Here is a 72,089-nt window from a genome sequence, read left to right as displayed (position 1 = left end):
CCTGATGTCGCCGTAGTTACCCCGTGCCCAGTCACCGACATGTAACGCCCCTGTCCATGTCTACTCGTCCTAGTGTCTGTGGTTAAATGCACCCTGTCACACACAGAGTTTCTCAAGGAAGCAGTGATGTTGTGTGCGACATGCTGGTGCAGCGCAGGCACAGCTTTCTTTGAGAAGTAGTGGCGACTGGGCATCTGGTACTGGGGCACTGCGAAGGACATAAGGTCTCGAAAATCCTCAGTGTCCACCAGGCGGAAAGGCAACATTTCTGAAGCCAACAGCTTGCAGATGGAGAAATTCAGCCTCTTAGCTTTGTCACGGCTAGGAGGAAATGGTCTTTTACTTGTCCACATCTGAGGGACTGAGGGCTGGCTGCCGTGCTTAGACAGAGGTGAGTAGGGTGTCCCCGGCAAACTGCTGGTCTGTGAGGAAGGTGCAGGCGGAAATGTTATGTTGCCTTGATCAAAATGTGGTGTCGATGTCGGAGCGCGCTCAACACCAGCAGGTGTTTCCATGTGCAAATGTCCTGATGACCTGCCAATCACACTGGCTGTTGCGGGTAAAGAGATGAAAGGTCTGCATCCAAAACCATATGCGACTGCTGTCCCCACAGTCACAGAGGATGAAGAGGACGCCGATGCACTTGATGGGGCAGACGGTGGTTGACCTGGCCCACTAGGCCGCATTGTAGCACAGTGAGCTTTCCACTGCAACTTATGCCTCATATCCATGTGACGGTTCATGCATGAAGTACTCAAGCTGGTGATTTTTTTTGCCTCTACTGAGATTTTGTTGACAAATCTTACAGACAACATGAGTTGGGTCATCCTTTGCGATGTCAAAAAATGCCCAGGCTATGCAAGGCTTAGAGCCCGTACGACCTGCAGAGCCACCACAACACAGTTGTTGACGTGCTTCCAGTTCTCAGTCTCTGTGCAGGAAGGCGCACCGGTACCTTGTCGTCAGACTCGTCACTAGCATCCTCCTCCACCTCCTCTGCTGAACTCATGAACTGGCAGACTGGGGGTTGACAGTAAGTGGGGTAAGAGGCGCCTCCCGAAGAAGCATTGGGAAACGTGCGTCGGGGCAGAGGGACACCGAGGTGTCTTCACAGGCTGATAGCAAGGTAAATATTCCATTGCCATTTGGCCGCACACCATTTGCATGTAATATATGTTACCAATTCAGGCAGTGTAAGTGAACAGGGTATATTAATAGGTTCATTCATTTATTGAGAACATCGGTACTGATTACCCTTTGCCCACACTGCTGAGAGACCATTTAGATCTGGATTTTTGGTGTGGCTTGTATATTGGCAGATTGTAACCACCTATGCATTATACATATCAGCCTATACTTTTGTAAGATTACCTATGGCATTACAGTCCCTTGTCAGTGGAATTTGCACTCTATTGTTACATGCAGTTATGGATATTTTCTATATATCTTTTTATGGCATTTGTTTTGTCTAATAAAATATTGTTCTTAAATAGTACCATAGTGGGGATCATTTATTGTTGGTCACGCTATATGTGAAATAGTATTATGTGATGGTACAATACCCACCATATGGAAAGGGGTTATCATTAAGTTGAGCAACTGGTTGTGAAATAAGTAAGTGGGGTCTACAAACTCGTCGTCATCATCCTGTGTGTTCTTACGCCCGTCGTCCTCAGAGCCAACCTCTTCCTGCCCCGACCGAAAAGTCAAGTTTTCGTTCCAATCAGGTATCTCAGTCTCATCATCATCTTCCTCATTGTCTCCACCAACAGGAATTACAGTTTGGGAACGAGGGTCTACATTATGCTCAGAACCTTCTTCATCTGGGCCTGGATCCTACTCAAAAAGATTCTGGGCATCAGTGCAGATCATTTCCTCGTCTGGATTCACAGAAGCTCTGGAGCAGACCTCTGATTCCCAGGCTATAGTATGCGCAAACAGCTCTACAGACTCAACCATGTGTGTTACCCCATGCTCATACTGGCAGCTGGAGACTTGGGAGCTGTGAGGAAGCAAGTGCGATTGGGGTGACAACTCTGAGGACTGGAGTAGTTGTGATGTTGAAGTTGACATGGAGGAGAGCCCACTTGAACGAGCACTTGATATCCGTTCCAGCACCTGCTGTTTTTGTGCCTCATCTGGAATTTTTGGCGATGCTTGTAGCGATGGTTGTAAGAAAGGAATCATATCAGATTGTCCACGAAAAGAAGTAGATATCTTACTTTGGCTGGAAGATGGTCTTTCTTCTGCAGATGTTACTGTTGCTTGACCACCTACCCCACGGACACAACCTTTTTTTCCATTTCCAACACGCCTATTCCCCTTTCCACCAGCAGCAGGCCTTTTGCCACTCATTTTAGTGCTTAACTAATTGGCAACTCTGTATCTGTAGTTGTTGGCACAACAACCGATGGATGAAAACCGAGCAGAACTGAGTGGCCAAACTGTGGTACTAGGCCCAAAACTATCAACTGGATTAGATGCAGTGAAAATTGAGATACACAGGCAGTGTAGCTAGCTTCACAGGAGGGCTACTCAGATAACTATCAGACAATGCTACTAGCCAAAAAGGATTGGCTGGGCTAGATTACACCAAATGCTGTGACAAACACTTGCACAGCACTGGCACAGACCTGCCTGGCAAACAGTGCTATGAACTGCTGTAACCTACCCTGAAAAGGGCTGATATTAGAACTAGTCCTGACTCCTCCCGACTCCCTAAACCTATCTCTCTGACAATTCGCTCCAAAAAACATTCTTTGTCTGTATAGCGCCCACAGCAGCAGCGGTGCCGTCTAACACTAAGCTGAAGCAGTGAGGAAATGGTGGCGACGGGGGAAATGGCTGGTTCTTATAGGGCAAGGACATGTGAAATACACAGCCAATGACACATGCTCTTGCTTGTGTGCATCACATGCACATTGCTGTGTGTGTGTGCACTGCTGATAGGCTGTTAGACTGCACTGCCCCACTGTAAATGCGGGAAAGAAAAAAAATGGAAATCAGTGTTATTTCAGCCCAGATCTATCCCCCGCCCCCGCACCCCCCCCCCCCCCCCCCCGCCCACTATACACTGAAGCAGTCTATTAACAATGATGAACAGTTTTAATATGCAAATCAAGCTAGGCTTTTGGTGAACGAACAGTTATCGAACAGATACTCGAACAGCCGAATTTTAAGCAAATTGTTCAGGTTTGTCGAACGACTCGAACACCGCCCAAAACAGCTTGAATTTGAAATTGGCGAACAGTTCGACTCGAAGAACGCTCATCTCTAGTTATGACGATGTCTGCAATGCACTGTGGAATTAATAGAGCAAGTAAAATAAATAAATAAAATTTTAGTGCATTTCGTGCAGCAGAAAATTCTTCAGATAACCATTAATAACCTTATTGATAATATGCCAAAGCATGTAAGTGTGTGTATTTCTGTGTCTAGTGCTCATATTCGATACTGAATAAATGGAAATGTTTTGTAATTATTTTTCCATTTTTCATGATTTACAGATCATTATCATGTCTATCGATCATGTGATTTCCATAATTCCACAACTTTCCTTTCTTGGTATTGCAATATCAATGTTAAGTTCTCTGGAACGTATTAACATGAGTATTGCACTGTAGCTTTACATTATATAGACAAACCATTGTTTAACTAAACCAGTGAAGGTATCAAACCTGTAGACTGGGCTGAATAGTTAAATTGGAAAAATAGCCACTAATTAGCCTTGCAATACTGTAAGACATTTATACCAATATACTATCAACCCCTTAATGCAAAATCCCATACATGTACCCGACTGTGGGGTGATTGCGTGGAAAGAGGGCTCAGGAGCTGGGTTCTCTCCACACGTCTAACGCCAGCTGTATAATATAGGATATCTGGACCTGAGCCTCCATCACTGCTGTTAGCCAATTAAACACCGCTGTCAATCTCTGGCATTTAAATGGAACACACACTGTACTCCTGCTGAAATCCTCTACTGTTATGAATAGGTAATTCAGAACCACAATGGACCTTGAAGTTCAGAGCACACAAGTGACCTGACAAAAACCACAAAACATAGGACGAGCTCTGAGACGTGGGAATGATCTTAACTTGTTGAACTGGGTCACCAGAGGAGCGAGGTTTCAACGCCAGAAACAGTTTACAATTATTTTTGAAACTCAGAAATTTAGCTCTATCTCCAGAAAACAAATCAGGAATAGGAATTCTTGGTTCTAACATAGAATTCTGAGCCACAAAGTCTTGAATATTTTGTACTCTTGCAGTGAGAAGATCCACACATGAAGACAGACCTTTAATGTCCATCACCACACCTGTGTCCTGAACCACCCAAATGTCTAGGGGAAAAAAAAGGCAAAACACAGTGCAGAGAAAAAAAATGGTCTCAGAACTTCTTTTTTCCCTCTATTGAGAAGCATAGTACTTTGGTCCTCCAGTACTGTTATGAATAGGTAATTCAGAACCACAATGGACCTTGAAGTTCAGAGCACACAAGTGACCTGACATAAACCACAAAACATAGGACGAGCTCTGAGACGTGGGAACTCTGCTGACCGCAATCCCTAAACCTATCAAACCACACTAGAGGTAGCCGTGGATTGCGCCTAACGCTCCCTATGCAACTCGGCACAGCCTGAGAAACTAGCTAGACCTGAAGATAGAAAACTAAGCCTACCTTGCCTCAGAGAAATTCCCCAAAGGAAAAGGCAGCCCCCCACATATAATGACTGTGAGTTAAGATGAAAATACAAACACAGAGATGAAATAAATTTAGCAAAGTGAGGCCCGACTTACTGAATAGACCGAGGATAGGAAAGATAGCTTTGCGGTCAACACAAAAACCTACAAACAACCACGCAGAGGGGCAAAAAGATCCTCCGCACCGACTAACGGTACGGAGGTGCTCCCTCTGCGTCTCAGAGCTTCCAGCAAGCAAGCAAAACCAAAATAGCAAGCTGGACAGAAAGTATAGCAAAAAGTAACACAAGCAGAACTTAGCTTATGCTGAGCAGACAGGCCACAGGAACGATCCAGGAGGAAGCAAGACCAATACTAGAACATTGACTGGAGGACAGGATCAAAGCACTAGGTGGAGTTAAATAGAGCAGCACCTAACGACTTAACCTCATCACCTGAGGAAGGAAACTCAGAAGCCGCAGTACCACTCGTGACCACAGGAGGGAGCTTGATCACAGAATTCACAACAGTACCCCCCTTGAGGAGGGGTCACCGATCCCTCACCAGAGCCCCCAGGCCGACCAGGATGAGCCATATGGAAGGCACGAACAAGATCGGCAGCATGGACATCAGAGGCAAAGACCCAGGAATTATCTTCCTGACCATAACCCTTCCACTTAACCAGATACTGGAGTTTCCATCTCGAAACACGAGAATCCAAAATCTTCTCCACTATATACTCCAACTCCCCCTCCACCAAAACCGGGGCAGGAGGATCAACAGATGGAACCACAGGCGCCACGTATCTCCGCAACAATGACCTATGGAATACGTTATGGATGGAAAAAGAATCTGGAAGGGTCAAACGAAAAGACACAGGATTAAGAACCTCAGAAATCCTATACGGACCAATGAAACGAGGCTTAAACTTAGGAGAGGAAACCTTCATAGGAATATAACGAGATGACAACCAAACCAAATCCCCAACACGAAGTCGGGGACCCACACAGCATCTGCGATTAGCGAAACGTTGAGCCTTCTCCTGGGACAAGGTCAAATTGTCCACTAGATGAGTCCAAATCCGCTGCAACCTGTCCACCACAGTATCCACACCAGGACAGTCCGAAGACTCAACCTGCCCTGAAGAGAAACGAGGATGGAACCTAGAATTGCAGAAAAACGGTGAAACCAAGGTAGCCGAGCTGGCCCGATTATTAAGAGCGAACTCAGCCAACGGCAAAAAGGACACCCAATCATGCTGATCAGCAGAAACAAAACATCTCAGATATGTTTCCAAGGTCTGATTGGTTCGTTCAGTCTGGCCATTTGTCTGATGGAAAGCCGAGGAAAAAGACAAATCAATGCCCATCCTAGCACAAAAGGCTCGCCAAAACCTCGAAACAAACTGGGAACCTCTGTCAGAAACGATGTTCTCTGGAATGCCATGTAAACGAACAACATGCTGGAAGAACAATGGCACCAAATCAGAGGAGGAAGGTAATTTAGACAAGGGTACCAAATGGATCATCTTAGAGAAGCGATCACAAACTACCCAAATGACCGACATTTTTTGAGAGACGGGGAGATCCGAAATAAAATCCATAGAGATATGTGTCCAAGGCCTCTTCGGGATCGGCAAGGGCAAAAGCAACCCACTGGCACGAGAACAGCAGGGCTTAGCCCGAGCACAAATCCCACAGGACTGCACAAAAGAACGCACATCCCGCGACAGAGACGGCCACCAAAAGGATCTAGCCACCAAATCTCTGGTACCAAAGATTCCAGGATGAACCTCAGAGATAACTTTATTCGTCCACCTAAAAGGGACAAAAAGTTTCTCTGCTGGGCAACGATCAGGTTTATTAGCCAGAACTTTTTGCAGCACCCGCCGCAAATCTGGGGAGATGGCAGACACAATTACTCCCTCTTTGAGAATACCCGCCGGCTCAGGCAAACCCGGAGAGTCGGGCACAAAACTCCTAGACAGGGGATCTGCCTTCACATTTTTAGAGCCCGGAAAGTACGAAACCACAAAGTCAAAACGGGAGAAAAACAGCGACCAACGAGCCTGTCTAGGATTCAACCGTTTGGCAGACTCGAGATAAGTCAAGTTCTTGTGATCAGTCAAGACCACCACGCGATGCTTAGCTCCTTCAAGCCAATGACGCCACTCCTCGAATGCCCACTTCATGGCCAGCAACTCTCGATTGCCAACATCATAATTTCGCTCAGCAGGCGAAAACTTCCTGGAAAAGAAGGCGCATGGCTTCATCACAGAGCAATCAGCACCTCTTTGCGACAAAACAGCCCCCGCTCCAATTTCAGAAGCATCAACCTCAACCTGGAACGGAAGCAAAACATCTGGTTGACACAACACATTGGCAGAAGAAAAACGATGCTTTAACTCTTGAAAAGCTTCCACAGCAGCAGAAGACCAATTGACCACATCAGCACCTTTCTTGGTCAAATCGGTCAATGGTTTAGCAATACTAGAAAAATTACAGATGAAGCGACGATAAAAATTAGCAAAGCCAAGGAACTTTTGCAGACTCTTCAGAGATGTCGGCTGAGTCCAATCATAAATGGCCTGGACCTTAACAGGGTCCATCTCGATGGTAGAAGGGGAAAAAATGAACCCCAAAAATGAAACCTTCTGAACACCAAAGAGACACTTTGATCCCTTCACAAACAAAGAATTAGCACGCAGGACCTGGAACACCATTCTGACCTGCTTCACATGAGACTCCCAATCATCCGAGAAGACCAAAATATCATCCAAGTATACAATCAGGAATTTATCCAGGTACTCTCGGAAGATGTCATGCATAAAGGACTGAAATACTGATGGAGCATTGGCAAGTCCGAATGGCATAACTAGGTACTTAAAATGGCCCTCGGGCGTATTAAATGCAGTTTTCCATTCATCGCCCTGTTTAATACGCACAAGATTATATGCACCACGAAGATCTATCTTGGTGAACCAACTAGCCCCCTTAATCCGAGCAAACAAATCAGATAGCAGCGGCAAGGGGTACTGAAATTTGACCGTGATTTTATTTAGAAGGCGGTAATCAATACAAGGTTTCAGCGAACCATCCTTCTTGGCCACAAAAAAGAACCCTGCTCCCAATGGCGATGACGACGGCCGAATATGACCCTTCTCCAAGGATTCTTTTACGTAACTCCGCATAGCGGCGTGCTCAGGTACAGATAAATTAAACAGTCGACCCTTAGGAAACTTACTACCAGGAATCAACTCGATAGCACAATCACAATCCCTATGCGGAGGTAGGGCATTGGACTTGGGCTCATCGAATACATCCCGGTAATCAGACAAGAACTCTGGGACCTCAGAAGGGGTGGATGATGAGATAGACAGAAATGGAACATCACCATGTACCCCCTGACAACCCCAGCTGGACACAGACATTGATTTCCAATCTAATACTGGGTTATGGACTTGTAGCCATGGCAACCCCGACACGACCACATCATGCAGATTTTGCAACACCAGAAAGCGAATATCCTCCTGGTGCGCAGGAGCCATGCACATGGTCAGCTGGGTCCAATACTGAGGCTTATTCTTGGCCAAAGGCGTAGCATCAATTCCTCTCAATGGAATAAGACACTGCAAGGGCTCCAAGACAAACCCACAGCGCCTAGCAAACTCCAAGTCCATCAAATTCAGGGCAGCGCCTGAATCCACAAATGCCATGACAGAATAGGAAGACAAAGAGCAGATCAAAGTAACGGACAAAAGAAATTTCGACTGTACCGTACCAATGGTGGCAGACTTAGCGAACCGCTTAGTGCGCTTAGGACAATCGGAGATAGCATGAGTGGAATCACCACATTAGAAACACAGCCCTTTTTGACGTCTGTGTTCTTGCCTTTCAGCTCTGGTCAAAGTCCTATCGCACTGCATAGGCTCAGGTTTATGCTCAGATAATACCGCCAAATGGTGCACAGATTTACGCTCACACAAGCGTCGACCGATCTGAATGGCCAAAGACATAGACTCATTCAGACCAGCAGGCATAGGAAATCCCACCATGACATCCTTAAGGGCTTCAGAGAGACCCTTTCTGAAGATTGCTGCCAAAGCACATTCATTCCATTGAGTGAGCACAGACCACTTTCTAAACTTCTGACAATAAATCTCTATCTCATCCTGACCCTGACACAGAGCCAGCAAATTTTTCTCTGCCTGATCCACTGAATTAGGTTCATCGTACAGTAATCCGAGCGCCAGAAAAAACGCATCAATATTACATAATGCAGGATCTCCTGGCGCAAGGGAAAATGCCCAGTCTTGAGGGTCGCCACGTAATAAAGAAATAATGATCTTAAATTGTTGAACTGGGTCACCAGAGGAGCGAGGTTTCAACGCCAGAAACAGTTTGCAATTATTTTTGAAACTCAGAAATTTAGCTCTATCTCCAGAAAACAAATCAGGAATAGGAATTCTTGGTTCTAACATAGAATTCTGAGCCACAAAGTCTTGAATATTTTGTACTCTTGCAGTGAGAAGATCCACACATGAAGACAGACCTTTATTGTCCATCACCACACCTGTGTTCTGAACCACCCAAATGTCTAGGGGGAAAAAAAGGCAAAACACAGTGCAAAGAAAAAAAATGGTCTCAGAACTTCTTTTTTCCCTCTATTGAGAAGCATAGTACTTTGGTCCTCCAGTACTGTTATGAATAGGTAATTCAGAACCACAATGTACCTTGAAGTTCAGAGCACACAAGTGACCTGACAAAAACCACAAAACATAGGACGAGCTCTGAGACGTGGGAACTCTGCTGACCGCAATCCCTAAACCTATCAAACCACACTAGAGGTAGCCGTGGATTGCGCCTAACGCTCCCTATGCAACTCGGCACAGCCTGAGAAACTAGCTAGACCTGAAGATAGAAAAATAAGCCTACCTTGCCTCAGAGAAATTCCCCAAAGGAAAAGGCAGCCCCCCACATATAATGACTGTGAGTTAAGATGAAAATACAAACACAGAGATTAAATAGATTTAGCAAAGTGAGGCCCGACTTACTGAATAGACCGAGGATAGGAAAGATAGCTTTGCGGTCAACACAAAAACCTACAAACAACCACGCAGAGGGGCAAAAAGACCCTCCGCACCGACTAACGGTACGGAGGTGCTCCCTCTGCGTCTCAGAGCTTCCAGCAAGCAAGCAAAACCAAAAAAGCAAGCTGGACAGAAAATATAGCAAAAAGTAACACAAGCAGAACTTAGCTTATGCTGAGCAGACAGGCCACAGGAACGATCCAGGAGGAAGCAAGACCAATACTAGAACATTGACTGGAGGCCAGGATCAAAGCACTAGGTGGAGTTAAATAGAGCAGCACCTAACGACTTAACCTCATCACCTGAGGAAGGAAACTCAGAAGCCGCAGTACCACTCGTGACCACAGGAGGGAGCTTGATCACAGAATTCACAACACTCTACCTTTGCCATATTAGTACTCCTGTGAATCTGAGCATTTAAGGAGACAGAGATTTCACCTATATACTGCAAAACTTTGGTATTTCAGTACATACACACGTGGTCAAAATTGTTGGCACCCCTCGTTTAATGACAGAAAAACCCACAATGATCGCATACTGGGTTGCTTGCTGTAGTTTTAATAAAATCCCAGTTTTATCAGCAGGAGATTATCACTAGAGGACTAATAAACCTGCTGCCATGTAGTCCTCCATATTCAAGAGCTCTGTATAACCCCACCCCCACCACTGTTTGGCAGCTTTCTACCTATACACAATGTATGCAGAGTGCTGTCAATCAGTGGTGTGAGTGGAGTTATACAGAGCTCAGCATCCAGAGAACTGGTAGATAAAACTGTGATTTTGTTAAAACTGCAGCAAGCAGGACAATAAGTGATACACCTCTGGATTTTAGGGTTTCTGTCCCTACATAATGCTGTTCACAGATGGGGTAGTAAAAATTTAATAGGTGCAGGAATGCTGCAGAAAATCTGCAACATCTAAAAATCATCAAATGTTCATTGTGAGAAAGTAGCCTAAGGGCTCGTTCAGAAGATTATATTTTCGGGTCGAGTGCTATCCGTGGAAAAAATGAACATCACTCAGGCCAATGATATTCAACGAGGTGGTGAATAGGGTTGAGCGAAACGGATCGGTCATTTTCAGAAGTCGCCGACTTTTGGCAAAGTCGGGTTTCATGAAACCCGACCCGATCCCTGTGTGGGGTCGGCCATGAGGTCGGCGATCTTCTTATCGGGTATCGGAATTCCGATACCGAGTTCCGATATTTTTGCGATATCGGGAATCGGTATCAGGATCCATATTTATGTGTAAAATAAAGAATAAAAATAAAAAATATTGATATACTCACCCTCAGACGCGCCCTGGTTCTAACCGGCAGTCTTCCCTCCTAAGAATGAGCGAGTGAAGGACCTGCGGTGACGTTGCGGCTTGTGATTGGTCGCGTGAGTGGTCACATGAGCGGTCACGCGACCAATCACAAGCCGCGACGTCATCGAAGGTCCTTCACTTGCTCATTCTTAGGAAGGAAGGCTGGCGGCTAGAACCAGGGCGCGTCCGAGGGTGAGTATATCCCTATTTTTTATTTTTATTCTTTATTTTACACATTAATATGGATCCCAGGGCCTGAAGGAGAGTTTCTTCTCCTTCAGACCCTGGGAACCATTAGTATCCCATTGCACTGCATTGGGTTTCGTGTTTCGGCCGACCCCGACCCCGACTTTTCTATAGGATCGGCCGATTTCACTCGACCCGACTTTTGAGAAAGTCGGGTTTCGTGAAACCCGACTCGACCCTATAAAAATAAAAGTTGCTCAACCCTAGTGGTGAAGATGATCAATTTTTTTCACTAATCAAATGTGCGTAAAAAAATTGCATCCTGCATTAGTTTCTTCCATAAAGCGGATGAGACTCAGGCCTCTTTCACACATCCAGATAATTCCGGTACCGGAGAAATCGGTACCGGAATTATCTGTATCCATGTGTCTGTGTGCTCACGTAGCACATCAGTGTGGCACACGTGCGGCAGCCATGTGCCGCCCGTGTGCTGACTGAGGACCACAAGGACCATGCAGGAGACAGCGCTACAGTTAAGCGCTGTCCCCTGCATGTGGTGCTGAAGCCGGCATTCATTCATTCTCCCCAGCACCATTCGCTGGAGAGAAGGAATCAAAAATCAAGGTTTTTTTATTTTTTTCCCTTAAAAATAAAGTTTGTGAGTCACCACCCGCCTCCCATCCCCTGTGCGCCCCTCCCCCCCCGCTTGCCGGGAAATACTCACCCAGCTCCTTCGATGTATGCTCTCAGCAGGTCCTGTGTGAGCGGTCACATGGTACCGCTCATTACAGTGATGAATATGTGCATATTCATCACTGTAATGAGCGGTACCATGTGACCGCTCACACAGGACCTGCTGCCAGCACTGAGAGCATACATCGCAGGAGCTGGGTGAGTATTTCCTAGCAAGAAGGGGGGGGCGCACAGGGGATGGGAGGCGGGTGGTGACTCACAAACTTTATTTTTAACGGAAAAAAACCCTTGATTTTTCATTCCTTCTCTCCAGCGAACGCTGCTGGGGAGAAGGAATGAATGCCGGCTTCAGCACCACACACAGGGGGGACAGCGCTTATTGTAGCGCTGTCTCTCCTGCGGGCAGTACGTGCACACGGACGAGAGTGCACACTGTTCTCTGTGTGCACGTGTGCTGTCCGTATTGTGGTCTGTGCTGCCGGTAAAAAACGGACATGTCTATATGTTTTGCACACGGACAGACGGTCCGTGTGAAAACACGCACATGTGCAGAAACACATAGATTCTAATGGGTCTACGTGTGTCAGTGTCTCCGGTATGTGAGAAAACTGTGACTACAAGTACCGGAGACTAGGGTTGAGCGACCTTGACCTTTTTAGAGTCGAGTCGTGTTTCGCGAAACCCGACTATCTTAGAAGTCGAGTCGAGTGGAATCGGCCGATTATCGCGAAAAGTCGGGTATCGCCCGAAACACGAAACCCAATGCAAGTCAATGGGGGAGCATAGTCGGCAGTGAGTGGAGGCCAGGAAAACACCTACACTGCCCATTTTAATGGCAAAAACATCCATTCTTTTTACTGAAGCTTGTCAATCGTAATTTAGCTTATAATAATTGGAAGGCATTTGAAATTGGGGGTCATTTGGCTAAAGTTGTGGGGGGTAGGGCTGGTTCAAGAAATTAGTGGGCCCAGGAAATCTGGAACGCGTCACGGCAGTGGAGCAGGGAGAGGAAAGTATTTCAACTTTGCAAGTGCTGTGATCCTGAGCAAGCAGGGGGGGCCCACTCGTTGGCACTGGCACTGGCACAGAGCCCCTCAAAGTACAGCGGTGTGTTTGCACGGCGGGGGCGCCTCCCACCGGCAGCAACACTTTTGCATACTATGAGAGGCCCTGTGCCAGTGACGTCGCCAACTAGTATTCCTCCCCCCACCTGATGAAGGAACCTGCACTTTCATCTGCACCTTCCTCTTTGTCCCCGTGTAAGGTGGTATGGTATGCGGGAAGAGGAACCTGACTTTCAGCAGGGTCACAATCTTGCTGTGTAGCGTGCACGGGGAATTTAGCGTTATGGGTCAATGTACCAGCAGACTCATCTATCACTGGCTGGGCAATGGGCAGGATGAGGAGGAAACACAGATATAGGCCCAAAGAATAAAGTGGGCTAAATGCAGTTCAAAATTGGTAACACAGGACTAACCAGGGGGCATTGCAGTGGAGGACAACTGGAATGAGAGGCTGACACAGAGAGTAGGCCCAAATCAGTAAGTAGTCAAAATGCAGTTCAAAATTGGCAACCGTAGTAAACAGGCGGCACAGCTTTGTTCAGTGGAGGAGAACAGCAAGGAGTGGCAGACACCGATAGTAGGCCCCAACCCAACTAGTAGGCTATATGCAGTCTAACATTAACAACTACTTAACGAGAGCCTGAAAATGGAATTTCAGGACAGGAAACCAGGAGAACAGCAAGGAGTGGCAGACACCGATAGTAGGCCCCAACCCAACTAGTACACCAAATGCAGTTGTTCCATTTAACCACAATTTAATGAGAGCCTGAACATAGAAGCTCAGGAAAGGCAACCTGGAGAACACCTTGTAGTGTAACACACCATCTCTCTACACCCCATACCCAATTTGTAGGCCTAATGCAGTGTAGTTTCCAACAACTACTAAACGAGAGCAGGAAGATCGAAGCAATGGCGAGGAAACCTGGGGAACACCTTGGAGTGGAACACACCATCTCTCTACACCCCATACCCAATTTGTAGGCCTAATGCACTGTAGTTTCCAACAACTACTAAACGAGAGCATTAAGATCGCAGCAATGGCGAGGAAACCTGGGGAACACCTTGGAGTGGAACACACCATCTCTCTACACCCCATACCCAATTTGTAGGCCTAATGCACTGTAGTTTCCAACAACTACTAAACGAGAGTCGGAAGACCGAAGCAATGTGGATGAAGCCTGGGGAACACCTTGGAGTGTAACACACCATCTCTCTACACCCCATACCCAATTTGTAGGCCTAATGCAGCGTAGTTTCCAACAACTACTAAACGAGAGCATTAAGATCGAAGCAATGGCGCGGAAACCTGGGGAACACCTTGGAGTGGAACACACCATCTCTACACCCCAGACCCAACTTGTAGGCCGAATGCAGTGTTGTTTTCAACAACTACTTAAGAAGAGCCTGAAGATCAAAGCTCAGAAAAGGCAACCCGGGGAACACCTTGGAGCGGCAGACACTGGTAGTAGGCTGTAAACCCCACATTTTGGTCAATGGAGTTTATGAAATGTTCCAGGGGTACACAGGCAGCATTGGTGTGGTAAGCGGAGGACAATTTATATTTGGGACTGCAGACAGACTTTGTAGGCTGTCCCCTGTGGACCATGCATCCACAACATTAACCCAGTGCGCCGTAATGGACATCTAACCTTTCGTGGACATGCCTACTGGTCCATGCATCTGTTGTCAGGTGCACCTTTCTACTATTAGATAGCCAGAGAGCATGGACAATGCAGATTTTTACATGATGCTGTAGTGCTGGGATGGCTTTTCTCGCAAAAGAAGTGACGACTGGGTAGCTCTTACCGTGGTACAGAGTAGTCCATCTGGGCTTTATAATTGTAAAATAGAGAATAAAAATTGGCTGTATGCACTTTAAAATAGGTTACAGGGGTACACGGGCGGCAGTGGTCTGGTCAGTGTAGTTGTAGTAGAAAGAAGGGACCGCAGACAGGCTTCGAAGGCCTAACATAACAAATTGGACAGGCTGTAGGCACTTTTACATTGGTTCCAGGGGTACACGGGCAGCAGTACAATGGTCAGTGGAGGCCAAGTGGAAGGAGGGACCGCAGACAGGCTTCGAAGGCCTAACATAAAAAAATAGGGCTGTTGGCAATTTACAATTGGTTCCAGGGGTACACGGGCAGAAGTACAATGGTCAGTGGAGGCCTAGTGGAAGGAGGGACCGCAGACAGGCTTCGAAGGCCTAACATAAAAATAGGGGTGCAGGCAATTTAACATTGGTTCCAGGGGTACACGGGCAGCAGTGGTCTGGTCACTGTAGTAGTAGTAGAAAGAACGGACTGCAGACAGGCTTCGAAGGCCTAACATAACAAAATTTGGCTGTTGGCAATTTAAAATTGGTTCCAGGGGTACACGGGCAGCAGTACAATGGTCAGTGGAGGCCTAGTGGAAGGAGGGACCGCAGACAGGTTTCGAAGGCCTAACATAACAAAAATAGGGGTGCAGGCAATTTAACATTGGTTCCAGGGGTACACGGGCAGCAGTGGTCTGGTCAGTGTAGTAGTAGTAGAAAGAAGGGACTGCAGACAGGCTTCGAAGGCCTAACATAACAAAATTGGGCTGTTGGCAATTTAAAATTGGTTCCAGGGGTACACGGGCAGCAGTACAATGGTCAGTGGAGGACTAGTGGAAGGAGGGACCGCAGACAGGCTTCGAAGGCCTAACATAACAAAAATAGGGGTGCAGGCAATTTAACATTGGTTCCAGGGGTACACGGGCAGCAGTGGTCTGGTCAGTGTAGTAGTAGTAGAAAGAAGGGACTGCAGACAGGCTTCGAAGGCCTAACATAACAAAATTGGGCTGTTGGCAATTTAAAATTGGTTCCAGGGGTACACGGGCAGCAGTACAATGGTCAGTGGAGGCCTAGTGGAAGGAGGGCCCGCAGACAGGCTTCGAAAGCCTAACATAACAAAAATAGGGGTGCAGGCAATTTAACATTGGTTCCAGGGGTACACGGGCAGCAGTACAATGGTCAGTGGAGGCCTAGTGGAAGGAGGGACCGCAGACAGGCTTCGAAGGCCTAACATAACAAAAATGTCAATACAATGGTATTGTCAGTGCCAGGCATTGAAGGATGTCAGCGCATAGACTAAACATTGGTGGAGCTGTGAGAGATAATTTTGCAAGTGGTTGAGCACTGTTTGAGCTGGGGGGGGAACTGTCTTGTGGCCGGCGGTACAGGCCCAGGGCCCCTCATATGGTGCGCACCACCACCGCCAGAGACACTTTATTGTACTATGAGGGACCCAGTGGCAGTGCCGTCGACCAAAAGCGGGCACACCCACCTCTTCAGAAAAAAAACAGCACTCTCACGGGTGCTGGCGCCAAGTGGCGATACCACGGCCCCGTGTGGGGAGTTTGGCCATTTAGGGAGGTGTAAATATGATGGACAATCAGGTGCAGCAAATTACGATATTGGAAAAGTCATTCATAATAGTCCACAGGCAAGACCTTTTCATAGGAAAGCTAGGTGTCAGCCGGACAAGGTGGGGCAAAAGATTTCGAAATCCAGTTGTGGTTCATTTTAATGAAGGTTAGATCATCTACATTTTGGGTAGCCAGACGAGTCCTTTTTTCTGTTAGTATTGAACCTGCAGCACTGAATACTCTTTCTGATAGGACACTAGCTGCCGGGCAAGCAAGCTCCTGCAATGCATATTCTGCCAATTCTGGCCAGGTGTCTAATTTGGATGCCCAGTAATCAAATGGGAATGACGGTTGAGGGAGAACGTCGATAAGGGATGAAAAATAGTTTGTAACCATACTGGACAAATGTTGTCTCCTGTCACTTTGAATTGATGCTGCAGTACCTGTCCTGTCTGCGGTCATAGCAAAATCACTCCACAACCTGGTCAGAAAACCCCTCTGGCCAACGCCACTTCTGATTTCTGCCCCTCTAACTCCTCTGGTCTGCTGGCCCCTGCAGCTCGTGTGAGAACGATCACGGGCGCTGTGTGCAGGGAATGCCAGAAGCAAACGGTCAACAAGAGTTGATTGTTTGGTTGCTAATATTAGTTCCAAGTTCTCATGTGGCATTATATTTTGCAATTTGCCTTTATAGCGAGGATCAAGGAGGCAGGCCAACCAGTAATCGTCATCGTTCATCATTTTAGTAATGCGTGTGTCCCTTTTGAGGATACGTAAGGCATAATCCGCCATGTGGGCCAAAGTTCCAGTTCTCAAATCTGCGGTTGTGCTTGGTTGAGGGGCAGTTTCAGGCAAATCCACGTCACTTGTGTCCCTCAAAAAACCAGAACCCGGCCTTGCCGCGCCAACAATTTCCAGTGGCCCCGGAAAAGCTTCCTCATTAAAAATATAATCATCCCCATCATCCTCCTCGTCCTCCTCCTCCTCTTCGCCCGCTACCTCGTCCTGTACACTGCCCTGGCCAGACAATGGCTGACTGTCATCAAGGCTTTCCTCTTCCTCAGCTGCAGACGCCTGATCCTTTATGTGCGTCAAACTTTGCATCAGCAGACGCATTAGGGGGATGCTCATGCTTATTATGGCGTTGTCTGCACTAACCAGCCGTGTGCATTCCTCAAAACACTGAAGGACTTGACACATGTCTTGAATCTTCGACCACTGCACACCTGACAACTCCATGTCTGCTATCCTACTGCCTGCCCGTGTATGTGTATCCTCCCACAAAAACATAACTGTTCGCACAGTCTCTGAAGCATGTGCAGTGTTGAGTTCCACCTTGTTGCAACGTCTATGATTAGGCGATGCTGGGGAAGGTTCAAAGAACGCTGATAGGTCTGCATACGGCTGGAGTGTACGGGCGAACGGCGGATATGTGAGCAAAGTCCGCGCACTTTGAGGAGCAGGTCGGATAACTTTTCAGGAAGCACTGCACCACCAGGTTTAAGGTGTGAGCCAGGCAAGGAATGTGTTTCAGTTGGGAAAGGGATTTGGCAGCCATGAAATTCCTTCCGTTATCACTCACTACCTTGCCTGCCTCAAGATCTACAGTGCCCAGCCACGACTGCGTTTCTTTCTGCAAGAACTCGGACAGAACTTCCGCGGTGTGTCTGTTGTCGCCCAAACACTTCATAGCCAATACAGCCTGCTGACGTTTGCCAGTAGCTGCCCCATAATGGGAGACCTGGTGTGCAACAGTGGCAGCTGCGGATGGAGTGGTTGTGCGACTGCGGTCTGTGGATGAGCTCTCGCTTCTGCAGGAGGACGAGGAGGAGGAGGAGGGGGTGCGAACGGCTACAGCCAACTGTTTCCTAGACCGTGGGCTAGGCAGAACTGTCCCAAAATTGCTGTCCCCTGTGGACCCTGCATCCACAACATTCACCCAGTGTGCCGTGATGGACACGTAACGTCCCTGGCCATGCCTACTGGTCAATGCATCTGTTGTCAGGTGCACCTTTGTGCTCACAGATTGCATGAGTGCATGGACGATGCGCTCTTTAACATGCTGGTGGAGGGCTGGGATGGCTTTTCTGGAAAAAAAGTGTCGACTGGGTAGCTCGTAGCGTGGTACAGCGTAGTCCATCAGGGCTTTGAAAGCTTTGCTTTCAACTAACCGGTAGGGCATCATCTCTAACGAGATTAGTCTAGCTATGTGGGCGTTCAAACCCTGTGAACGCGGATGCGAGGCTAAGTACTTCCTTTTTCTAACCATAGTCTCATGTAGGGTGAGCTGGACTGGAGAGCTGGAGATCGTGGAACTAGCGGGGGTGCCGGTGGACATGGCAGACTGAGAGACGGTGGGAGATGGTATTGTTGCCGCCGGTGCCCTAGATGCAGTGTTTCCTACTACGAAACTGGTGATTCCCTGACCCTGACTGCTTTGGCCTGGCAAAGAAACCTGCACAGATACTGCAGGTGGTGCGGAAAATGGTGGCCCTACACTGCCGGAAGGGATGTTGCGTTGATGACTAGCTTCATTGGCCGAGGGTGCTACAACCTTAAGGGACGTTTGGTAGTTAGTCCAAGCTTGCAAATGCATGGTGATTAAATGTCTATGCATGCAACTTGTATTGAGACTTTTCAGATTCTGTCCTCTGCTTAAGGTAGTTGAACATTTTTGACAGATGACTTTGCGCTGATCAATTGGATGTTGTTTAAAAAAATGCCAGACTGCACTCTTTCTAGCATCGGATACCTTTTCAGGCATTGCAGACTGAGCTTTAACCGGATGGCCACGCTGTCCTCCAACAGGTTTTGGCTTTGCCACGCGTTTTGGGCAAGATACGGGCCCGGCAGATGGAACCTGTTGCGATGTTGATGCCTGCTGCGGCCCCTCCTCCTCCGCTTCAGAACTGCTGCCGCCTGCACCCTGTTCCCCCAATGGCTGCCAATCGGGGTCAAGAACTGGGTCATCTATTACCTCTTCTTGTAGCTCGTGTGCAACTTCGTCTGTGTCACCGTGTCGGTCGGTGGTATAGCGTTCGTGATGGGGCAACATAGTCTCACCAGGGTCTGATTCTTGATCATTACCCTGCGAGGGCAATGTTGTGGTCTGAGTCAAAGGACCAGCATAGTAGTCTGGCTGTGGCTGTGCATCAGTGCACTCCATGTCAGATTCAACTTGTAATGGGCATGGACTGTTAACTGCTTCACTTTCTAAGCCAGGGACGGTATGTGTAAAGAGCTCCATGGAGTAACCCGTTGTGTCGCCTGCTGCATTCTTCTCTGTTGTTGTTTTTGCTGAAGAGGACAAGGAAGCGACTTGTCCCTGACCGTGAACATCCACTAACGACGCGCTGCTTTTACATTTACCAGTTTCACGAGAGGAGGCAAAAGAGCTAGAGGCTGAGTCAGCAAGATAAGCCAAAACTTGCTCTTGCTGCTCCGGCTTTAAAAGCGGTTTTCCTACTCCCAGAAAAGGGAGCGTTCGAGGCCTTGTGTAACCAGATGACGAACCTGGCTCCACAGCTGCAGACTTAGGTGCAATATTTTTTTTCCCACGACCACCTGATGCTCCACCACTACCACTACCCTCATTACCAGCTGACAATGAACGCCCCCGGCCACGACCTCTTCCACCAGACTTCCTCATTGTTTTAAAAACATAACCAAACTAACGGTATTTGTTGCTGTCACACAACTTACACGGTGAGCTATAACTTCAGTATGATTTAGCTACCCCTTTACAGGTGGGTGAGACCACAACGAAAATCAGGCACAATGTTACACACTCTGTTTTTGGTGGCACCAAATGAGAGAGATGCCACACACGCAGGACTGTCACTGAAGCACAAATGTAAATATTAATCTCCCACTGTTTTTTTTTATTTATTTATTTTTTTTCAGGGAGACTTTAGAAACAAAATAAAATAAAATGATTTTTTCAGGAAGAATTTAGAAACCAAATAAAATAAAATGATTTCTTCAGGGAGAATTTAGAAAACAAATAAAACAAAAAATAGGCTTTCTATGGCCCACTGAGTGAGAGATGACGCGCACAGGAGTCAGGAGTGGCACACAAGCCCAGAGGCCAATATTTTTCTCCCAATGATTGATGTAGTGATTTTTTCAGGTTGATTTTGGAACCCAAATCAAGCAAAAAAAATAATAGGCTTTCTATGGCCCACAATTGGAGAGAGAGAGAGAGATGGCACACCCAGGAGTCAAGACTGGCACACAAGCAGAAAGGGCAATATTAATCTCCCACTGATTTTTTTTTTTTTTTTCAGGGAGACTTTAGAAAAAAAAAAAATAATAAAAAAAATGATTTTTTCAGGAAGAATTTAGAAACCAAATAAAATAAAATGATTTTTTCAGGGAGAATTTAGAAAACAAATAAAACAAAAAATAGGCTTTCTATGGCCCACTGAGTGAAAGATGACGCACACAGGAGTCAGGAGTGGCACACAAGCCCAGAGGCCAATATTTTTCTCCCAATGATTGATGTAGTGATTTTTTCAGGTAGATTTTGGAACCCAAATCAAGCAAAAAAAATAATAGGCTTTCTATGGCCCACAATTGGAGAGAGAGAGAGAGAGATGGCACACCCAGGAGTCAAGACTGGCACACAAGCAGAAAGGGCAATATTAATCTCCCACTGTTTTTTTTTTTTTTTTTTTTTCAGGGAGACTTTAGAAAAAAAAAATAATAGAATAAAATGATTTTTTCAGGAAGAATTTAGAAACCAAATAAAATAAAATGATTTTTTCAGGGAGAATTTAGAAAACAAATAAAACAAAAATAGGCTTTCTATGGCCCACTGAGTGAGAGATGACGCACACAGGAGTCAGGAGTGGCACACAAGCCCAGAGGCCAATATTTTTCTCCCAATGATTGATGTAGTGATTTTTTCAGGTAGATTTTGGAACCCAAATCAAGCAAAAAAAATAATAGGCTTTCTATGGCCCACAATTGGAGAGAGAGAGAGAGAGATGGCATACCCAGGAGTCAAGACTGGCACACAAGCAGAAAGGGCAATATTAATCTCCCACTGATTTTTTTTTTTTTTTTCAGGGAAACTTTAGAAAAAAAAATAATAAAAAAAATGATTTTTTCAGGAAGAATTTAGAAACCAAATAAAATAAAATGATTTTTTCAGGGAGAATTTAGAAAACAAATAAAACAAAAAATAGGCTTTCTATGGCCCACTGAGTGAGAGATGACGCACACAGGAGTCAGGAGTGGCACACAAGCCCAGAGGCCAATATTTTTCTCCCAATGATTGATGTAGTGATTTTTTCAGGTAGATTTTGGAATCCAAATCAAGCAAAAAAAAACTAATAGGCTTTCTATGGCCCACAATTGGAGAGAGAGAGAGAGATGGCACACCCAGGAGTCAAGAATGGCACACAAGCAGAAAGGGCAATATTAATCTCCCACTGTTTTTTTTTTTTTTTTCAGGGAGACTTTAGAAAAAAAAAATAATAGAATAAAATGATTTTTTCAGGAAGAATTTAGAAACCAAATAAAATAAAATGATTTTTTCAGGGAGAATTTAGAAAACAAATAAAACAAAAATAGGCTTTCTATGTCCCACTGAGTGAGAGATGACGCACACAGGAGTCAGGAGTGGCACACAAGCCCAGAGGCCAATATTTTTCTCCCAATGATTGATGTATGATTGATGTAGTGATTTTTTCAGGTAGATTTTGGAACCCAAATCAAGCAAAAAAAATAATAGGCTTTCTATGGCCCACAATTGGAGAGAGAGAGAGAGATGGCACACCCAGGAGTCAAGACTGGCACACAAGCAGAAAGGGCAATATTAATCTCCCACTGATTTTTTTTTTTTTTTTTCAGGGAGACTTTAGAAAAAAAAAATAGAATAAAATGATTTTTTCAGGAAGAATTTAGAAACCAAATAAAATAAAATGATTTTTTCAGGGAGAATTTAGAAAACAAATAAAACAAAAATAGGCTTTCTATGGCCCACTGAGTGAGAGGTGACGCACACAGGAGTCAGGAGTGGCACACAAGCCCAGAGGCCAATATTTTTCTCCCAATGATTGATGTAGTGATTTTTTCAGGTAGATTTTGGAACCCAAATCAAGCAAAAAAAATAATAGGTTTTCTATGGCCCACAATTGGAGAGAGAGAGAGAGATGGCACACCCAGGAGTCAAGACTGGCACACAAGCAGAAAGGGCAATATTAATCTCCCACTGATTTTTTTATTTTCAGGGAGACTTTAGAAAAAAAAAATAATAGAATAAAATGATTTTTTCAGGAAGAATTTAGAAACCAAATAAAACAAAAAATAGGCTTTCTATGGCCCACTGAGTGAGAGATGACGCACACAGGAGTCAGGAGTGGCACACAAGCCCAGAGGCCAATATTTATCTCCCACTGATTGATTTATTGATTTTTTTAGGTAGAATTTAGAACCCAAATCAACCAAAAAAATAAATAGGCTTTCTATGGCTCACTATCTGAGAGAGAGAGATGGCACGCTTAGGACTGGCACACAAGCCCAAAGGCCAATATTAATCTCCCATTTTTTTTTATTTTTCAGGGAAAATTTATAAACCCAATAAAAAATATAATAAATAGGCTTTCTATGGCCCACTATCTGAGAGAGAGAGATGGCACGCTTAGGACTGGCACACAAGCCCAAAGGCCAATATTAATCTCCCACTTTTTTTTTTTTTCAGGGAAAATTTATAAACCCAATAAAAAAAATAATAAATAGGCTTTCTATGGCCCACTATCTGAGAGAGAGAGATGGCACGCTTACGACTGGCACACAAGCCCAAAGGCCAATATTAATCTCCCTTTTTTTTTTCAGGGAGAATTTATAAAACCCCCAAAAAAATAAATAAATAGGCTTTCTATGGCCCACTATTTGTGAGAGAGATGGCACGCTTAGGACTGGCACACAAGCCCAAAGGCCAATATTAATCTCCCACTGATTGATTTATTGATTTTTTCAGGTAGAATTTAGAACCCAAATAAAGCAAAAAAAAAAATAGGCTTTCTATGGCCCACTGAGTGAGTGATGATGCACACAGGAGTCAGGAGTGGCACACAAGCCCTGAGGCCAATATTTTTCTCCCACTGATTGATGTAGTGATTTTTTCAGGTAGATCTTGGAACCCAAATCAAGCAAAAAAATTAATAGGCTTTCTATGGCCCACTGACTGAGAGATGGCACACACAGGAGTCAGGAGTGGCACACAAGCCCTGAGGCCAATATTTTTCTCCCACTGATTGATGTAGTGATTTTTTCAGGTAGATTTTAGAACCCAAATCAAGCAAAAAAATAAATAGGCTTTCTATGGCCCACTGAGTGAGAGATGACACAGACAGGGATGGCACTCTAGCAGAAATGCCAATCTTAATCTCCCACAAAAAAAAAAAAAAAAAAAAAAAAAAGGAACTGTCCTTCAATTACTATCTCCCTGCAGTAATCTCAGCCAGGTATGGCAGGAAGCAATAAGGAGTGGACTGATGCACAAATTAAATAAAAAGTGTGGACAAACAAACAAGATAGCTGTGCAGAAAGGAAGGAACAAGAGGATTTGTGCTTTGAAAAAAGCAGTTGGTTTGCACAGCGGCGTACACACAGCAATGCAGCTATCAGGGAGCCTTCTAGGGCAGCCCAATGAGCTACAGCGCTGAGAAAAAAAAAAAAATGTAGCTTCCACTATCCCTGCACACCGAAGGTGGTGTTGGACAGTGCAAATCGCTACAGCACAAGCGGTTTGGTGGTTAATGGACCCTGCCTGACGCTATCCCTGCTTCTGACGAAGCGGCAGCAACCTCTCCCTAAGCTCAGATCAGCAGCAGTAAGATGGCGGTCGGCGGGAACGCCCCTTTATAGCCCCTGTGATGCCGCAGACAGCAAGCCAATCACTGCAATGCCCTTCTCTAAGATGGTGGGGACCAGGACCTATGTCATCACGCTGCCCACACTCTGCGATTACCTTCATTGCCTAAGAAATGGCACTTTTCGCGTCATTGAAACGCGACTTTGGCGCGAAAGTCGCGTACCGCATGGCCGACCCCGGATCGGGTTTCATGAAACCCGACTTTGCCAAAAGTCGGCGACTTTTGAAAATGAACGACCCGTTTCGCTCAACCCTACCGGAGACTCTTACGTGTGAAAGAGGCCTCACTCATTTAAGTCTATGGGTGTGTAAAAAAATCGGATGCCAAACGGAGACACAGTATAGCATTTGTTTTGTATGGATACAATCAATTTCCAATTATGTAACATATGATACTGATCTTGTAAATAAATTGCAAGTGCTGGTAAAAAAACAGATTGCACATGGATGACAAATGAGAAGAATATTGTTCCACTTTTCTAGATGAAACGCTGAACGATTTTCCATTCACTCGTGTGAACCTACACTTAGGTGGTCATCTACAGGCTGGGGCCTTAGCCTACGTAGCTTTTTAGTAGCTTTACTGTCATTTCAGCAGCTTTCTATAGGATATATAGAGATACATGTCACTCACATGCACCATAACATAGGTATTTGGCATAAAAATTATGGCATATACTTTACATTTGGAGTATTTGAGCACACACCTCCAGAATAAAAACTAACAAGGAGCAGTCCTAGGAGAGCTCAAGCATCTAACAATATTAGATAACCCAACCTTCTGGAGCAAGATGATATTTTCAAGTCAAATCAATAATTTTAGGCTAGTTTCACATTTGCGTTAGAATCCGCAGCGTTTAATCTGCAATGCAAATAAAGGAAAACCCGCATAAAAAGCATACAATCACAGCATTTTTTAGACGCATACGGTAACGCATGCGGTTTAAAAAATGCGACGTTTTCATGCTTTTGTGTTTTTTGTGCGCATTGTGGAAAATTTTACAGGAGAAAAATCTGTGTCATGATGGATCTTCGCATGGAGAGCTTTTATTTCAACCTGGATTTAAGCATCAAGCTGTTTCTTGCCTGTGTGTTTGCTTGGGAGCAACAAAGAAATCGAGAAAAACAGAGAAGGACACGGCATCGGCGTTTTTGGCGACATCCCATTATTGAACTCCGGGAGAGCTCTGGAGCCTATCACACGCTATATGGTGAGCTTAATGCCAACCCGGACAAATTCCCGGAATATACCGGGATGTCGCAAGACTCTCTTCGGGATTTGCTTGGTCGTGTCCAAGGAGCCATCCAGAGACAGGACACCCAGCTCCGTAGAGCGATTCTTGCAAAGGAACGTCTGCTGGTTACATTAAGGTACGTAATAATTGTAAACAAATGCCAGTCATAATTATTGTTGGTCTGACATGTATTCTTTGTATTTTCCCTTATGTCTTTAGCAGAAGAACACCATAAATAGAATTGATTGTAATATATTTTTTATTTATTTTATTACAGACTTCTGGCAACTGGAGAGAGCTTATGATCCCTCCACTTCCAGTACCAGCTTGGAATTTCCACCCTGTCTGGAATAGTTGCAGACACCTGCCGGGCTTTGTGGAACGTTCTCCAGGATGAATTTATACCCATACCCACTGACCACATGTGTATGGGAATTACAGAGAAATTCTGGAGTGTGTGTGATTTCCCCAGCTGTTTGGGTGTGGTGGATGGAAAGCACATACGCATTATCAAACCCGCCAGAACTAGATCGGAGTACTTCAACTACAAAAAATATTTTTCTGTTGTGCTCATGGCAATAGCAGATTCAGACTGTCACTTCATCGCCGTGGACATTGAAGCTTTTGGCCGTGGCAACGATTCCCAGACTTTCAAGAACTCAGATATGGGCCGACGTGTGTATGGCAAAATTTTTAATTTTCCACGGCCACGACCTCTCCCCAACACTGACGGCTCACCAATGCCATTTGTTATGGTTGGGGATGAGGCCTTTCAGATGTGTGGAAACCTACTGAAGCCATATTCTAGTCGGGACTTGAACCACAATAAAAGGATCTTCAACAACAGACTGACCAGGGCCCGAAGAACAGTAGAGTGTACTTTTGGGATTCTAGTCTCAAAATGGCGCATTCTTGCAACAGCCATTAATCTAAAAATGGAGACTGTCGATGAGGTGGTCAAAGCCTGTGTGGTTCTCCACAATTACATTATGGCTAAGGAGCGACCCAACATTGAACTGGATGAACCAGTTGCAAACCCATTGCCAGATTACCAGCATCACCCGCTGCGGTCAACTGCTGAAGTTGGTCACATGTGGGACCAATTTGCTGCCTTTTTGATTCTGATATTGGACGTGTGACATGGCAGGACAATATTGTGTAAAATGTCCTGTTGGGTTTGGGTCTGTACCAGTTATGTTTTAAATGTTACTAATATTTGTTGTTAATAAACTACGTGATTTGCTATCTTGACTGTGTCTCCTATGTATTTCCTCTAGAAACCACTTAGGTTGTTAGTGGTAAGGTTGTTGACATCATTGCGTCCTGATTCTGTTCTGCAGAATCTATTGGACGCAGACTGAAGAGACGATAGCTGTTTACAAAACAGATCTATACTCATCAAGTCAGGTGTCAGAAATAATGAATTCATGATGCACAAATAACAGCCTTGTGAATTCACTATTCCTGACACATGTCCAGGTGAGTATAGATATGCCTTGTATGACCTCCATCGTCCCTTCACTTTGTGTGAAATAGATTACATACACAGAAGAGAAAATGGAGGTTATACAAGGCAGTTCTCTACTCACCAGGTCAGGTGTCATAACTAATGAGTTTTTGGACACATGACCTGTTGAGTATAGTTCTGCTTTGTATTACCGCCATTTTCTCTTTTCAGTCTGCAACACAAAGTCACAGAGTAAGCAGAAGGAAGAGATTATGGAGAAAATACAAGTATTATTTTTTTGGGCCACCTCATATCTCTATACCAAACACACACAAAGCTGCAGTGTTGTACTTATTAACTACTGAAGCTATGAGGTGGCAAAAAAATAAAGTATGCGGCGCATTGTTTTATTCGGCGCACGGTGTGTGTTGCCGGCGACAAAATACACAATTAACCAAACATTATTGGGGGCAAAAAACATTATTATTTATTTTTACACACAAAAAAAAGATTAACTGCGCCAGCTTGGGGTAGAGTACCGGAAATGGGGGGTATGTAGCTGTGAAGCTTGACTAGCTGTGGTCGACGCAGGGGTGGCAGGAGAAGGGGCAATTAAATTACTGGGGTCTGGCAGTTCGGGGATGGGGCTTCACGCATGAGAGGGCAGAGACACACTGGAAGGGTGAGACAAACCTGACATTACAGACACATTGGGAGGTGAGCGGGGAGGGATAGTTATAGTCCTCTGTTTCTTCTTTCCTTTCCCTTTTTGGGATCGGCGCTGCGGTATGGGGAGCCTCGTTGGGCTCATTTCTAGCGGCTTGGCCATGGTGGCCGACCTGTCAGGGTCCATGTGCCGCTGCATGGTTGTGGTGGTGGGGAAGGCCATGCCAGGGTCCGACTGCTGTTGCTGCTGCATGGTAGTGGTGGATAAGGCCATGCCAGGGTCCGACTGCTGTTGCTGCTGCATGGTGGTGGTGGGGAAGGCCATGCCAGGGTCCAGACGCTGCTGCATGATGGTGGTGGGGAAGGCCATGCCAGGATCCGGTTGCTGCTGTTGCTGCATGGTGGTGGCAGTGGAGGAGGTCCAAGCAGGAGCAGCAGTTGTCATGGTGGTGGCGGTGGCCTGTCCAACAGCACTCGGCATGGTGGTGGTGCTGTAGTGGTGTCCCACAGTGCTTGGAATGGAGGTGGCCGTGCAGTGGTATGCAGCAGAGGTCGGCATTGAGGTCAAGCATGACAGTGTAGGCACAGGTGTATAAGCCGCCAATGTCTGCTGAAAATACTGACTTTGCTGCATAGCCTGCATGTAAGCAGCATTGCAGGCCTGCATGACGCTAAGCTAGAGATCAGGAGTAAGGTGTTCCGACATGCCCCGTTCAATTTGATAGAAAAAATGATGTGCTGGTCTCTGGAGGTCGGCTTTTACTTGGTCAAGGCTTTTGGTAACCTCCTGGATACGTGTATTCATATGGCTGATGGCAGTATCCAGTCTTTCACCCATCGCCTTGAGTCCATCGTGAAAAATTGAGCTCAAGTGCAAAAACTCAGGCATGAGTGACCTGTCCGAGGCACTCTGCCGCTGCCGGGAAGAGCCCCCCCAAAAAATGGGCAGAGGACTGGGAAAGGGGAACACCAGATGGACCAGCTTCCTGGTCTCCAGTTTGTGTGGCAGGCCCACTTGTTGCAGCGCTGCTGGATGGCTGGGACGGGTCCGTGGCTATCTGATGAAGGACCGCTCCAGAACCAGGGTCAAGAGTGCTGCTCCATGTTCTGTAAAAAAAAGAAGGAAAAAAAATTAATACCAAACATTTACAAAACGCCAACTCCTGTGGAATAGAAACATATAGATTATGGCAATACAACACAACCTAATACACAAAAAAAATACTTACGCTCTCTGGGCAAGGATCTGTCTCAAAAATGCCAGAATGCGGTGGTATTTATATTTTCGGATCCTTGCTCCAGAACCACTTGGAACCCGGATCTTTTGACGAAGGTCCTTGTTGAAGCGATCCTTCATCGAACGCCAACATGTTTTGTTTTTGAGCACTGTTGAAAAAACAAAAAAGAATGGTTAGAAAATGGACTTCTGGCTGTGATCACACAACTGTGTGTGGTGAGAGAAACTCCTGAGAGTTTCTCTCATCACACACAGTTGTGTGATCACGGCCAAGGTCACTGCTGCATCACACTGCATTGCAATACTTACAAAATACATTTTGGACCCAAGTCGGGGCGTTGTCCCAGCCATCCCACATCGCTTTGTCAGAGTGCTGCTGTACCCGGGTGTCCCACAACGGGACTCGATCATGGACCAGGGAGATAAGGAGGTTATTTTCAAAGAGGTCCTCATCCCGTTCTGGAACCTAAAAAATAAATAAAGACATTAATGTTGCATACATTAACATAAGGAAAAGAAAGAAAACAGAGACAGAAAACTGGCATGAATATTGAAAGTCAAGAAACAGAAGGAGTCAAGAAGAAAGAGGGAAAGAAAGAGGAAAGTAAAGAAATGAACATCCAATAGTAAAGTGAGGATACAATAAATGGTCAGCCACGTATACATACAAGCTGCCGCCTTGCCACCTGACCATGACCCCGCTGCTCCTGCTCAGCCTCTGCCGCAGTGGAAGAAGTGATCTAAAAAAAAAGGAAAAAAATTGTCATATGTGTTGATGTGACAGTGAATACTTACCAATCTGAGGAGGTGAGTATTCACTTCACTGACATGTTCGTCTTGTGCAGGCCCAGGCCCTTGCTCCTCCTCAGATGAAGGTGACATTCTGATGCACGCAGAAAGAAATGGCAGAAATTAGGACATATAGAGACAGAAAATAGAAAATAAAGACATTGGCTAGGATATACTCACATTGTTCAGAGTTTAGATTCCTTCCTGTGTCTGGCCTGCTGCATCTGCTCTTGTTCCCAGTCTGCTGAGTAGTGACCTGCAAATGTCCACTCCCTCCCTTTATCAGTTTGTATGGGGGGGTGGCTAATCAGTGTCTAGACATGTTTTCCTGTGTTGCAATGCATGTGTTCACAAACGCAAGCAAACGCATGTGCTTGCGAACGCATGCTTTCACATAGACAGCAATGCATTTTTTTGCCGCATTCCTTCCGCTAACAACCACATACGTTTCTAGGCGGCAAATTGACGCCTCTAAAATTACTACATGTAGCGTTTACTGTGCCAAACCGCAGACGACGAAACAATGCATGCGTCGTCAAAAGCGACAAAACGCAACCGATCGCAGTCACATGCGTCCCTAATGTTAAATATAGGAATACACGACGCATGCGGATAATTGCGGAAGAAACGCTGCGTACACAACCGCAAATGTGAAACCAACCTTACACAGTGTTATTTTATTCTCAAAGATTTTATAAAAATCAAGAACATGGTCTACTGCATCCGTCTTACAAGACGTACTGTAGATTCAAAACATCGTAAAGCTATAATTTTCAGTTTTCATAAATCCGAAAAAATAAATGCATAACAATCATAGAAATGAATACATATATATGCAAGCCATCTGTGTAAGGGCATACAAATGTATTCAGATTTGGTCAGTGTAATCCTGAATTTTCCATTTTGTTTTATAATGGATAATTTATACTAAGACTAATGTTCTCATGATAATAAAAGAAAGATTTGCCTAATTCAGCCCAAGTCTTCTCAACATGTGTCCAATGAGCCCTCTTCATTTATTACATTGGTCCCTGCTGTTATAAACTAGTAGCTGTCCATTACTACAAATAATTAATTAATGAAGAGAATCGGCAGGGTTCTTCAAAAATATTTGAACCATAATTGCATTTTTCTACTATTTAGAGTGTGAGCAACTTCCATAAGACATCTGTTGTAAGACTGGTTAGCATACATTGTAAACATTGGGAAAATATTGGCATAAATATAATACTGACAAGGAACAGTTTTTATAATTTTGTTAAAACGTTTCTAATATAAGCTATTAGTCACTATTTATAAGGGTTTGCTTGCGTTATTAATTTTTATTTGTGATATTCTTAAGTCACCTTAGAAAAACTGACCCAATGCCTTCACTTTGTTTGTAGTAAACATTGGATTTATGTCTCCCATAGAAACGGTTGTCATTCAAGGGAATCTGTCAGTAATTTCAACCCTCCATGCCGTGTATATGGACATGTAGCCCATAGGAAGCTGAATACAATGACACCTTGAAATCTGTGATCCGGTTTATCATTCCAGATAAAGGCGTGTTTTTCTTATATGTAAATCATCTGTTAAGGTACCGTCACACTAGACGATATCGCTAGCGATCTGTGACGTTGCAGCGTCCTCGCTAGCGATATCGTCCAGTGTGACAGGCAGCAGCGATCAGGCCCCTGCTGTGCTGTCGCTGGTCGGGGAAGAAAGTCCAGAACTTTATTTGGTCACTGGACTCCCCGTAGACATCGCTGAATCGGCGTGTGTGACACCGATTCAGCGATGTCTTCACTGGTAACCAGGGTAAACATCGGGTAACTAAGCGCAGGGCCGCGCTTAGTAACCCGATGTTTACCCTGGTTACCATCCTAAAAGTAAAAAAACAAACACTACATACTTACCTACAGCCGTCTGTCCTCCAGCGCTGTGCTCTGCTCTCCTCCTGTACTGGCTGTGAGCGTCGGTCAGCCGGAAAGCAGAGCGGTGACGTCACCGCTCTGCTTTCCGGCCGCTGTGCTCACAGACAGTACAGGAGGAGTGCAGAGCACAGCGCTGGAGGACAGACGGCTGTAGGTAAGTATGTAGTGTTTGTTTTTTTACTTTTAGGATGGTAACCAGGGTAAACATCGGGTTACTAAGCGCGGCCCTGCGCTTAGTTACCCGATGTTTACCCTGGTTACCGGCATCGTTGGTCGCTGGAGAGGTGTCTGTGTGACAGCTCTCCAGCAACCAAACAGCGACGCTGCAGCGATCCGGATCGTTTTCGGTATCGCTGCAGCGTCGCTAAGTGTGACGGTACCTTTAGGATCTTTGGGCCGGACACTGATCTGCATGACAATCTGGCTCCAGATACTTGAAATGATAAGTGAGTTACCAGTGTTAATTTCTAACACAGAACTGTAGAACTGAACGTTGACTCATTACAAACACATTTGCTGTAGCTCTCACAGCTCTGCTGTATTGTACTGGCTACTTCTGAGCTGGAAGCTGAAGCTGAGAGGAACCTGCAAATATGTCAGGTAAAATCTCACACAGCTCTGCAGTGAGATCAGAAAAGCAGAGAGCGGTAGTTACACATCACACTGGTAACCCCCCTCTGTTATCTACTACATAATTGTCTAAGGGTCACTTCCGTCTGTTTGTCTGTCTTTCTGTCTGTCTGTCATGGATATTCATTGGTCGTGGCCTCTGTCTGTCATGGAAATCCAAGTCGCCGATTGGTCGTGGCAAAACAGCCACGACCAATCAGCGATGGGCACAGTTCGGCAGAAAATGGCCGCTCCTTCCTCCCCGCAGTCAGTGCCCGCTTCGTACTCCCCTCCAGTCAGCGCTCACACAGGCACAAATGGCAGGGTTGACCACAGTGTAACGCACTTGGTTAACACTGTTAACCAACTTTTTACTATTCATGCTGCCTATGCAGCATCAATAGTAAAAACATCTAATGTTAAAAATAATTAAAATAATAAAAAATAGTTATATACTCACCATCCGTCGGATGAGGAACAGGCCTTTCCCGCTCCTCGCGACGCCCCGGTGACCGCTCCATGCATTGTGGTCTTGCGAGATGATGATGTGCGGTCTCACAAGACCGCAATGCACTCTTCAGACCGGAGAGCGCGAGGAGCGTCAGTAACCGCTTCGAAACGGGGGTGCGTATATAACTATTTTTTATTTTTATTCTTTTTTTAGCAGGGATATGGTGCCCACATTGCTATATACTGCGTGGACTGTGCAATATATTATGTGGGCTGTATTATATACTACTACGTGGCTGAGCAATATACTACGTGACTGGGCAATATACTACGCGGGCTGTGCAATGTACTGCGCGGGCTGTGCAATGTACTGCGCGGGCTGTGCAATGTATTACGCGGCTGTGTAATGTACTACGCGGGCTGTGCAATGTACTACGTGGGCTGTGCAATATACTGCGTGGGCTGTGCTATACACTACATGGCCTGTGTTATACACTACGTGGCCTGTGTTATACACTACGTGGCCAGTGTTATACACTGCGTGCGTGGTTCTGCGTGGGCTGTGCAATATACTATGCGGGCTGTGCAATATACTACGTGGGCTGGGCAATATACTACATGAATGGCCAATATACTACGTGACTGGGCAGTATACTACGTGACTGGGCAGTATACTACGTGTCTGTGCTGTATACTATGTGGCTCTGTGCTGTATACTACGCGGCTGGGCAATATACTACGTGACTGGCCAATATACTACGTGACTGGGCAGTATACTACATGACTGGGTAGTATACTACATGTCTGTGCTGTATACTATGTGGCTCTGTGCTGTATACTACATGACTGGGCAATATACTAGCTGGCTGGGCAATATACTATGCGGCTGGGCAATATACTACATCACTGGGCAATATACTACATGGCTGGGCAATATACTATATGGCTGGGCAATATACTACGTGGCTGGGCAATATACTATGTGGCTGGGCAATATACTATGTGGTTGGGCAATATACCACGTAGCTGGGCAATATACTACGTGGGCTGTGCAATATACTACGTGGACATGCATATTCTAGAATACCCGATGCGTTAGAATCGGGCCACCATCTAGTTTACAATAATCTCTGAATATAGATTCTCATGCAGATTAATGTCCAGCGCATAGTCCTGAACAGCTCATTTAAATACAATAAAACGTGGATTTCTCTGGAACAAGACATGAGATCTCAGATATCAAGGTGTCATTTTATTGAGCTTTCTATGACCTACAGTACAAGCCCATATAGACGGCTTAGGAGGGACGATGCAACTGACAGATTCCCTTTAATGATGAGACTGAGTTTGTCATAACAAAAGGCATACACATGCACACACACTGATATGCAAATGATGAAAAAATAGAAGCAACATTTTCAAAAAGTTTAAATTTGTTTATCATCAGTTATGAAATATACACACACTTACATGCTTTGGCATGCCAACAGAGAAGTTAGCAATGGCACTCTGATGAATGTTCTGTCATACTGAATGCACCTGGGCACCCAAACTTGTGAATCCTCACATTGCACGCACTAAGAGAATTCTCTGGTGCGGGCGCCAGGATGGGCGGTCATGTGACCACAAGTATGTTGACTGTTTTTGGTCTCTCTCATTACACTTTCATGCCACATACTTGCAATCACATGACCACCCGCTCTCAGCGCCAGCAGCAGAGAACCCTCACAGCGCGGTGCACCACATAAAAATTCACAAGTCTCAAGTCACAAAAACTTGCAGCTTAAGCCTGGACAAACCCTTTAAGAGGCTTTGAATTCTGTAGCTGTTAAGTCGGTAGAGTGTTGGATGCATTTGTACACTATGTATCTCAGGACTTTTTTAAAAAAAAGTTGCCAGCACATATAGGTGTTTGATTCAGTCAAGATGGGGTGCAGAGTGTACATTAATATAAAAAAAAATGAACTTTTTTGAATTTACCAAATGGCTGCAATGAAACAAAGAGTGAAAAATGTAAAGGGGTCTGAATACTCTCCATACCCACTGTATATAGGGGCTGTGTGTGTGCTCATACGATATATAGAAGGGGCTGCGTGCGGGCTCAAACATTATCTAGGAGGATGTCAGCATACTTAATTTTGATCAATTTTAAGCGATATAAATATTATTAATGTAAAATAATTATAATTCATATCTTAATATTAATAATTAGCAAAATTAATTTCAGGTTATTGGTTTTGTCCTCCACAACAGTCACAGTCGCTCATGTGGCCCCTCGAGAGAATTAATTGCCCACTCCTGATCTAAAGAGTTATTGCTATGTTAGCAAAGTACATGGGGATTGAAGAGTAATGGCTTCATTAAACCTTTTTACCAAACATTACAGAACATTCAGCTAAGTATTAGCATCTTTACATTTTTTTTTTTAAACAACAAAAAATCTGTTTCTATCTTTTTCAAAAAATATGCCTTGAAAATGTCAGGTTTTTTGTTTTGTATTTTGCTTTCTTTTTAACTATATTTAAACTGCATTGTGCAAATAATGTGAACTTGGTACCTGCTAACTCACTGTCCTTTTAAACTTCCTTGTAAAATGGAAAATGATAAAGAATTTTAGATTGAATGTTTGATATGAAGAATGAATATCCTGTTATTGAACTTTATAACATGACCAAAGAAAAATACTAATAGTAATAACATTTTCTGCACATAGTAACTATTATCATAATGTTATTTTTTAAATGTTTCATTTTCTGAACCTCTGATCTTTGGCAATTACCAGGAGAAGTAATGTATTTCTGCGTATTTCTGATTTTTTTTGTAATGTGAAGATAACTGATGTTGATTTCACTACATGGCTTGTTTCACATTTTTTCTGACAAATATGTATTACAGTTTGACATGCCCTGTGCACCGAGTGAAGTCAGGCAATGCATCTTCAGGCTCTGGAGGAGGTAAAATGTGACATGAAGGAACACACTCACATGCTGAACGCTATTTTGTTTCTCATTTTCCAGTACGCTCTGCATGGTTAATTATCATTTATTTGCTTTTTCTGGAACATCTGCTGCCACCAGAAATGATGGTGTTGTTTTTAACAAACACTGATTAGCACTTCATCATAAAATCAGTCTTAAGGGCTGGAAAAGTAAAGTGGAAGGCTCCAAAGATATCTTTATTAATTAATCTTCACATAAATAAACTGCCTGAAATATATTCGTCATAGATGTTTCATGCGCAGTTCATTTTTCATGGCATGGATGAAAGGATTATTAGGAACTTCTATCTATCTGTCTATCTAATTTTATGTATTTAGACCCCATAAACATTAACCCAAAATTGCACTAAATGGACGATTTTCACGAAAACAATTGATCGTCGTTTAGCTCTGTAGATGGCAAATCATTTACGTTTGGCCCACAAACTTTTATATTCATCCAAAAGATCAATCTGGCATGTGTAATAGTTTCATACGACTATAATTCGTAGTACAATGTTTATCTGTCATCCTTCATACGTGAAACGAATGATCTGTTATATCTAGTAGTGATGGGCGAACGTGCTCGGAAAACGTGTTATCTGATCAGGCCCGGGTGTTATCCAAGTATCTTGGGCGTGCTTTAAAGGGACACTGTCACCTGAATTTGGAGGGAACAATCTTCAGCCATGGAGGCGGGGTTTTGGGGTTTTTGATTCACCCTTTCCTTACCCACTGGCTGCATGCTGGCTGCAATATTGGATTGAAGTTCATTCTCTGTCCTCCGTAGTACATGCCTGCACAAGGTGCAATCTTGCCTTGTGCAGCCGTGTACTATGGAGGACAGAGAATGAACTTCAATCCAATATTGCAGCCAGCATGCAGCCAGCGGGTAAGGAAAGGGTGAATCAAACACCCGAAAGCCCTGCCCCTATGGCTGAAAATTGTTCCCTCCAAATTCAGGTGACAGAGTCCCTTTAAGAAAAGCTGTGATTTTTGACCTAGTGCATAAATGACCCAGTGTTTATACTGAGGTTAGAGACCCCTGCAGATGTGATGTCAATGGCTACAAAGATTTGTATCTCATAAAGTCACAAAATGTGTTTCTTAATTTTAATTTCTGGTTCCAAATATAATACATAAAGTAAAATATCACTTGATTAATACATATTCAGAGAGTATAAATAGATATGATATAACTTCAGATGATATATATGGAAATGTACATAGGATGGGATGGGGCATACTTAAAATAAATTGGGCCACACTTTCAAATATATCATAAACCTATGAATAAAATATATTATAATTTTGTAATAGATTGTACATGTATGAGTTGAGTATGGCCATTGCCACATAGCATATATTTGTATTATATGTGCAACAAGCTATTATACATGATTAATTAAATATGATTGTAGTTTATAAATTAATTGTGCCATTGGTAGAGTATTCATAATGCAGGCGCAATAGTATGGCAGATGAATAGAATGTTTAAAGAGAGTAATCTTAAAGGGAATCTGTCACCACATTTGACTTGCCTAAAATATGAATATAGGCATGCAAGTTATAGACTGCTGAAAAAAAGTCATACATTAGCTTGCAGAATTATTCACCCCCTTGGCTTTTTACCTATTTTGTTACATTACAACCGGTGTTTAAATAATTTAGAATTTCGATTTGTGTGTGGTGCATCAGCACTAAATAGTCTAAGTTGGTGAAGTAAAGTGAGAAAAATATAGGTATAAATTCAATTTATGGGATCAAATAATTAAAATTTGGCATGAGCATATGTATTCACACCTTTTGCTATGAAGACGTTAAAAATTTTGGGTGCAAGAAATTACCTTTATAAGTCACATGCTTAGAGAAAGGAAGTCCACCTGTGTGTCACATGGTCTGTCAGTAAATACACTTTATCTTTTCTGAAAGGCCATAGAGGCTGCAACACTATTAACCAAGAGGCGCCATTAACTAAACAACACCATAAAGACCAAAGAGATCTCTAAACAAGTCAGGGGCAAAGTTGTTGACAAGTACAAGTCTGGGTTGGGTTCTAAAAACAAATATCCCAATCTCTGATGATTCCCTGGAGCAAAATCAAATCCATTATCATCAAATGGAAAGAACATGGTACCACAACAAACCTACCAAGTGAGAGCCACCCTTCAAAACTATCAGCCCAGGCAAGGAGGGCAGTAGTTAGAGACGCACCTCAGAGACCAAAGAAAACCCTGAAGAAGCTGCAGAATTCTCAAGCAGAGACTGAAGTATCTGTCCACAAGACCACGATAAGCCGTACGCTCCATAAAGGTGGCCTTTATGGAATAGTGGTCAGAAAAAAGCCTTTGATTGTACACTAAAGCTGTAAGGCTCATTTTGTATTTGCCAAAAGACATGAGGGAGATTCCCCAAAAATACATAGGGAGGTGCCGTGGGTCAGTTGAGACTAAATTTGAACTTTTTTGTCCACCATGGTAAAAGCTGTGTCAAACCGACACAGCTCATCATCCCAAGAACACCATCCCCACAGGGAAACAGATGGTAACAGCATCATGCTCTGGGGATTTTTTTCCAACAGCAGGGACAAGGAAAATGGTCTGAGTTGAGGGTTAAATGGGATATTCTTGAGCAAAACCTGCTTCAGTCTCAGTGATTTGAGACTGGGACGTAGGTTCACTTTCCAACAAGACAATAACCCAAAGCATACTGCTAAAGCAACACTTGAGTGCTTAAAAGGGAAATGTTTTGGAGTTGACTAGTCAAAGCCCAGACATTAATCCAATTGAGAATCTGTGGTCAGACTTAAAATCATTTAACTTGAAGGAGCTGGAGCAGTTTTGCCTTGAGGAATGGGCAAAAATCCCAGTGGAAAGTTCATAGGGACTTATCCAAAGCCATTTGCAGCTGTAATTTCTGCAAAAGGAGGCTCTGCAAAGTATTGACTTTAAGGGGGTGAATAGGTATGCACACTGAAGTTTTCAGTTATTTTGTCCTATTTGTTGTTTGCTTTACAACAAAAATAAAGGCAAGTGATTACAGTTGTATGCAAGTTATTTACATGAACTCATGCAAACTCTAAAAAAAACTGTGAAATTCCAGGTTGTGAGGTAGCAAAACACAAAAAAATCCAAGGAGGTGAATACTTTCGCAAGCCACTGTACCTGTATGCCACATATCAGATGCCTTCCAGGCTATGGGGAGGTTGTTGCCCAGAAGATGATGCTGTCTCTTCATTTAATCCCCATAAATCTCCCCTTCCGTCAGCCTTATTCCGCCTTTGTGAAGTCAGATGCCTAAGGGGAAGCTCTCAGGTGCGCATTACTGTTCTCTTCTTTCCTAAGCAGTCTTCCGCCTATGGGCACAGGCATTGAGTGCCTTCTGGCAAGTGCCACTGGGAACAACACCTGCGCAGAAGGCATTTGAAAACTGCAGCGGAATGAAGAGAACAGTGATATGAATGTATGAGATTTCCTCAAAAGGCGCTGAAGTCACAGAGATGGAATAAGGCTGGAAAAAAGAATTTACATAAAGTTATAAAAGATTTATCAACAGCAACACATCTGATATGAGGCATACAGGGATCTTTGTTTATGCATTATTTCATATCGTTTTGCCTACTAGTTCTCTCTACTAGTTCAAATAAATTGCATATGGATTCCTTTGTGATTGAACCTCATACCACAAATGCACCTTACCATTGCTATGTGGGTACAGAGGTCTATTAAGATAATATTTTGAATTGCATCTTAATATTTGTTTGATGTTATTCTTTGTACTGCTACCTCATTTTTTGGCACACCTTAGAATTTGATCCCTTTTTTCATTCCTACCATCTTTCTAATTCTTTACACATTTTTATCTATTATTGTCAAATAATATTTTAATATTCATTTTGTACTTCATTTTTTTAACCTTGGAAAGTATTCAATTTTTGGTAAATATACTTTGTATGCTTGTATAAAAGAAAAGGTCTAAGATAAAATGTGCAGCCAAATGAATAAATATGAAGAAGGTTGATGAAGAGTGTTCATAATGCGCCCTGCCCAATCTTATAGTCTACTGTGAGACTGTTCAATCAGATCCAGTTTTCTCTTTACCTGTATCATTCTCCCTGTCATAGAGATAGGGCACAGTAGACTTTACTGAGGGTCAGAAGGAGAGAAAGCCATTGGGCACCAGGTAGACTATTTTGCTTACCTAGTGAAACATTCACAAATCTCTCCAATACCCTATGCCAGGGGTGGGCAATTAATTTTCCTGAGGGGCCACATGAGAGATCGTGACTGTTATGAAGGGCCAAACCAATAGGACGAAATTAATTCTACTGAATATTAATATCAATATATTATAATTATTATATTATTGATAATTAATTATATTAATATTCATTTTATCACTTAATATTGAGCAGAGTTAAGTATGCTGACATCACCTATATATCATTTGTACCCGAGGACAGCCCCTTCTGTATACTGTATGAGCCCCCACAGCCCCTTATATACTGTAAGAGCCCTACACGGCCTCTCACATATGCGGCATGAGTCCCACACAGCCTTCCCCATATGCGGCATGAGCCCCACATAGCCTCCCTATAAATGCTGCATGAGCCACACACAGCCATCCTATATACACAGCATGAGCCCCACACAGCCTCCCTATAAATGCTGCATGAGCCACACACAGCCATCCTATATACACAGCATGAGCCCCACACAGCCTCCCCATATACACTGCATGAGCCCCACACACCCTCCACATATACACTGCATGAGCCTCACACAGCCTCCCTATATACACTGCATGAGCCCCACACAGCCTCCCTATATCCACTGCATGAGCCCCACACAGCCTCCTATATACACTGCATGAGACCACCACACCCTCCTATATACACTGCATGAGACCACCACACCCTCTCTATATACACTGCATGAGCCCCACACAGCCTCCCTATATACACTGCATGAGCCCCACACAGCCTCCCTATATACACTGCATGAGTGCCACACAGGCTCCCTATATACACTGCATGAGTCCCACACACCCTCCCTATATACACTGCATGAGTCCCACACAGGCTCCCTATATACACTGCATGAGCCCCACACAGCCTCCCTATATCCACTGCATGAGCCCCACACAGCCTCCTATATACACTGCATGAGACCACCACACCCTCCTATATACACTGCATGAGACCACCACACCCTCTCTATATACACTGCATGAGCCCCACACAGCCTCCCTATATACACTGCATGAGCCCCACACAGCCTCCCTATATACACTGCATGAGCCCCACACAGCCTCCCTATATACACTGCATGAGTGCCACACAGGCTCCCTATATACACTGCATGAGTCCCACACACCCTCCCTATATACACTGCATGAGTCCCACACAGGCTCCCTATATACACACTGCATGAGTCCCACACAGGCTCCCTATATACACTGCATGAGCCCCACACAGCCTCCCTATATACACTGCATGAGCCCCACACAGCCTCCCTATATACACTGCATGAGTCCCACACAGGCTCCCTATATACACTGCATGAGCCCCACACAGGCTCCCTATATACACTGCATGAGTCCCACACAGGCTCCCTATGTACACTGCATAAGCCCCACACTGCCTCCCTATATACTGCATGAGCCCCACACAGCCTCTCCATATACATTGCATGAGCCCCACACAGCCTCCGCATATACACTGCATGAGTCCCACACAGCCTCTCTATATACACTGTATGAGCCCCACACAGCCTCCCTATATACACTGCATGAGCCCCACACAGCATACCTATATATACTGCATGAGCCCCACACAACCTCCTCATATACACTGCATGAGTCGCACGCACCCTCTCTATATACACTGCATGAGCCCCACACAGCCTCCCTATATACACTGCATGAGCTCCACACAGCCTCCTATATACACTGCATGAGACCACCACACCCTCCTATATACACTGCATGAGACCACCACACCCTCTCTATATACACTGCATGAGCCCCACACAGCCTCCCTATATACACTGCATGAGCCCCACACAGCCTCCCTATATACACTGCATGAGTGCCACACAGGCTTCCTATATACACTGCATGAGTCCCACACACCCTCCCTATATACACTGCATGAGTCCCACACAGGCTCCCTATATACACACTGCATGAGTCCCACACAGGCTCCCTATATACACTGCATGAGCCCCACACAGCCTCCCTATATACACTGCATGAGTCCAACACAGGCTCCCTATATACACTGCATGAGTCCCACACAGGCTCCCTATATACACTGCATGAGCCCCACACAGCCTCCCTATATACACTGCATGAGTCCCACACAGGCTCCCTATGTACACTGCATAAGCCCCACACTGCCTCCCTATATACTGCATGAGCCCCACACAGCCTCTCCATATACACTGCATGAGTCCCACACAGCCTCTCTATATACACTGTATGAGCCCCACACAACCTCCCTATATACACTGCATGAGCCCCACACAGCCTCCCCATATATACTGCATGAGCCCCACACAGCATACCTATATATACTGCATGAGCCCCACACAACCTCCTCATATACACTGCATGAGTCGCACGCACCCTCTCTATATACACTGCATGAGCCCCACACAGCCTCCCTATATACACTGCATGAGCTCCACACACCCTCCCCATATACACTGCATGAGCCCCACACAGCCTCCCCATATACACTGCATGAGCCCCACACAGCCTCCCTGTATACACTGCATGAGCACCACACAGCCTCCTATATACACTGCATGAGCCCCACACAGCCTCTCTATATACACTGTATGAGCCCCACACAGCCTCCCTATATACACTGCATGAGCTCCACACACCCTCCCCATATACACTGCATGAGCACCACACAGCCTCCTATATACACTGCATGAGCCCCACACAGCATCCCTATATACACTGCATGAGTCCCACACAGCCTCCCTATATACACTGCATGAGTCCAACACAGGCTCCCTATATACACTGCATGAGTCCCACACAGGCTCCCTATATACACTGCATGAGCCCCACACAGCCTCCCTATATACACTGCATGAGTCCCACACAGGCTCCCTATGTACACTGCATAAGCCCCACACTGCCTCCCTATATACTGCATGAGCCCCACACAGCCTCTCCATATACACTGCATGAGTCCCACACAGCCTCTCTATATACACTGTATGAGCCCCACACAGCCTCCCTATATACACTGCATGAGCCCCACACAGCCTCCCCATATATACTGCATGAGCCCCACACAGCATACCTATATATACTGCATGAGCCCCACACAACCTCCTCATATACACTGCATGAGTCGCACGCACCCTCTCTATATACACTGCATGAGCCCCACACAGCCTCCCTATATACACTGCATGAGCTCCACACACCCTCCCCATATACACTGCATGAGCCCCACACAGCCTCCCCATATACACTGCATGAGCCCCACACAGCCTCCCTGTATACACTGCATGAGCACCACACAGCCTCCTATATACACTGCATGAGTCCCACACAGCCTCTCTATATACACTGTATGAGCCCCACACAGCCTCCCTATATACACTGCATGAGCTCCACACACCCTCCCCATATACACTGCATGAGCACCACACAGCCTCCTATATACACTGCATGAGCCCCACACAGCATCCCTATATACACTGCATGAGTCCCACACAGCCTCTCTATATACACTGTATGAGCCCCACACAGCCTCCCTATATACACTGCATGAGCTCCACACACCCTCCCCATATACACTGCATGAGCACCACACAGCCTCCTATATACACTGCATGAGTCCCACACAGCCTCTCTATATACACTGCATGAGCCCCACACAGCCTCCCTATATACACTGCATGAGTCCCACACAGCCTCCCTATATATACACTGCATGAGCCCCACACAGCCTCACTATATATACACTGCATGAGCCCCACACAGCCTCACTATATATACACTGCATGAGCCCCACACAGCCTCCCTATATACACTGCATGAGTCCCACACAGCCTCTCTATATACACTGCATGAGCCCCACACAGCCTCCCTATATACACTGCATGAGCCCCACACAGCCTCCCTATATACACTGCATGAGTCCCACACAGCCTCTCTATATACACTGTATGAGCCCCACACAGCCTCCCTATATACACTGCATGAGTCCCACACAGCCTCTCTATATACACTGTATGAGCCCCACACAGCCTCCCTATATACACTGCATGAGTGCCCACACAGCCTCCCTATATACACTGCATGAGTCCCACACAGCCTCTCTATATACACTGTATGAGCCCCACACAGCCTCCCTATATACACTGCATGAGCCCCACACAGCCTCCCTATATACACTGCATGAGTCCCACACAGCCTCTCTATATACACTGTATGAGCCCCACACAGCCTCCCTATATACACTGCATGAGCCCCACACAGCCTTCCTATATACACTGCATGAGTCCCACACAGCCTTTCTATATACACTGCATGAGTCCCACACACCCTCCCTATATACACTGCATGAGCCCCACACACCCTCCCCATATACACAGCATGAGCCCCACACAGCCTCTCTATATACACTGCATAAGTCCCAAACAGTGTTAGGGCTAGCGGAACGCACCGAGTAATGAGTAGGTAGCTACAAGGTGCGTTCGCAGCCCGGGGTCCACCGTGCAGAGATATCTGCTGCTAAGTAATGGCGGATGGACTCTGAGCTCACACATGGGTTAGGCTTCACCCCGTGTGAACTGGTAGCGAACTCTGTTGCCTCACAGAGTCGCGCTGTACACAATAACTAATACCCTAACTAGGCTAATTGCCCCCACTGATGCTAGCTGCCTGCCTGAGTGTACAGTCCCAATGCTAACAGCTTCACACCACATAAGAATTGAGTGGTATAGTATCCACTGGCATAAGCCAAAACACATTTGAGACTAGCGCATGGCCGTGCGGCCATGCGAGCCTTATATAGCTGCAGCAAGTAAAAGACCTTCCAAGAAGGACCAATGAGAGACTGCCATACCTGAGCACGTGACCCTAAATCTCCACTGAGAGATCTTGCCCTGGGCATGCTCAGTGTGTGCAAAGCAGGACTTAGACCTAGCACTTAAAGGACCTTCCAAGAAGGACCAATGACCTTAGCTGCAGTATCTGATCATGTGACCCTCGATCTCCACTGAGAGATCTTACTCTGGGCATGCTCAGAACGTGAAAAGCAGGACTTAGTCCCAGAAGCGTCTGCTCGCCGCTGCCCAGTATTGCCTTCAATGGCTGAAGCAGGAAATGCAGCAGTATCTCTTAGCACAGAGTCAGACTGAGCGAGACGCTGGGATCGCCGTCTCCGCTGAGCAGGCTCCACTGCGGCAGGAGAAGAATGGGAGACCGCAGCGGAGATGGCCCGAGATTCCCCCTGTGCAGAGGCAGGAACTCAACCCCTAACATTACCCCCCTCCTAGGGCCCCCCCCCCCTCTTTGGGCCTCGCTACGCTCGAAGGCAGCAATGAGCTGCGGAGCCCGAATGTGCTTAGCAGGTTCCCAGGATCTATCCTCAGAGCCGTAACCCCTCCAGTGTACCAAATAAAAAATTTTGCCACGAACCACCTTGCACCCCAAAATAGCGTTCAACTCGTAATCGTCCGTAGACGAACCCGATGTCCTGGCAGGTGACTCAGAAAACCGGGACATGTATATGGGCTTAAGGAGAGACACATGAAAGGTATCGGTGATACCTAGGCATGGAGGAAGGGCCAGACGGTAGACTACAGGATTAACCTGTTCGAGGACCTTGAAGGGACCCAAGTAGCGATGAACAAACTTAGTGGACTCAACACGCAGCCTGATGTTACGAGCGGAGAGCCACACTAAGTCGCCAGGGCAAAGGTCAGGGCAGGGCGCCGATGTGCATTGGCGGAGGACCTCATTCTCTCCTTGGAGGCCCGGATGGCATCCTGAGTGCGGTCCCAAATGTCTTGTGCCTCCACTGCCCAGTCTGCCACCCTGGAGTCATCAGAGGACACGGGCATAGGCACAGGAACCTGCGGATGCTGGCCGTAGTTAAGGAGGAAAGGAGTCTGACCGGTGGAGTCGGCTACAGCGTTGTTAAGGGCAAACTCTGCCCACGGTAGCAAGGATGCCCAGTCATCCTGCCTAGCAGAAACAAAATGTCACAAATAAGTGACCAGAGTCTGATTGGCTCTCTCAACCAACCCATTCGTCTTGGGATGATAAGCCAAAGAGAGATTCAACTCAATACTGAGTAGACGACAAAGCTCCCTCCAGAATCGAGACGCAAACTGGGGACCCCGGTCACTGACAATCTTGTCCGGCTTACCATGTAAGCAAAAGATATGTTTGATGAACAAGGCTGCCAGAGCCTGTTCAGATGGTAGCTGTGGAAGAGGCACCAAATGAACCATTTTTGAAAACTGGTCGGTGATCACCCAGATAATGGTGCAACTACGAGACTTGGGTAAGCCCACCACAAAGTCCATCCCGACCATCTCCCAGGGCCTGTCCGCCACCGGCAGAGGATAAAGCAAACCAGCTGGCCATTGCCGAGGGGACTTGTTCTTGGTGTAAGAGACACACGCCCGAACATAGTCTGCGACATCATGAGCCATATGCGGCCACCAGTATGTCCTCGCCAGTAACTCAGATGTCCTTTTGGAACCAAAATGTCCACCCACCCTGGACGAGTGTGCCCAAGAGAGAACCTCCGATCGCAAACTGGGTGGTACAAAAGTCTTGCCCGGAGGCACAGACTCTAGCGAAACCGGGGCCACAGTTCTCAGGCTCTCGGTGGGGACAATAAGCCGAGGCTCCTCTTCCTCTTCCACAGATGACAAAACGGAGTGAGAGAGAGCATCAGCACGAATGTTCTTCTCCCCAGAAAGAAAATGAAGGGTGAAATGGAACCGGGAGAAGAACAAGGACCATCTGGCCTGGCGAGAATTTAACCGCTGGGCTGTCTGCAGGTACACCAAATTTTTATGATCTGTGAAGACTTGGAAGGGAAAACGAGCTCCCTCCAAGAGATGTCTCCACTCCGAAAAAGCCAACTTCATGGCTAGCAACTCCCTGTCCCCGATGGAATAATTCCTCTCTGCTGATGAAAAGGTCTTAGAAAAGAAGAAGCAAGGATGCTTCCGACCTTGAGCATCCTTTTGGAAGAGGACTGCTCCAGCACCAACAGATGAGGCATCCACCTCCATGATAAATAGCTTATCTACATCGGGGCGATGTAGGATGGGAGCGCTAGCGAAGTGTGACTTTTTGGAGACAAAGACCTTGGAGACCTCCTCAGACCACAATTTGGGATTTGCCCCCTTCTTGGTGAGAGCAACCAAGGGAGCTACCAAAGTTGAGAAGTGCGGAATGAACTGGCGATAATAATTTATGAACCCCACAAAGCGCTGCACCACTTTGAGAGAATGGGGTTCCTGCCAGTCCATCACAGCCTGTAGTTTGGCAGGATCCATAGCCAATCCCTGGGCGGAGATGACATAGCCGAGGAAAGGTAAGGACTCCTGCTCAAACATACACTTCTCCAACTTGGCATAGAGGGAGTTTGCCCGTAGGAGGTCGAAGACTTTGCAAGCATCTCTCCAGTGGGAGTCAATATCTGGAGAGTAGATGAGAATATCATCCAGATAGACTACGACCGAGGTGGAAAGCATATCCCGGAAGATGTCATTCACAAAGTCTTGGAAAACGGCTGGGGCATTACAGAGCCCGAAGGGCATCACCAGATATTCATAGTGCCCATCCCTGGTGTTAAAAGCCGTCTTCCATTCGTCCCCCTCACAGATGCGAATCAGGTTGTAAGTACCCCGCAGATCTAGTTTAGTAAACACCCTTGCTTCCCGAAGCCTATCGAAGAGCTCAGATATCAGGGGCAAAGGATACTTATTCATAAAGGTGATGGCGTTAAGACCCCTGTAGTCTATGCATGGACGCAGTTCTGCATTCTTCTTCTGCACGAAGAAGAACCCAGCCCCAGCAGGTGACACTGACTTCCTGATGAACCCTCTTGCCAGATTCTCTTGAATGTACTGAGACATTGCCTCCGTCTCCGGGAGAGATAACGGATAAACTCGACCCCGGGGAGGCTCAGCACCAGGCAAGAGATCTATAGGACATTCATAAGGGCGATGGGGCGGAAGGGTCTCCGCCGCCTTTTTGGAGAACACATCTGCATAAGACCAATATTGCTTGGGAAGAGAGGATAGATCTGCGGGTACCTCTGTAGTAGCAACCTGAACACACTCACTCTGACACCTACCCCCACAAGATTCACCCCATCCCAGAATTCTGCCTGAGGACCACTCGATATGAGGAGAGTGGTACCGTAGCCAAGGTATCCCCAACAGGACCTCATCAATTCCCTCAGGAGTGATGAGCAGAGATATAATCTCCTAATGGGATTGCGACATGGACAGAGTAAAAGGGATGGTCTGGTGTGTTATTTGTGAGGGCAGTGTCGACCCATTCACCACTCGTACTGTTACTGGTTGAGCTAGGATAACCAGGGGTATTGTGTGCCGTTGGGTGAAGGCAGAAGACATAAAATTGCCCTCCGCCCAGAATCCACGCAGAGCTCTACCGAGTGGGAGGATGAGCCTATAGTAATTGTCCCTTTAAAGGACAATTTGGAGGCAAACGTCGTGTCTAGTGTACCTCCACCTACTACCACTAGATGCTGACGTTTCCTCGACCGCTGGTAACATCTCGTGGCAAGATGTCCTGACTGCTGGCAAACATGACAGACCTTGAGTGCACTAGCGGTTCGGGACTTAGATCCCGCTCGTGACACTTCCATGGCCTCATGTGACTCAGGAACCTGGACCGGAGATTCCAGAGGTTTGGCAAAGGTGGGAGCCAGCCGAAACCTCTGCCTACACTGGGCTCGCTCTAACCTCCGCTCGTTAAAACGGAGGTCAATTCGAGTAGAGACAGTTATTAACTCCTCCAGTGTGGCAGGAATCTCCCTAGTGGCCAGAGCGTCCTTAACGTGATCAGCCAGGCCCCTCCAAAATATGGGGAAAAGGGCTTTATCTGACCACTCCAGCTCAGAAGCTAAAGTAAGAAAGCGGAAAGAAAAATGGCTGACCAAGGACTCACCCTGAGTTAGTGCCAGTAGTTGGAGCGCTGTGTCATGGGTGACTTGAGGTCCTAAAAAGACCTTTTTCAGAGTGTTCAGGAACAGCGGAGCACTCTGCACCACATGATCACCATGCTCCCACAGCGGCTTAGCCCATTCCAACGCCCTGTCCGACAAGAGAGACACAATAAATCCCACCTTAGCCCGCTCTGTAGGAAAACGTGCAGCCAGGAGCTCGAGGTGAATAGAGCACTGACTCACGAATCCCCTACAAGATTTGCTATCTCCAGAAAATGTTTCTGGCAGCGGGAGGCAAGATAATGTCGGAACAGGGGTGGCAGTGGACAAGGTTGCTGCAACCACGCTAGCAGCCTGTACAGCAACTGCGGTAACATCCACAACTGAGGTTGAGCTCTCGAGAGCCGCCAACCTACCCTCCAGCTGCTGGATATACCACAAAGATTGCTGAATGTCCACCATTTACTAGCCAGACCCTGGCGCTAGTATTATGTTAGGGCTAGTGGAACGCACCGAGTAATGAGTAGGTAGCTACAAGGTGCGTTCGCAGCCCGGGGTCCACCGTGCAGAGATATCTGCTGCTAAGTAATGGCGGATGGACTCTGAGCTCACACGTGGGTAAGGCTTCATCCCGTGTGAACTGGTAGCGAACTCTGTTGCCTCACAGAGTCGCGCTGTACACAATAACTAATACCCCAACTAGGCTAATTGCCCCCACTGATGCTAGCTGCCTGCCTGAGTGTACAGTCCCAATGCTAACAGCTTCACACCACATAAGAATTGAGTGGTATAATATCCACTGGCATAAGCCAAAACACATTTGAGACTAGCGCATGGCCGTGCGGCCATGCGAGCCTTATATAGCTGCAGCAAGTAAAAGACCTTCCAAGAAGGACCAACGAGAGACTGCTATACCTGAGCATGTGACCCTAAATCTCCACTGAGAGATCTTGCCCTGGGCATGCTCAGTGTGTGCAAAGCAGGACTTAGACCTAGCACTTAAAGGACCTTCCAAGAAGGACCAATGACCTTAGCTGCAGTATCTGATCATGTGACCCTCGATCTCCACTGAGAGATCTTACTCTGGGCATGCTCAGAACGTGAAAAGCAGGACTTAGTCCCAGAAGCGTCTGCTCGCCGCTGCCCAGTACTGCCTTCAATGGCAGAAGCAGGAAATGCAGCAGTAACTCTTAGCACAGAGTCAGACTGAGCGAGATGCTGGGATCGCCGTCTCCGCTGGGCAGGCTCCACTGCGGCAGGAGAAGAATGGGAGATCGCAGCGGAGATGGCCCAAGATTCCCCCTGTGCAGAGGCAGGAACTTGACCCCTAACACACAGCCTCTCTATATACACTGTATGAGCCCCACACAGCCTCCCTATATACACTGCATGAGTCCCACACACCCTCCCTATATACACTGCATGAGCACCACACGGCCTCTCTATATACACTGTATGAGCCCCACACAGCCTCCCTATATACACTGTATGAGCCCCACACAGCCTTCCTATATACACTGCATGAGCCCCACACAGCCTTCCTATATACACTGCAAGAGCCCCACACAGCCTCCCCATATACACTGCATGAGTCCAACACAGCCTCTCTATATACACTGCATGAGCCCCACACAGCCTCCCTATATACATTGAATGAGCCACACACAGCCTCACTATATACACTGCATGAGCACCACACAGATTCCCCATATACACTGCATGAGTCCCACACAGCCTCTCTCTATACACTGTATGAGCCCCACACAGCCTCCCTATATACACACTGCATGAGTGCCACACAACCTCCCTATATACACTGCATGAGCCACACACACCCTCCCTATATACACAGCATGAGCCACACACACCCTCCATATACACACTGCATGAGCCCCACACACCCTCCCCATATACACTGCATGAGCCCCACACACCCTCCCTGTATACACTGCATGAGCCACACACAGCCTCCCTATATACTGCATGAGCGCCACACAACCTCCCTATATACACTGCATGAGCACCACACAGCCTCCCTATATACACTGCATAAGGCCCTAATAGCCTCCTCATGTGCAGCATGTCACTCCCATACCCTCCCCATGCCCACCCAAACATCCCATACACATGAAAAAAGCCACCACATACTCACCTCAGTCCCGTTCCATGGAACTCTGCTTCTGCTCCTTTTTCGGTGTCTCCGGTGCGCTGACTATCCGCAGTACACAGCTGACACAATGAAATGACATCATCACAATAGCTGTTTCACACACTGGTGGAGGAAGTGGCCGGAGGACCCTCCCAGTGCCTATGAAGACAACGGAGACAGCGAGCGGGTAGGCATGGTGCGGACCGTGGGCCTCTGGCTTCCAGCCCCACAGCTGTCTAGGTCCGCGGCCGGACTGAGACAGCCAGAGGGCCGGATATGGCACCCCCTGAAGAAGCAGAGTGCGAAACGAGCATTGAGGTTCCTTCTTTCCCATGTCCTCAGCAGGTTGGTTTATTTACACTACAATTTGCTAGTTATACTATTGACCATGCATGTGTGTGCCTTATGCTAGTGCAGTAATGCCTGTGTGTATATATGTGGCCAAGGCCGGACTGGGACTAAAATTCAGCCCTGGCATTCGAAGTTACACATGCCCGCTTGTCACATGGTGACTGTATAATATTTTTGTACACTGGTAGGTTACAAGAAGTGAGGGGAGTGTAACACGACTATATAAGATATAATTACAGCTGTATCCAGCATTTCAGCTCGGTCCTATTTATTACTTTTAGTTGCAGTACCAAGAAAAGCTGCTACTTTACCTACATAACTGGATCTCGTAGATAATGAAGGGATGAGACGACCAAAGGCTATGGAACCTCATTCTGATGCTCCATATACTTTGCTTACAGCCACTTTTGGTTCCGCTGCGTAGCACGAGACCCGGTGACTCTGAAGAGCGGTGACATCAGTAACGTCACCACTCTTCAGATATTCCGGGTCTTGCGCTGAACTCGGCAACTGTGAAGAGCGGTATTGTTACTACCATCACCGCTCTTCAGAGTCGCTGGGTCTCGCCAGGTCTGGGCTAGTAGTGGGGGTGTCTGATAGACACCTCTCCATTACTTACACCAGAGATTGATAGCAGCTGACATTACGCAGCTGACATCAACTCTAAAAATCATTACACATACCAGAATTAAATGCTCTGGCGGCTGGGAAAATCAGTAGAGTTAGTGCTATTTCCAGGCGTCGGGTTCTAACTACAACTGTCATCATCCTTGCCTGGTCTCCCTGCGAAGCATTTCTGCTGTATTTACATGCGCTGACCTCAGGCCACTAAATGAGTGTGATCGACAATAGTGAAGTCATTCGCTTGTTTCCCGGCCTCTTTACACCAACTGAGAAAGAATGATGGGGACAGAACAATCGCAATTAGATCAATCTGTCCCCATACAGTATAATGTTATCAGCAGCACATCTACAGTTTACACCAGCGATCTGCTGCTGAGAACAAGGATTTCTGTTCCCACATAAACAATCCAATCACTCGATGAATAGGCAGCATTTTGCTTGTTTAGTATAATACACCCCATAGTCCTCCATATATTATAATGTGCACCTCCGTCCTCCATATAGTATAATACACTCCTCAGTCCTCCATATAGTATAGTACACTCCTCATTTCTCCATATAGTATAATACACTCCTCAGTCCTCCATATAGTATAATACACACCTCATAGTCCTCCATATATTAAAATACACTGCTCAGTCCTCCATATAGTATAATGTGCACCTCAGTCCTCCATATAGTATAATACACTCCTCAGTCCTCCATATAGTATAATACACTCCTCAGTCCTCCATATAGTATTATACACTCCACATAGTCCTCCATATAGTATAATACACTCCTCAGTCCTCCATATAGTATAATACACTCCTCAGTCCTCCATATAGTATTATACACTCCACATAGTCCTCCATATAGTATAATACACTCCTCATAGACCTCTATATATTAAAATACACTGCAATTCCTCCATATAGTATAATACACTCCTCAGTCCTCTAAATAGTATAATACATTCCTCAGTCCTCCAAATAGTATAATACATTCCTCATAGTGCTCCATATAGTATAATGCCCCACCATTGTCATCCATGTAGTACAATTCACTTCCCATAGTATAATGCACCCCATTGTTCTTCATATAGTTTAATGTATTCCCCATAGTCCTCAATACAGTATAATGCAGCCCACATATAGTATAATGATGTCACCCCAGAGTATAATGCAACCACTTCACAGAATATATTGTAGCCCCCTGAGTATAATGTAACCCCCCAGAGAATATAATGCAGCCCCCTCATATAGTATAATGCAGCCCCTGCATATATAATATATGGTAGCCCCCTCAGAGCATAATGCAGCCCCCCATAGAATATAATGTAGCCCCTCCATAGAATATAATGCAGCACCCCATAGAATGTAATACAGCCCTCCCCCATAGAATGTAATGCAGCCAGCCTCCATAGAATGTAATGCAGCCAGGCCACCATAGAATGTAATGCAGCCAGCCACCCATAGAATGTAATGCAGCCAGCCCCCATAGAATGTAATGCAGCCAGCGATCGCACAACTGCTGTAACCGGAGGAGGAGGTTCCTTTTGTACCTCCTATTACTAAATGCACAGCACTTGTTTAGAGCTGAGTACATAGCTATTGGAAAAGCAAAGAGGGTATCAAACCGTTTCTACCCTCTTTATGGGGAGTCTGGCTATGTCTGACAGCTGACACCCCACTCTCACAGTGGCGCAATGTTGTGCAGCTGCTCTATTATGCCGAGGCATTTTAAAAAGTCATTGCAGGCTAGACCGCGGACCACCCGGACATTTGTCATCTTTGGGTCCAGAAGTAGACAATTTTATAGGATCTAGTTTCCCAGATACTTTAGGGAATTAAAAGAGTAATTTATTTTGTGTCAGAGCATGAATAGAATTATCCATCATATACATAATGATTTCCTTTCAATTACTTATTTCATGATTAGTCAGGGTAATTATCACATGTAGTTAATCTCTTTTTTTCGGTGTCTCACTAGTTACACACATAAGGAGCCCTTTATTCTCTACTAGCTTCCACAAAGGGAATTTTGAGAATAGTTCAAAGTTCACTTTCATTGTAGTATAATATGGTATTGGGAAAATGGGATACCCTGGGACATCACTTCTCTTATTAGTAAATTAGAACTTAAAGACATCAAGTTGTTTCCTCTTGACTGTGAATTAATTAATGTTGCTCCAGCAGCTTTAGATCACTTAGCTCAACTCATTAAGTGTAAATTCGAGTTATCGAATCTGACATGTTTGAATAAAGTGAAACAAGCACCGAATGTCCCAAATGACAATCAGACAGCGCTTATCCTCAGTGTTCACTATCATATCGTATTGTGATTGTACAGATAAATATGTTGTTAGTATCCATATGTTTAACATAATTAGACCGTTAAATCTAATTGACCAATATGGCTGCATTTCCTGTTGTCACTTTTTCATCAATATCTGAAAAAATATTGTGATCTCTGTGAGTAAAGAAAAAATATTAATTTTATCAAAACTACAATAATCTCATAAACTACATGGTCAAAATTAAAAGTGCATAACTAATTTTTATTTAATTCCATTTTAATTAAATGTCATGATGACATGATTTTCAGGAATCTATTTTTTTCAATAAGTGCAGTTTCAGTATAATGTCAGAAGCATGAGTTGCTTGACGCTAAAAAAATATCATTACTATAAAAGATTTTTAGGCTTTTGGAATCCCCTAAAACCCATTTTAACATGACAGTTATATTGACGTGTGTAAAGTTGTATGCTGCTCATTGTAGCATTAAACTGTAGTAGGCAAGTATCATACAGCATATAGTCATGGCCGAAAGTGTTGGCACCCTTGAAATTGTTCTAGAAAATGAAATATTTCTGCCAGAAAATTATTGCATTTACACATGTTTCATTATAGACATGTTTAATTCCTTTGTGTGCTTGGAACAAGACAAAAAAATGAGGAAAAAGGGCAAATTGGACATAATTTAACACAAAATCCCCAAAATGGGAAAGACATAATTTTTGTCATCTTTCCAAAATTGTGGATAAACAGCTATGTTTCAAGCATGTGATGCTAATTCAAACTCACCTGTGGCAAGTAATAGGTGTGGGCAATGTGAAAATCACACCTGAAACCAGATAAAAAATGGTGAAGTTGATTAAATTTTTGCATTGTGTGTCTGTGTATTACAAACATGCATGGAGAACAGAAAGAGCCAGGGGCGGGCTGGGCCATGGGGGAGAGGGGCAATTGCCCCCTGGGCTGGTCTCCTAGTTGCAGCTTTGGGCCGTTCAGCCAACTATTACTTTAGAAGCCGCACTGTCCCTTTATTTGCTCTTCCCAACAAGCAGCATCATGCTGATTGGTGGAGCAGAGGTCACTCAAGGGTGCAATGTCCTTCCAGCTCTCTGATTGGTGGAGAAGCCGTCCCTAGAGGCTGTACTGTATTTTTCCTGCTCCCTCAGTGTGTGCTCCCTTACCAATCGGAGAGCAGGAAGCAGACCGACCGTGCAGCTCTGCTGAGGAGATGCCGGCTGCCCCACACACCATGTGTAAAAACCTTCATGCAGAAGTGTGAGTAGCTGCAGGCAATCATGGAGGCTTCTGGTAAGGGGTCTCTTTGATTCTTAGTTGTTTGGGGGATGCATGATTGAAACTCAGCTCGAGGGGAGCTGTTGGGGTACATATCTGTGGGGCAGGCAGAAACAGGAGTGGAATTTTCTGTATGTCTCATTCTGTGTGATTAAATGCAGTCTCAAGTCCACAATTCAGTGTATTCCTTTGTATGTTTGTGTGCATGGTGACGTGTATTTGTACATGCGTGTATATGTGGTAAAATGTGTGAGTATATGTGGTGATATGTGTACATTTGCGTCTGTGTGTGCGAACTGTGTATATTTGCAACCGTGTACGTGGTGATATGTGTGCGTGGTGACCTGTGTGGATGAGTGTGTACATAGTGACATGAGTGTGTATGTGGTGATGTGGGTGTGAATGTGTACGTGGGGACGTATGTATGAGTGTGTGCATGGTGACCTGTGTGTGTACATGGTGACCTGTGTGTGTACATGGTGACCTGTGTGTGTATGAGTGGGTACGTGGTGACCTGTGTGTGTATGCGGTGACCGGAGTGTGTGCATGGTGACCTGTGTGTGTATGAGTGTGCACATAGTGACACGAGTGTGTATGTGGTGACATATGTATCTGTGTATATATGGTGACATGAGTGGGTACATGGTGACTTGTGTGTGTATGAGTGGGTACGTCGTGACCTGTGTGTGTATGCGGTGACCTGAGTGTGTACGTGGTGACCTGTGTGTGTATGAGTGTATACGTGGTGACATGAGTGTGTACGTGGTGACCTGTGTGTGTATGAGTGTGTACGTGGTGATCTGTGTGTGTGTACGTTGTGACATGAGTGTGTACGTGGTGACCTGTGTGTGTATGAGTGTATACGTTGTGACATGAGTGTGTACGTGGTGACCTGTGTGTGTATGAGTGTATACGTTGTGACATGAGTGTGTACGTGGTGACCTGAGTGTGTATGAGTGTACGTGGTGACCTGTGTGTGTATGAGTGTGTACTTTGGGACATGAGTGTGTACGTGGTGACCTGTGTGTTTATGAGTCTGTACGTTGTGACATGAGTGTGTACGTGGTGACCTGTGTGTGTATGTGTGTATGTGGTGATCTGTATGTGTACGTTGTGACATGAGTGTGTACGTGGTGACCTGTGTGTGTATGAGTGTGTACTTTGGGACATGAGTGTGTACGTGGTGACCTGTGTGTGTATGTGGTGATCTGTATGTGTACGTTGTGACATGAGTGTGTACGTGGTGACCTGTGTGTGTATGAGTTTGTATGTTGTGACATGAGTGTGTACATGGAGACCTGTGTGTGTATGAGTGTACGTGGTGACCTGAGTGTGTATGAGTGTATACGTTGTGACATGAGTGTGTATGTGGTGATCTGTGTGTGTATGAGTGTGTACGTTGTGACATGAGTGTGTACATGGTGATCTGTGTGTGTATGAGTGTGTACGTTGTGACATGAGTGTGTACGTGGTGACCTGAGTGTGTATGAGTGTGTACGTTGTGATATGTGTGTACGTGGTGACCTGTGTGTATGAGTGTGTACGTTGTGATATGAGTGTGTACGTGGTGACCTGAGTGTGTATGAGTGTATACGTTGTGACATGAGTGTGTACGTGGTGATCTGTGTGTGTATGAGTGTGTACGTTGTGACATGAGTGTGTACGTGGTGACCTGAGTGTGTATGAGTGTATACGTTGTGACATGAGTGTGTACGTGGTGATCTGTGTGTATGAGTGTGTACGTTGTGACATGAGTGTGTACGTGGTGACCTGAGTGTGTATGAGTGTATATGTTGTGACATGAGTGTGTACGTGGTGACCTGTGTGTGTATGAGTGTATACGTTGTGACATGAGTATGAGTGTACGTGGTGACCTGAGTGTGTATGAGTGTATACGTTGTGACATGAGTGTGTACGTGGTGACCTGAGTGTGTATGAGTGTATACGTTGTGACATGAGTATGAGTGTACGTGGTGACCTGAGTGTGTATGAGTGTATATGTTGTGACATGAGTGTGTACGTGGTGACCTGAGTGTGTATGAGTGTATACGTTGTGACATGAGTATGAGTGTACGTGGTGACCTGAGCCATCACTCTGTATACTCAGAGCGGTGACTGAACCCGCGCCGGCGCTTCTCCCACCCTGTGACTGAAACCCGAACGCTGGAGGGGAAAAAAAATAATTTTCTCCCACACAGTGTTCGGCTGAGGCAACTTTCACACATCAGGTGTTTGCTTTCAGGCACAATCCGTCAACTGTTGAAAAAAATGGATCTGTCGCAAATTGTGAGAAACTGAGGAGACAGATCTGTTTTTTTTTTTGCCGGATCCTTCTAGGTGATCCGGCATCCTAAGCCATCCGTCGCAATCCATCACTAATAAAAGTGTATGAGAAAAAAACTGATCCGGTGGCAATTGTTGCCAGATTCGTTTTTTCAAAATTCTCCGGATTGTGCCTGACGGCAAAAAACTTACCGTATGTGTGAAAGTAGCCTAAGTGTGGGCACTGGGCAGATTAGTAACACTATTAATATGCAGATAATTCCCATAGCTGTAGGTTAAGAGTGTTTTTCTGCAGTCAGGCTATGTTTGCGCAGTCAGGAATCCCTGCCCTTTGGTCGCAGCGGGGACCCCACTCCACCCAAAGCGCCGCCCACTGTTGTACGCACGGTAATTCCGGATGTGTTCATTGAACAAATGCGGAATCACCTCATCGTATTCATAGACTGTGTTATTTATCTTGCGGAGACTGAGCGTCTCCGCAAGATAAATAGACATGCTGCGGTCTATAAAGACGCGCCGCATGTCCGGTTATGCAGGGCCGCCGGATGCAGCCCTGCACGTATTCATGAAATCCCCTCCACTATGCTGTAACATGTGGACACTCCGGATTGGACGCTGCTGCTGTACGCAGCGTCCAATCCGCAGCAAAAACTGAAGAAATCTGGACAGTGGAAACATACCCTTAGAGATTAGATAGCTAGAGAGTAGTGATGAGCGAACATGCTCGGGTGGTCTCTGAGTATCTTGGGCATGCTCGTAGATTATGTTTGTGTCCACGTAGCTGCATTTTTTGCGGCTGCTAGACAGCCTGAATACATGTGGGGATTCCCTAACAAACAGGCAACTCCTGCATGTGTTTAGGTTGTCTAACAGCCGCAAATCATGCAGCTATGGGGACACAAACATAATCTATGAGCACGCCCAAGATACCATGCTCACTATATAATGCTCCATACAGTATAATGGGCACCACAGAGTGCTCCATACATAATGAGCTGCATATATTGCTCCATACGGAATTGACCCCGTATAATACTCCATACAGTATAGTGAGCCACATATAATTCTCCACACAGTATATGATGGGCCCCATCTATTGCTCCATATATAATGGGCCTCATATAATGCTCCATACAGTATATTATCGGCCCCATACAGTATACTGAGTCCCATATATTGCTCCATACAGAATGGGCCCATATAATACTCCTTACAAAAGGGTCCCATATAATACTCCTTACAGAATGGGTCCCATATAATACTCCATACAGAATGGGTCCCATATAATGCTCCAAAAATAATTGGCCCCATATAATGCTCCATATATAATTGGCCATATAAAATGCTCCATATATAATTAGTCCCATAAGATGCTTCATATATTATTGGCCCCATATACTGCTCCATATTGAATTGGCCCCATATAATGCTCCCTATAGAATTGGCTTCATAAGATGCTCCCTATATTATTGGCCCCGTAAGATGCTCCATATAGAATTAGCTCCATATAATGCTCCATATATGGGCCCCTTCTGATGGTCCCCATATATTGCTCCAAATATTAAAGAAATGAAATACTCACCTCTTGTTGCTTGTCGCTGCTCTGCTCTGGACTCCTCAGCGTCGGCGTCTTCCTGCTCTCTGTGCAGCGACTGCTCAGTCAGAGGGCGCGCACTGGTGACGTCATTGCGCCCTCTGACCTGAACGTCACAGAGGATGGAAGACACTGCAGTGCTGGAACTGGGAGAGGTAAGTATTGCAAGTGTCGGAGCCCGGAGCAGGCGGGGGGTCCACTCGCGGGGGCCGGCACTATAGCGCGCCAGTGTCCCCGACAGCGAGTGGGCCCCCTGCCTGTTCAGGGCCAGCCCTCCATAGTGGAACAACATATTCGGTTATTTCTACGCCCATTGGCTCCAATGACGGTCGGAGAATATTGCAAATACAATATTTGCCGCTGATCATAATCGGAACTGAAAAGTTCGCTCAACTCTACTAAAAAGGCCATTTAAGTTTAGTATGTATGAAATGGTTTCTTATCAGTAGCACCTCGGATGTGCAATACTCATGCTGAATGGTATGTGAGACCTTAAGGTACCGTCACACTTAGCGACGCTGCAGCGATACCGACAACGATCCGGATCGCTGCAGCGTCGCTGTTTGGTCGCTGGAGAGCTGTCACACAGACAGCTCTCCAGCGACCAACGATCCCGAGGTCCCCGGTAACCAGGGTAAACATCGGGTAACTAAGCGCAGGGCCGCGCTTAGTAACCCGATGTTTACCCTGGTTACCAGCGTAAAAAAACAAACAGTACATACTTACATTCAGCTGTCTGTCCCTTGCCGTCTGCTTCCTGCACTGACTGCTGGCCGTAAAGTGAAAGCAGAGCACAGCCACAGCGGTGAGTCACCGCTGTGTGACTCACCGCTGTGCTGTGCTTTCACTTTCACTTTGCGGCCAGCAGTCAGTGCAGGAAGCAGACGGCAAGGGACAGACAGCTGAATGTAAGTATGTACTGTTTGTTTTTTTACGCTGGTAACCAGGGTAAACATCGGGTTACTAAGCGCGGCCCTGCGCTTAGTTACCCGATGTTTACCCTGGTTACCAGTGAAGACATCGCTGAATCGGTGTCACACAAACCGATTCAGCGATGTCTGCGGGGAGTCCAGCGACGAAATAAAGTTCTGGACTTTCTTCCCCGACCAGCGACAGCACAGCAGGGGCCTGATCGCTGCTGCCTGTCACACTGGACGATATCGCTAGCGAGGACGCTGCAACGTCACGGATCGCTAGCGATATCGTCTAGTGTGACGGTACCTTTAGACTCCTTAACATAAAGATGGACCACCACTCCTGGGCCAGTGCTTTGTGTTTGCCCCCCAGGCTAAAATTTGCCAGTCAGCCCCTGGAAAGAGCAGAACAAAACTGTCTGAGTACTTAAAACCAAAAATGTTAAAAAATATCAACAATCTCAAAGTTACAAGTCCATCTCTAGAGGTCTTGATGTACCTTTGTCAACAGTGCGCTACACAATCAAAAAGTTTACAACCCATGGCACTGTAGCTAATCTCCCTGGATCCCTGGATGAGGACTACTGTGGGCAGAGAAAAATTCCTGAAAGGTTGCAACGCAGGATAGTCTGGATGGTGGTTAAGCAGCCCTAATCAAGTTCCAAAGAAATTCAGCTGTACTGTAGGATCAGGGTGCATGAGTGTCAGTGCAAACTATGAAACGCCATGGCAGTAGACTCGGGAGGAACCCCCAATACGTGAGCAAGCAAAAATCCTTTTGTGAAAGTGTCTTCTGGGCAGATGAGACCAGCATAGAGCTTTTTGGCAATACACATCACTCTACTGTGTAATGAAAAATGGAATGAGTCCTACAAAGAAAAGAACACAGTACCTACAGTCAGATATGGTGGAGGTTCAAATATGTTTTGGAGTTGTTTCAGTGGTTCTCGCACTGGGTGCCTTAATTGTGGGTAAGGAATAATTAAATCTGAAGCCTACCAAAGGACTTTTTGTCGCAATATAGTGCCTAGTGTTAGAAAGCTGGGTTTTTATCATAGGTCATAGGTCTCCCAGCAGGACAATGACCCCAATCATACTTCAAGAAGCATCCAGAAATAGATGGAAACAAAGAGAAAGAGAGTTCTGAAGTGATGAGGAATGAGTCCAGATCTAAATCCCATTTAACACCTGTGGAGAGATCTTTAAATTGCTGTTGGGAGAAGCCTCCCATCAAATATGAAATACCCAGAACAATTTGCAAAATAAGAGTGGTCCAACATTCCAGTTGAGAGGAGTATGAAACTTGTTGATGGTTCCAGGAAGTGACTGAGTGCAGTTATTTACTTCAAAGAGTGTGCAACCAAATGTTAAGTTGAGGTGCCAACAATTTTGTAGGCCCATTTTGGGGGTTTTGTGTGAAATTATGTCCAATTTGCCTTTTTTGCATTATTAATTTGTTTACAAAGGAAATAAACATGCAAATAATAAAACATATGTAATTGCAATAAGTTTCTGGGTGCCAACACTTTTGGCCATAATTGTATTGTCTGATTTATATTGTAAAGTTTTACTATGACAATTCTGATGTTCGTAAAACTAAAGTAACAATAAAAGCATCTACACAATTGCTTTTTGGTCCATAATAGGCGGTGGCAGCGCACTATGCAAAACTACTGGTAATTAACAAAAAATGGAGAATCTATATATATAATTGTCTAAGGGTTTTTCCGTCTGTCCGTCTGTCTGTCCTGGAAATCCCGTGTCTCTGATTGGTCGAGGCCGCCAGGCCTCGACCAATCAGCGACGGGCACAGTATCGACGTAGATGTCATAATGGTTGCCATGGCGACGATGATGTCATAAAGGTTGCCTCGACCAATCAGCGACGGGCACAGTCTGCCGCGAATTCTGGAATCATCATTGTCCATATACTACGGGGACATGCATATTCTAGAATACCCGATGCGTTAGAATCGGGCCACAATTTAGTTATTATTATAATCATTAATAGAATTCTTAATTTGGACATAATATGGTCATCCTGATCAGAATATAAATTGACAGATATACATAAAGTGAAACATCATCTTTTTTTAATTAAAATTTCACTTTCAATTAGTGATGGGCGAACTCCCCGATGTTCGGGATCGGCAGGTTCACCCTAGTTTTTTTTAAAGTTTGAGGCTGGAGATGACACGAACTTGCGTCCGAACCCCGAACTCGGACTTTCCATGTATGGGATGGGGGGAGCTGTAAAAAAAAAGCAGAAAATTGATAATAAACATTATAATTATACTTACCTATCCGGCTGCGCGTCCTCCCATCCCGCTGTCTCCCAGCCGCATCTGCTTCTGGAGCCGCTCATTAACTGCCGGCAGTATTCACTGCACTTGGCAGTCTTCCGCTGTTTCCGGCAGTGTTCATGCGGTGACGTCACCGCCGACAGCGGTGGGGAGACAGCGGGACGGGAGGACACATCGCTGGACAGGTAAGTATAATTATAATGTTTATTATTAATGTTATGCTTTTTTTTTTACAGCCCGAACTGGACCTGAACTCTAACACTATGTGTTCGGTACGGTCCCAAACTTTACAGTTCGGGTTTGCCCATCCCTTTTCGCAATCAAATGGCAGAATATCAAGGTTTCTTACATTTAACACTTTTCTGGTGACCTGTCTTGCTAAGCTACTATATTTAACAGAAGGAATGAGATGTTAATAAGCCAATGCTAATAAGATGTTTATTGTGCTTGTTTCTCCCCTAACAGTTTCCAGTTAGTAGAGAACTGTAAAAATGATGATGACATGCTACTGCCATCTTCTGGTCAATGGTAATATGTCACTACAAAAACCGAACCTGTGTAAAGGAAAAGGGAGCGAAAAAATCATACTTATAACATCACATGATAATATCATACAGTGTTCACATAACAATGACATGTATTAGTGGCTTAAGGAACAAAAGTAATTCACCCATGCAGTGCCAAATTACCGACCAATGGCCCTCTGCTATCTCAAACTAACACGTTTTTTGTCATGAATAAGAAGTATGGCACTTCGACACGAGTAGACAAAATAAAAAACGTAGAATCTTTTCGTGTGAACTTAAATTACCTTCATTCACCAGCAGTGTGAATTTTCCACATTTGTTTCTTCTACATTATCAAACTTGGTCCCTGTACCCATGGACCTGCTACAGCTAGGACTACATGATTTTCTAATGTTGTATAGTCACAACTTAATCAGATTAGTATAAAATGTATTCATTGAATCCATTTTAAACTGGACAAAACCCTATAGCACGTTTAATTACTTCCTTGGCATGTTCCTTATAAAAGCAGCAGAAGTAATTGTTTTGAAAGATATTAAAAGATGATATTTTTTTACCCACATACTCTGTGATGACGCTTCATTTGCAAACCCCCACTGCATGCTGGGATACTTAAACAAGACACCATCAGGGGGCAGAGGCTCTGGTCACTGCCACGGCCCCTGCCGCTACCCTAAAATGAAACGTCGTCAGTGACGTCTTGTTCAAGGACTGCTCTACTGAGCATTTGTCATTTGTCAATTCTGACCTATTCTTTGTAGGACTGTGTCACAGTGCAATATTCTTTTAAATGCACAGTGACAGTGCGGTCACTCGCCGACTCTGGTAAGTGACGAACTGGTAAGAGAGTGCACTGTCAGTGCACATAGTAAGGAGAATACCCGGTGAGTAGAGACTAGTCCTGCCTCCACAAGTGATGTCAAGTGTCCGTGTTATGAACAGACTGCACACTTATAAAAGATGGATGCATACCTTTTTTGTTTTTTCACATTGTGTACGTATTCATGGAAAGTGGACCAAACTTTGAAATGTCTCTGCTTTTTTTAGACCATTTGTTATGTTATTTCAGCCATAAGCTATAATATGCTCAGGTGCTATCTGCTAAAAAAAATGGATAGCAAAAAAATTCTTCAAGTTGAAAAGAAAAAAAAGTCCTTAAAGCTATTTAGAAATTGAAACCAGTCACTGGTTCACACAAATCTATTACACAGTGCAGATCAATGCAAGCTGCAAACTAAAAGGGTGGACATCCTGGGGATTTTGTTTTTGCAGCATTTTCAATTGTTTCAAATCACTCAGGTATGATTTTACACCAGAAACCTTGAAATACTGTGCAATATATGTTACTGCAATGTCTATTTCGTAATGTGCACTTAAATACACATCTGTCCACTGCCCCATGCACCAGATGAGTAACACAAGAGCTTCATGGCAACTTTACGCCCAGTGATCGCAGTAGGATTGTGTGTGTGATTAGCTGTGCATAGTAAAGCATGCATGTGTAAACAGATTGCGGGATGCAGTGAAAGACAGAAGGCAGAACAAGGGTTAACAAATATAACAGTTTTAATTTAACAGGGGTTATCTCCTCGCAGGGAGGTGCAGGGTTAATTGGGGAGAATAACTATCCAATTGCAAAGGATATGCAGAGTTATGGAACAATGAATCAGATAACGGCAGTCCTTGTGAATCACTTAACTTGGCAGTAGTTCCCCAGACTGAATTATGCAGGGAAGTCAATAGCGCCAACAACGGCTGGCACAGGGCTTGTACAAGAAGATTGAGCTGGTAACGGTGGTCCGTCTTCTGGCGGCAGCGGTCAGAGTCCGGTACCTTCCGCTGAGCCCCCAGTCCATAAACATATGTGGCTGGAGCAAACAAGGCCGCAGCACAATCAGGGTCTCCCGTGGGTGGGAAGGTATATGCTGGTAAGGGGCTGAAAACGTCTGTCCAGTACCCGGTTCTCTCTTTGCTGCACGTGCGCTGTACTCATGGTCATAAGCACACGGCACCTCGCTCTCTGCCAGCTACTGGGCGCGTTGCACTTCTCTCTCTATGCTGCGCACTGTTGTTCCTGCCAAGACTGTAGCATCGACAACAGCTGGCGCGATATTTCTCCAATGAGGTTCTGCAGACCACGGTCCAACGAGGGCAGCAGTGAACAGTCCTGAACTCTGCCCTGGCTCTTAGGCTGGCGTGCCACACTAAGCTGAACAGGGCTCCCGGCTCTTTCCTTATTACTGCGGTGGGCTCTGGCAGTGTCCCGGCATCGGATCTGATGCATTTGTTGCGGTCTAGCTGTGCACCCCACTGAGCCCACTGCGCACGCACCTTGCCTCTCTCACGGCTGGCGGGAAACTCCCCGAAACTGAGCGTGCTTTCCCTTTTAACCGCACCCCCAGCTTCCGGGTCAGAGCCCCTGTCCAGTCCTTTTTTGCCTTCCTCCAGGAAACAAAGGACGCAGGCTCGACAGTTCCGGACCCCGCACAGCACAGGTATGCGCAGCCCATACTTCCTTCTTACACTCTGTCTCTCCTTTAGCTCGCCATTCCATGGGCGAGACCTCTTTGTGCTCCTTTATGTTCTTTGGAGGTGCCCACAATTTTCACATCCATTTCTGCCTCTCTTGTACCACATTCTGACGAAGGAAATTGTTCTGTGCATACTGCAGGGGCGAAACACCAGGGTGGTCACATTGAGTACTTTGAGGCTCCTCTTGAATTTGCTCGTTAGGAGTACTCAGAACTTGAGTGGTAGAGTCAGATTGGGCCATAGAGGATGGGAGTATGTCTTAGTTCAATGGAGCATCTACGTACTTCCCTTGGACAGGTGGGCAACTATCCATTTCAGAGAATGAGACAAGTGGTTCTTCCTCATCACAATCGGGAACCTTTGGAGTGAGCATTTCAGGGACACTTCGCACTTTCTCCCCTCCTTCGGGATCTTGTGAAAGGCAATGTTGCGATATACTTTGGTGGACTACTTGGGGTAGGCGTCCCTTCTTCCCCTTTGGGTTGAATCTTACAGACGGGACCATTGGATCCAATTTGGCGTTTCACCAGATTCGCCTCCATGCACCTGAGTACCGCAGACAGCCCACTAGGCAGATGACGTCTTCTCCCTCACTTCTCAGCATCCGACATCATGACTCTGTCTGGCCCTGGGTGCGGCTTCCCTCTGCTCACTGTACCATTTCTTCCAGGTGCAGTGTTCTCTCCAGGTAGTATGACCTTCGGAGAGGTGAGCGAATCTTCGCCGTCATCTGTCTCATGTAGGGCAACTCCTGGACAGGTGTCCCATTTTTCCACACCTCCAACATTCACTTCTGCGCCTGTCTGGTGGGCACTTCGGTCAGGATCGCTTTCCTCCAGGAGAGGCATACCCCCTCTGTAATCACTCTTCGCCCCACAATATGGAATTAGATTCTGAGGCTGCTGCTGGGGTTGCTCTTACGCTCAGTTTCACTCCTCTAACTTCTCTTAACTCTTGCCGTGAGTTACCCCAAGGTATGGGTTTGGACTCCATGGCAGCAGCAAGGGCATCCTTTAGGCGCTTAGCTGAACAGGCCTCCTGGCTCTTTCCTTATTATTGCAGTATTATTGCCCGATACTGCATCATATCGGGAGCATCTCATTGCGGCCTGGCTGCACACACCACGGAGCCTGCTGTGCAAGCACCTTGCCTCTCATGGCTGGCGGGAAACTTCCTGATGCTGCACGCACTTTCTCTTTTAAACATGCCCCTAGCTTCCAGGTCAGAGCCCCAGTCCGGTCCTTTTTGCCTTCCTCCGGGAAACAACGGAGGCAGGCTTGACAGTCCCGGACCCAGTGCAGCATAGATACCCACAGCCCGGACTTCCTCCTTACATATGCAATTTATTTGGTCTCACATAAGTTGACACTAGGAATAAAGCACAGGACAGTTCAATGACTGAGGCAATAAAATTTTCATCAGCTCAGGTTCATTGTTTCCTTACAAAAGAGCAGTATAGGCAATATTGTCTTGTCTAAAAAAATGAGATATGATATGCAAAATATCTAGCTATAAAGGAAAGATGTGACAGACACAGTCTAAGGGTATGTGCACATGATCCTGAGTTCTGTGGGTTTGACATTATGCAGCATAAACCAAGCAAGAAAAAGTAAACACAGCCCTCTTGACAAAACAGCAAAAGAAAACAAAAGTCTTTTCCTAGCTGCTATCAAGTCCACTTTGGGCTAGCAAGGTCTGTGGTTCAGGTTTTAGCATATACGCAGCCTCCCACCCACTCTATGGTCGTCCACTAAAAACCCATCCCTTTATTTAAATTGGCTGCTAACTCCTTAAAACACTTTAGAGTGCTAAAGGAAAAACTTTTGGGTTTTTAGATCACTGAAGCCATGACCCTCAGCAAAATATATCTCCCCTCCAGCAGTTTGCCAGTGGCTTTGCCACAATATATAGTAGGCCAGAGTCACACTTAACATATGAAAAATCATTCTGATTTTCTCGCCCGAGAGTCGCACAAATGTTCTCCGAATGGTCATCCGTGTGTAATGTGTTTGTAATGCGATGATGCGATTTCCTCGCATCTATGTATCCCTATGACATACGTATGCAATCCGTATGACATGTGTATGGCTTTACACTTCTCACTGCTTTTCCCCAATGAATTTAATGGCTCAATGGGCTGAAATAAGGAAAATGTGTGCGTATTTCTCACAAGTCACACTGATGCTCCGTGTGGTGTCCGATTTTTTTTCTCGCACCCATGACTTGCATCGGCGAGACTTGGGTGATATAAGTGTACAATCGCAGCATGCTGTGATTTCACTTGCATATTGAATACGCCTGAGAAAAAAAACAGTGCTAGAAGCTGTCCCATAGATTAACAGTGGGCTGAGTGCTAAGCAATGTTTTCTCGCATAGCACTTGTCCGTATTATTATTATTTATTATTATGGTGCCATTTATTCCATGGCGCTTTAAATGTGAGGAGGGGTATACATAATAAAAAACAAGTACAATAATCTTAATTAATACAAGTCATGACTGGTACATGAGGAGAGGGGACCGTGTCCGCGAGGGCTCACAATCTACAAAGGATGGGTGAGAATACAGTAGGCGAGGGTAGAGCTGGTCATGCAGAGGTTTGGTTGATCGGTGGTTACTGCAGGTCGTAGGCTTGTCGGATGAGGTAGGCCTTCAGCTTCTTTTTGAAGGTTTTCATGGTAGGCGAGAGTCTGATGTGCTGGAGTAGAGAGTTCGAGAGTATGGGGGATGCGCGGGAGAAATCTTTTATGCAATTGTGGGAAGAGGAGATGAGAGAGGAGTATAGAAGGAGATCTTGTAAGGATCGGAGGTTGCGTGCAGGTAAGTACCGAGAGATGAGGTCACAGATGTATGGAGGATACAGATTGCGGATGGCTTTGTATGTCACGGTTAGGGTTTTGAGCTGGAGTCATTGGATAATGGGGAACCAGTTAAGGGATTGACAGAGGGGAGAGGCTGGTGAATAGAGGGGGGACAGGTGGATTAGTTGGGCAGCAGAGTTTAGAATAAATTGGAGGGGTGCGTGAGTGTTAGAGGGGAGGCCACAGAGCAGGAGGTTGCAACAGTCAAGGCGGGCAATTATAAGGGCATGGACTAGGGTTTTTGCAGATTCTTGATTTAGGAATGTACGGATCCGGGAAATATTTTTGAGTTGAAGTCGGCAGGAAGTGGAAATGGCTTGGATATGTGGTTTGAAGGAGAGATCAATGTCAAGGATTACCCCGAGGCAGCGAGCTTGTAGGACTGGGGAGAGTGTGCAGCCATTTACTTTAATGGATAGGTCTGCTGGTCTGTAGTCTATGCTAGTTTGACTCCGGCCACATATATACAATCATAGCCAAAAGTGTTGGCACCCTTGAAATTGTTCTAGAAAATGAAGTATTTCTCCTAGAAAATGATTGAAATTACACGTTTTATTATAGACATGTTTATTTCCTTTGTGTGTATTGGAACAACACAAAACTGAGAAAAAAGGCAAATTGCACATAATTTCACACAAAACCCCCAAAATGGGCCGAACAAAATTGTAACTTAATATTTGGTTGCACACCCTTTGGAATTTATAATTGCATTCAATCACTTCCTATAACCATCAACAAGCTTGTTTCAGCTCTCAACTGGAAATTTGGACCACTCTTCTTTTGCACACTGCTCCAGATCTCCTCCCAACCGCAATTTTAAGATCTCTCCATGTGTGTTCAATGGGATTTAGAACCAGATCTATTGCTGTACACTTCAGAACTCTGCAGCGCTGTGTTTACATCCATTCCTGGGTGCTATTTGAAGTAAGTTTTGGGTCATTGTCCTGCTGGAAGACCTATGACCTAGAAAGCAATCCCAGCTTTCTAACACTGGGCACTACATTGGGACCCAAAATCCTTTGGTAAACTTCAGATTTCATGATTCCTTAACCAAAATCAAAACACCCAGTGCCAGAGGCTGCAAAATATCTTTGAACCTCCACCATAGCTGACTTTAGGTACTTTGTTGGCTTCTTTGTAGGACTCATTCCATTTTCAGTACACATTAGAGTGATGTGCCTTGCCATAAATCTCTATGTTGGTCTAATATGTCCACAAGATGCTTTTCAAGAGGGATTTGAATTACTCACATACATTTTGGAAAACTGCAGTGTAGCTTTTTTATGTTTTTGTGTCAGCAGTATGTCATCTTGGGTCTCCTGCCATAGCGTTTCAATACTTTTGTATGTCGATGGACAGTTCATGCTGACACTTATGCACCTTGAGCCTCCAGTACAGCATTAAATTGTTTGGAACTCTATAGGGGATGCTGATCCACCATCCATACTATCCTGTGTTGAAACATTTAATCAATCTGACATTTCTATTCTCCTCTTTCTGTTCTCCATGCTTAGTGTGGTACACACAGGCAAACATTGCAAAGATTGATTCAACTTCTCCCCTTTTTATCTGGTTTTAAGTCCATATTGCCCACATCTGTTACTTGCCACAGGAAAGTTTGAAAGAGCATCACATGCTTGAAATAAAGTTTTTTTACCCACTATTTTGGAAAGGAGACAACAATTTTGTCTGACACATTTTGGGGATTTTGTGTGTCATTTGTCCAATTTGCCTTTTTTCCTCTGTTTTTTTTGGTTGTTCCCATACACACAAAGGAAATAAACATGTGTATAACAAAACTAAATAATTTTTTGAGAGAAATACATCATTTTCTAGAACAATTTCAAGGGTGCCAATTAGGGATTGGCGAAACTGAATGATAAAATTCGGGGTCCATACAGGACACCTAGTGTCCGTGAATGGACACTGAACAAAGACTTCACCTGGAAAACTGTGTTACTGTTTGGGTGTGGCTGCCTGAACAAAGCTTATTGAAAGGTTGCAAAACTGTCAATTAACAAGCTTTTCTGTTGCTGGCACTTATAGCTCCATCACAGCCGTGCCACGTAATGGCATGGCTGTGATTGGTCAGTGAACAAAGAGCACCATGTGTGCTCGAAACACGTTCAGCTAATTTATGGCTTCTTTTCTGGAATAGCTGTGCAGTCATTCCCAAGCAGCTTTTTCTGAATTTTAATATTTGGAAATAAATTTGATGATTTTTTATTCTGGAGCTGGATTTTCTTCTTACTTATGTGATTGGTCAGTGCAATACCTAAAAATAATAATAATAAAAAAGACATGGTGTCTCCTTTTTGATAACAAGCACAGGTAAAACAGGTAGCTGTGGTCTGCAGCCCTCAGCTGTCTGATTTATCTTGGCTGGTTATCAAAAATAGAGGGGCCTTCACACTGTTTTTTTTTTAAATTATTTAAATAAATAATTTAAAAAAAATGGCTTTGGGTCTCCCCTATTTTGATAACCAGCCAAGGTAAAGCAGACATCTGAGGACTGGTATTCTCAAGCTGGGAAGGTCCATGGATATTTGGCCCTCCCTAGCCTAAAAATATCAGCATGCAGCAGCCCCTGAAAATGCGAATCCACTAGATGCTCCAATTCTGGCGATTTGCCTGACTCTTTCCGCTTGCCTTGGTGCATTGGCAAGGGGCCTAATATTTTGTGGTTAATGTAAGCTGTGCAATGTCCACTGACATCAAACCCAGGGGTTAGTAATGGAGAGAGGTCTATCAGACACCCCATTACTAACCCCATAGTCAAAAGTAATAAACAAATACACAGAGAAAAGTTGTTTAATTGTACAAAACACTTATTCACCCTCTTTTACACATTTACTACCTTTAAAAAATGAAATAATCCAAAGGGGTCCGCTGTAAATCCATCCAATGTCCAACGACGAGCCCCAACTCTGCTACATCTAGATGCAGTGCTGAACGGTGACATCAGTAATGTGACCGCTCAGCAAGACAATTGGAACACACTGGTAGTAGTGTGTGGATCTGGCTGTCTTGACTAGCACTGATGTCAGGTTATTGCAGTTTATAGCCGATAAACTGCGATAACCTTACTGACGTCACCGCTCGCAGTGTGATGTTAAGCATCAGAATTGGCGCATCTAAAGGTTGTGCCTTTTCTGGTGTGGTTAAGGGCTTGTTATTAGTTTGGGAGGTGGCCAATATCCTTGGCCACTTCCCAGCCTATTAACATCAGCCTGCAGCTGTCTGCTTAGGCTTTGCTAGTTTTTAAAAATAGGGGTGACACTACATCATTTTTGGGGGATCCCTTTTATTAGCTAAATGCATAGACATGAAGCTACATGCGCACTGCACTAATTGTATATCTCGCTGGCATATCTCTTACTATGCACAGGCACTGGCTGGCAAAATCTCTTAACAGTGTCACCTGCTCTCGCTGTACCAGCAAGACAAGGTGCACAATGATGAGAGTAATCTTCAGTAGCGAGTTTGGTTTTGTTTTGTTACCAAAACAGTACCCGAGCCTGAATCCAGACCCCATTCAGATGAATGGGGGGCCTGAACATCCGCAGTATGC

This window comes from Ranitomeya imitator, chromosome 7 (genome assembly GCF_032444005.1).
Source record: "Ranitomeya imitator isolate aRanImi1 chromosome 7, aRanImi1.pri, whole genome shotgun sequence".
In the NCBI taxonomy this organism is placed as follows: Eukaryota; Metazoa; Chordata; class Amphibia; order Anura; family Dendrobatidae; genus Ranitomeya; species Ranitomeya imitator.
This window is presented reverse-complemented; position numbering follows the sequence as displayed.